The sequence below is a fragment of the Pieris napi genome, chromosome 12 (assembly GCF_905475465.1).
Source record: "Pieris napi chromosome 12, ilPieNapi1.2, whole genome shotgun sequence".
Classification (NCBI taxonomy): Eukaryota; Metazoa; Arthropoda; class Insecta; order Lepidoptera; family Pieridae; genus Pieris; species Pieris napi.
Window position 1 is genome coordinate 4577054 of NC_062245.1, and position 55092 is coordinate 4632145.

At 32.0% G+C, this 55092-nt stretch overlaps 5 protein-coding genes and 1 long non-coding RNA gene across 6 annotated transcripts; 2 read left to right on the forward strand and 4 right to left on the reverse strand.

The window, feature by feature from the left end:
* The first annotated feature begins 3011 nt into the window (after positions 1–3011).
* On the forward strand, positions 3012–4578 carry LOC125054943. Its single transcript, XM_047657093.1, has 3 exons — positions 3012–3200; positions 3561–3816; positions 4099–4578. Exons 1-3 carry the CDS (start codon positions 3075–3077, stop codon positions 4464–4466), a joined length of 750 nt encoding a protein of 249 aa, XP_047513049.1. The 5' UTR covers positions 3012–3074; the 3' UTR covers positions 4467–4578.
* An 8711-nt stretch (positions 4579–13289) lies between these two features.
* On the reverse strand, positions 13290–16418 carry LOC125054922. Its single transcript, XM_047657074.1, has 3 exons — positions 16206–16418; positions 15387–15642; positions 13290–14133 (listed from the first exon to the last, which is right to left on the reverse strand). The coding sequence occupies exons 1-3, from the start codon at positions 16341–16343 to the stop codon at positions 13778–13780; spliced, it is 750 nt and encodes a 249-aa protein (XP_047513030.1). The 5' UTR covers positions 16344–16418; the 3' UTR covers positions 13290–13777.
* A 212-nt stretch (positions 16419–16630) lies between these two features.
* Positions 16631–18147, reverse strand: LOC125054924. The gene is made up of 3 exons (XM_047657075.1): positions 17890–18147; positions 17457–17709; positions 16631–17064 (listed from the first exon to the last, which is right to left on the reverse strand). Exons 1-3 carry the CDS (start codon positions 18019–18021, stop codon positions 16718–16720), a joined length of 732 nt encoding a protein of 243 aa, XP_047513031.1. The 5' UTR covers positions 18022–18147; the 3' UTR covers positions 16631–16717.
* A 6650-nt stretch (positions 18148–24797) lies between these two features.
* On the forward strand, positions 24798–26214 carry LOC125054680. Its single transcript, XR_007117738.1, has 2 exons — positions 24798–25222; positions 25386–26214. It is a non-coding gene; the product is annotated as an uncharacterized LOC125054680 (long non-coding RNA).
* Positions 26215–29600: 3386 nt separating this feature from the next.
* Positions 29601–32427, reverse strand: LOC125054916. Its single transcript, XM_047657070.1, has 3 exons — positions 32258–32427; positions 31341–31593; positions 29601–30554 (listed from the first exon to the last, which is right to left on the reverse strand). Exons 1-3 carry the CDS (start codon positions 32387–32389, stop codon positions 30229–30231), a joined length of 711 nt encoding a protein of 236 aa, XP_047513026.1. The 5' UTR covers positions 32390–32427; the 3' UTR covers positions 29601–30228.
* Positions 32428–40126: 7699 nt separating this feature from the next.
* Positions 40127–54891, reverse strand: LOC125054644. The gene is made up of 5 exons (XM_047656653.1): positions 54435–54891; positions 50668–50954; positions 44337–44481; positions 43822–44077; positions 40127–41171 (listed from the first exon to the last, which is right to left on the reverse strand). Exons 1-5 carry the CDS (start codon positions 54810–54812, stop codon positions 40849–40851), a joined length of 1389 nt encoding a protein of 462 aa, XP_047512609.1. The 5' UTR covers positions 54813–54891; the 3' UTR covers positions 40127–40848.
* Between the last annotated feature and the right edge of the window lie 201 nt (positions 54892–55092).

The window sequence follows — 55092 nt, forward strand, 5'->3', positions numbered from 1 at the left end:
AAGTCTTTGCCACAGAGGACCAGTGGCTTTTTTAAAGTCATCAGCCCACCGCGCACATGGTCTTCCTCTCTTTCGCTTGGTGTCCATTAAGTGACTTTTTTCGACAATTTCGCTCTCGGGCCTCTGAGCAGGTGTCCTGTCCATCTCCATTTAATCCTTTTGGCTCTGGTCATTACATCTTCCCAGTTGGTGATCCTTCGGAGATCAGCTCTTTTCCTATCCATCCGTACGTAGGTTACACAGTATGCTCCTTTCCATACTTCTCTGGCAAGTCACAACACAAGCAACACTTACCTAATATATATTCATATATTAATCAAAACTTATTTTATCAGAATCAAACGTAATTCTTCTTGAAAGTACTTAAACAAATGTAATTTTAAAATTCATATTAAGAAGATAATTTACTATAGATACAATTTTTATATATCCAAAGACATGATAATTATATGAATTATATCGGCCAAGTATGTATGAAAAAATACCCACATTTACATTTGGAAACTGTTATTATTATGTGTTATTATTGTTAAAAACAGTTAAGTACACAATTTTAATTTTTTATATCTTTTGAGGAAATAACGGTATATAAGTCATAAATGAATCAAGGTAGTATTTAGTAATACAACATGTACTGAATAATTATTACAAAAAATTTCAAACTCTATAATTTTCCATTTTGATACGGCATTTAAAAAGTTTACTAAAATGTATGTTTGGGATTGATGTTTATATGCAATAAATTATCTACGGGAAATGGTGACCTTCAAACTATAGATTTCACTTTAAAGTAGAATATCTGGTTTTTTCTATACAAATATCTACCCAGTTAAGTTATTGTAAATTCTTGGTTTGGTTATGATAATTTCTATTAACATCAATTTAAATATCTAAAATATATTTATTAATAATGTTAACTCTTCAGAAGTTTCATAGAAGATTACTTTACTACCAACTTACCAAGTTACTTTTTTTTTTGAAGAACGTCAAATTGACGTATTGTTTGGAGATTTTGCTATGGCATTGTAAAAATGTTCTTATTACCTAGTTTCCAAATGAAAACTAATAATTGATGTAAAGTGTAAATAATGCTACCTAGATAAATAATTAGTTAAGAACAAATTTCGTACTTCATTCAAAATTTCATTTCTTTTCAAAATCTTACTAGATTCTTACTTACTACTTAAAGATTTCAGTTATCGCTTCAATATTCAAGTTCAATGAACTTTGTGAAGGTTAAAGTTGTTATTGTTAACGTGAAGTTAATATTGACTTATTTTTTATTATAAAGATCTCCTTTACGCATGAGCTAATTACTTTTATTTTGCACTTTCGCTTTTTATTGATACTTTTTTTATATACTATTGAGATACATTTAAAATATACATTAACCCCCTAATTTTAAACGTACGAAAGCCTCAAATAGAAATGTATATTGTATCCTTATTCCTCATATTAAAATTTAAAAATAAATAAATGAGATAAAACAATCTGATATATATATAAAGATTTAAAATATTTATTTATTTGTAACTTATTGGTATAGAAAATACATCGTATAGTATTCCAATTACATCCGAGACACCATTTATTTATTTACACTTCGTTACCTTAAACATGAATATACAAAAACAGGTTACATGGCAACGAGTGCCCTGATAGCTAACAAACGATTTGTTTCAGGCAACCCTAACAAAACAAAATATTAACGAAAAAGAATTTAGTGTGAAAAGTGCCAATTAATTGTTCTGTTTTTTTGAAAATATTATTATTTAATACTTTCGCAGAAAAGTGTAAATAAAGTAAATATATAAAAGTTTCATAACATATTCGCCAGAGCGTTAATTGATTAAACAAGAAAGTGTAAAAATTTTAAACCGAGAAAGGCTAATCACGAATAATGATAATGCACTTTAACTATACATGACTTGCGCATACAATGGCGTACATTGCTTATGCTCTCCAGAAACTAACTGAAGAAACAAAAACGGATTAAATTTCATAACATTACCCAAATAGCAACATTTATTGGCAAAGATGGAGTACAAATCCCATCAGATTTACTTAATACATTTTTTTACAAATTTATCAATGATAGATACAATGAGTTCTTTTAGTCATAATATTTTCGCCAAACGTCAGCATTATTGATCCAAATCAAAAACTCTGTAAGCTGTAATAAGAATAACGCTAAATTATTGGTTTTATAGACAAAAAAAAGATTTTAATAGAATTTCAATAACCAATTCGACCCTTCCCGTAGGGCTGACCTTTTTTCGTTTGTCTTCCACCCGTATCAAACTTCCATTTCATGATCAAATTCTAAATATCGCTTAATCTTATTTAAAGAAGTCGTTAAAAACCGAAAAATATACATCACGAGATAAATATGTTCGTTGGATTAGAATAAAAACCAAAATGACCCTCAATGTAAATAAAATCTTAAATGATATAGCACAGTATAACAATATTTTATTAAACTACCTATTGTGTACCAAAAAGCCACAAAGACTTTAATTTTCTATGACAGGCAACGGGAAACTTATATCAATTATACAAACAATTTTTAGACACATTTTAAACTTTTAAATTTTAATACTTTAATCACAATGACATTTATTGACATTTATTCATTTAGCAGTCAATTCTTAATTAAAAACAAAAAAACTAAAACTCACAATTATATCACACCTCAATTCCTTATAAAATTATCGATTAATTCAATATTAAGTAATACTTAATTGAATATAATAAAACACGAAACTAATCACGCTATTAATTATATTAATATTCAATCCGTGTACTCAAATGTTTATTTAAACGAAAGTATTAGACAAAAATTTCGGAACTTACGAAACAGTGACCCACGCCTTTTGATAATAACCAATATGTACAAAGCAAACTCATTTGCATACCCATTAGGGTCCGAACTGAATCGAAAAACTTAACCTAGAGAGGAAAGAAAATAGATAACGCTTGGTGGGGTGGGAGTACAATAAAACTGTATGCGACCATCGACAGCGAACCAAACATATCTCAACATCTCTTGAGAAAATTAATCCGGATAAAAAAAAATGAAATTCTCTTTAGTACTTCTTGCCATAGTGGCGTTAGTTAGTGGAGATGAAAGTGATAATACAATGGAGACAGCCATCAACTTTATCAAGGACTGCAGGGGCGATTACTTCCTGTGTGTTAAGGTTAATATTTTATATTATAGTGAAAGTGATTAGTGAAACGTGTTTATAGTGACCGCGTTATTGAGTTATTATTTAGGCTCCATTGATTGTGACAGTGGTTTAGAATACGTGACTTTCTGATATAAAAATCCATCAATTTCTTTGTAGTAGTGTATATTTGACGACTTTATCATATCTTTCTTTATTTTATTAAATTGTCTAATCATCCATAATATGTATATATGATTCGGACAAGTTTTAATATAAATCTCATATAATATTTATACCTTGTACTTTACGTAATAGATAAATTAAATATGATGTTAAAACACATAGGTTTCGAACATGTATATATATATTAATCATATATTTATTTAACAGGAAAAAATGCTGAGAATTGTGGACAACGTGAGAGCTTCGCGGTCTATTGCAATTGTTGATGGAATTGTATTAAAGGGGGAACCTGCTTTGAGGTCAGCTAAACAATTGGAACCTCTGCCAATTGACCCTATCGCAAGAGACACAGAAGTCAACTATAGGCTTTTAGATGGAGTAGTCAACCTTTTTGAAACTCACGCCCTTGAGGTCAAAATGAACGAGGCTGATAAAGAATCATTCAAACGCTCCTTAGAAGAAGGTATGTTCAAAAACAATATTCGTTTACCTTAGCTTAAATACCAAGACTGAGTTGTGTTATATTTTTGTTATTGGTATAACTTGAATCTAAAGTCACTTATAATTAAAGTTGCTGTCCATATTGTATGGAACATCTTTCATTTCATTCTTTGTCATTGATGTTGTATTACTTGGTATTTGCGAAATATCTATTAAAAATTCTCCAAAATTTTATTTTGACATAAACCCTTATTCAGAATATAATTGTAATAAATATTATTAAATGTATATTTCTCTTATACAGGTCGTGGTAAGAAAAAAGGAGGCAGCGGAATGGGCGGTATCATCGGACTCCTTGGGGCTAAGCTTTTACTCGGAAAACTCTTCATCGTCAAGCTGATAGCTATCAAAGCTTTGGCCACCGCTAAAATAGCATTAGTCCTTGCTGTAGTACTTTTCGTAGCCTACTGCTTCAAACAGGACCACACTAAGACGACCTATGAAGTGGTGCCTCACGCACATCATCATGAGTCCCATCACCCAGTCCACGTTGAGCACGTTGCCCATGACCTGGGAGGACATGGTCAAGGCTACTCGAGCTACGGTTCCGACTGGAGCAAGAACATCGATGATGGCCAGAACCTTGCCTACTCAGCATACGCACCTCACTAAATTGAAATTGTTAAAACTAGACCAAATGATTCTAACCTCTGTTGTACAAAGACTTATTTATTAATTTATTTATTTAACTTATTCCGTATAAAATAAATTATTGCTCAATATATGCTTGTTCATTTTACTCAGTGATGAAGAAAGTGGAATTGAAAGGTAATGACAGTTTCTCTATGTATGGAACATGATATAATATTTTTAAATATGGTGTATACCCTAACAACGAGCAACTTGCTATTATCAACGGATAGTGAACGATAACAGAATGACAGAAGTTTTATTTCTATTCTATAAATTATCATAATTTATTAGACAGTTTAATGACCGTAAGATGCAACTTTCATTTATACAAAGTTATACGTCATACTAATTATGATATAAACACAAAAATATAACTTATTCAATATTATACAATTTTAGACTGTCAAAGAATAATACTTCATCGTAACAAGCTTTATTGGTATTCAGTGCTTTATTATCGACACATTTCTTTTAACTAATAAATTGCTGGAGTTTTTAGAACTTCCTAGACTAGAAATGTTGAATATCAGACGCTCTACTTTCAATGCATCGATAAAATTATCGTGACCAATCGTTAAAGAAACTTCACATAACGTTACTATTAGACTTTGAAGACACTAATCATAACGTGTACCTGCTTATCCTACTTTGCATATGATAATCTTATTCGGTTTGAAATATTTCTGCTTAATTTGATATTATAGAAAATTCTATTTTGTGCAACTGGCTCACGCCAATTAACTGCGAAACGAAACGGAACACGTCGTGTTGTATGAAAAATGTTTCAGCGACGAATACGCACAAATATTTAACGCGTTTAATACTTTGTCAATCTCATGCTAGAGTAGTATCTCTAGACTAAGGGGTCAAAGTCTAATTGCTGCTACATGGCGTCTCAGTAAGTCAGTTTGTTGATTTACATGACGATGCATTTAGAGTACAAAAACCAACAAAGATCTACGTCGGTAGCTCAAGTCTAAGCGTCGTGGTCAGCAAGGTGGACTGGAGCGGACTATCTTTTTCGACCGATTTCTGTCCAGCTCCTCTCTTATTACAGTGTACAGTTTTAAGGACGATGAGTCGTTTACTTGATTGGTCCATATGGTTGGTGAACGTGATCCTTTGCCATCTCTGTTACCAACGAACAGTTTCTCTAAGTTCTTATTGCCTCTGCGCATTGTATGGCTGAAATGATATCGCTATACATTGTGTTAAAAAAGGATCATGAGCTGATCATTTGTTTTCATGCGTTGACATAAAGGTAGCCTTTCTGTAGTAGAATACTATGAGCTGTGTAAATTCCACTACTTATTTTACACGATAATTAAAAAACGCCCACTCTCTGCCACAGCCTAAGTCATATATCATAATTAAGAAAAATTTCGCTTTTTTGTTGCCATGCTTCGGTAATCTTAACACTGAACGGAAACTAAAACTTTACTTCCGTGTGAAATGTAATTAGGTGTTTTTTTACTTTCGAATCTTAAACAAGTTTTAAACTTAGATCGAACGCGTTTTAATTGAGATGTTACTGTTGTTTGTCATGATATTTTTGTCTCTTTGAAGCTTTTTGCTACTGTCTAAGCCAGTGTAGTGGTAATTTTAGTATAGTGAAATATATGGTTAGGTGAAAGCTCGATGAGAGTCGTTTACTTAATCGAAAGCTTACTGTCGTATGCTTCCTGTAGTCAGTAAACTAATCGTCATTAATTTTCATAGTTGAGTGTATCTTTAATATATAATTATATTTTTTTTGCTCCAAATTAATGGACGTTGCAGTATATTCTTGGTGCAACTTGATACCTATACTGTAAATTTACATATTTTTTTTGCGGAACTAAATTTACAACACATAAATTATATATAAGGAATATAAAAAATATATCATAAAATCGTGTCATTCAGAATAACAGAACCAGTTACATACAAACAAGAAACCTGTCCAAGTGGAATGCGATGTGTGGATATAAAAACGAAAGCGTAAATCTAACCTTCGCCCTATACTAACCGTGTTAGTATAGAAATTGCTTGTTCGACTTAATTTTAGTAAAATGTATTTTTATAGCAGTAAGGAAGTTCCCATGAAGCTAGGTGATACTGACGCCTATGGACACTCAGAACTAGAAGACTCCTGAGTGCGTGGATTTTTATCAATCGGTACGCTTTTTCTTGAAGGGCCCTCTAGCATTGAGAGTGTCCATGGGCGGCGTTTTCACTTAACAACATGTGAGCCTGTTAGATCCTGTCTATTTGCCCCATGTTGCGTGTTGTTCTCACGAGAATGTAAGTGCGTGTTCTTATTTCACCATGCCTCATGGAGGACAAATCTTTGTTTTTTATTAATTAACTATTAATTACTTAAGATGTCACGTGGAACAAAATGTAATAGTCGAAGCTCCTTACAAACATTGTGTAAATTAAAAAAACCTAAATTTTTTTTTAAGAAATGCCTTTTATTTCCCACTTAAATTAATATTTAACAAACAATAACATATTGTTACATATATACATTTAAGATATATCAAATTAAGTAAAGATTTAGAAATCCGTCGCCGGAATTTGATAATACTGATTCTATAGGTGTCTCGGGGACCTTGATTGGAACACCTCTAAGTGATTTTTGCTGACGGAGTTTAATACTTAGACGCAACTCCGGGCGACGTAATTCTAAATCCAACCCTCAAATTATAAGGCACCTGAAGCCAGTATTTTTTTTATTTTTTATTATTGGACAATTCACACCAATTGACCTAGTCCCATGTTAAGCTTGTGTTATGGGTACTAGGCAACGGATATACATACATATTATAGATAGATAGACATATAAATACATATTTAAACACCCAAGACCTAAACACAACACCAAATGCTCATCACATCGATTTTCATCTCAGCCGGGGATCGAACCCGGGACCCATGGATTCGCAGTCAGGGGTACTAACCACTAGACCAATGAGCCGTCAAAAGTATGGACCATCAGTTTTGGAAAGGTCATCCCCCATCTTATTAGAGGTCGTCCTTTGCGTCGTTTGCCTTTTGGCAGATAAGGCCTTTTACCGTATCTGTTGATATTTTTAATAAATGAATTCTATTGTACTAAAAATAGAGGCAACATAATAATTTTTCAAACGATTTTTTTTAATATGCTTAAGATTTCCTTGACACAGTAAATACTTTCCCCATACGGAATCCACAAATGTTTAGAGGACCCTAAAAAACTCTCTCTGCAAAGTTTATTTATGTTTCGTATGTTTATGTTTGTATATGATTAAAGTCGAGAAATCTTAAGCACGTGGTCAAACAGAACTGGTTTATCGTTCATTAAGGCTTTCTATCGCGAGTTATTTATTAAATTTCATCGGCTTGCTCGGTTTTGTGGTTTGCACCTGTAGATTGGGATTTTATTACTTACAAGAACGGTTCTCATACGATAACTTTGAAAGATATAATCAGAGTACTTGGTCATAGTTCCTCAGCTCATATTGATTTTTGGACCGACATCCACGCTTGGTTGGTTATAATAATTAAAAAATAATAATTTGTATGTCTTCACGAGAATGTAAGTGCGTGCTCCTATTTCACCATGCCTCCTGCTGATAGAGGACAAGTCTTTGTTTTTAATTTATGTTATTATTATTAATTACTCAAGATGTCATGGTGTAATGGTTGCAGCTCCTTACAAACGTTGTGTCAAAAAAAACATGGTGATTAAAAAGAGTGGTGGAGAGTTTATTGCCAGTTCTTCTCTTCCGTTCTACATGTAAAATTAGAAGCATTAATATGTATTTCTTTACTGACGAGTCATAAGTGTACAATGTGTTACCTTTATGATTAAATGATTTTTGAATTTCGAATTTCATATAGATCTTCATGTAATTTTTGGATAACGCCATTGTAGAAACCTACTAATTTGATTATTATTTCATAAATATATGTGTTACAAAACTTTTATAACAGACGGTCGTTCGTTTAACAACTGTAATTTCTCAATGAACAATTCATCATGCTATATGTCAGATGTCATATGTCAACTATCAAAATGGACTTAAACGATATTAATGACTAGATGTCACATTGGAAGAAGTTTTTCACAAGATAAGTAAACTTAGAATCTAAAGCATAGCTGCGTAAAAAGCTAGAGTCAAAAATATCTTTGAAATAAAAAATAGTCCATAGTACATAGTGCAAAACTATTACACGTGTTATGATAATTGGTTTGTTTGATTAAAATCCGTGTAAAGTTTCATTAAAGTGATTCAAGTTCAGTCTTATTTCAACATTTCTCAAAAAATGTGAAATATAATTTAATTTTAAATGTAAAAACAACGCATGACTAAATTTGATTTAGCTGAAGGGAAAATGTAAGACAACACTGATCATTTGATTACACCACTTATAAATTTCTACTTTCACGAGATTTTATAGAGTAGAAGTGAGTTGTGAGTTTCCTTACGTCATAATAAAATATGATTTCTAAAATCGTGCTCAAAGTTTTAAACTTCATCATAACAAAATTGTTACCACGAAAAAAGTTACCAACCTTTCATAGGTTTTTAAAATAAGCAATATACCAAACTAAGTAAATTAATTTTCATACATAAAAGATTACGGCTTTAACTTATATGGCGACATTACACAAGATCCAATAATAGACAACTTTCTCGTGTTATTAACCTGTATGGGAAAGTAACATAAATCAATCGTCATTGTTTGGATGAGATAAGATTCACGTTAGTGAGAGCAATAACCATAGTGTTATAGAGGTTACTGAATAAGTGAGCCACAGATTATAGTCTTGTCATTGTCACTTTTAGGTACCATAGATATGCACACCCAATTGTAGAACGATGTAAAAGGTATATGAAGTGTACATTAAGACACTTTGTAAAACGTATAATATTGATTACTTGTTGTAAATTTAATGCGTTTTCAATCATCTATGTTATGTCGCGATTAGTTTCCTTCGTTTTTTATTATTCATAAACTGTAAATAATTAAAACAGCGAATTATAAAAATCTTATACATGACGCTGGCTTATGCACAAATCGTGCCAGACCCATAAAGAAAAAAAAAATATTGATTACATTTTAATATGAATAATCGTATATCGATAAGATTTAATTTATGCCGATTAAGATTTTTGCAAATAATAATTTACTTATGTTTTGACTAAATATAACTAAATATTAATTACATTAACACGTAGGACACCATAATGTCCTATAAATTTATTCCTGTCTTATTATTAAACTATATTTGTTTTGGCAATTTCTGTCCGCGATAACATTCACAGCAACCAAATATCGTTAATTGCGTTAACAATTTGCAAAGAGACATTCAATCATTAGAAGTGATTATTAGTGTGCCAATTTTCATCCTTGTATGATCTAGAGACAAACTTAAGGTAGTAAAGTTGTAGTCTATTTATTTATTTAGTTATTAACATTACGACATCACACACAGTACTTAATCTACTAATTATTTTACAAAATCTTAGATCTAAAATGTAACAAAAAAAAATAGAAATTTAAAATTTTAAAAATACAATTAAAACATATAATCAGCAAATCAGCGAATTAGGATCGAGAAAAGCATCAGCCCACTACCGAATATATCCAGCTCCGGATAAGCTGTGTTCAATCCGTTAAAATCGTGAAGAATTCGAACGAGAGGTGCCTGAACTCGTAGGTTAGTTTTGGCAGAAGGAATTTGGAAAACATTGTTGATTTTAAACCCAGGGAATGAGTAAGGGACGACAATTTTAATTTCCTAGTCTAGTAATATACCTACTGTTATAGTATCTCTATTCATAAATGTAAAGAAACAAATCCTGTTAAGTTATTTTACATAATATTGTTGTATGAGCTAGCGCACGCAGCGTTTACAAAGGTCGTTTATATAACCGCAACAGTTCAAGTTCAGGTATTGTAAATGCCGTTACTTGTTTTTCTTGTTGTTGAGTTTGGCCATTGTATTTATTTATTTCAACATATAAAGATTTTGATAGAAAATAAAACTTAAATTTAAGTCACAGATTATTTAGAACGTACAGTTGGTTATTTACTTTACTTTCGAGTGATGTGGACCAATCAATTATGAGAAATTTAAGATCTAGTATGTAAGAATGAATATATTATACATACATCATAATACAGTTTATGAAAAAAAAATTATTCTTGAAAATTGCGCCATCTATACAATAATTGTTGAACTAACATTGCGTAGTATTGCATCTTGCAACACGTTCATTGCTAGTGAGGTTATGATCAATGTCAGGGACAACAAACTTGTTTTTAAATAGTTTTATTTTCCTATAAATATAATTATGGACCGTTGTAAAATATATATTTAGATTACCGTATTTTATTAACTTTTTCTAACTTGTTATTTTGTATTTTTCGCTTAATGTTAAGAAACAACGTCAACACGGTGTGGGACGCAAAATATTATTTCGGTATTTTATAGACTTACATTATGTTACCTTACTATAAATTGTTTTGTTTGCAGCTGTTTAGGAGTGTGATCCCAGAAGAACTTATAAACAAAAATGTAAACAAAATATATCGCCTTAAAATAAAGCGTTGCAATTTTAACAGATGTCTTGATCTTAGCCTTGAAGTGAATGGTAGGAGAAAGCTGTTGCTCGTGAAACAAAGTATTGCGGCAAGAATATTGTAAGGCACCAATACGTAAAATAAAATCTAAAAAGAAAACGTGTTGAGTATCCAGTAGGATACGTACGTAGGAAGAGGCATGGGGCAGACATTTTTGCATAGCCTTATGCAATATTATATTTCAAGTTATATGAGCCTTTATCGGGAATCGAACCAAGGAATTACGTATAAGTCTGTAAAAGAATTCAACAATGTCAAGGTTTAAATATCAAAAAGTTTAATTATTGTGCCACGAGGCATTTTAAAATATTTTTATGACAACTTGTCAAAATTTGTTAACTTTTCTAAACCATTTAAACTCATACAGTGTATGCTATTATTTAATGTAACATCACGTGTTAAGTATAAATAAAGAAACCTTTCTGAACTTTTTGTTGTGCGTAAAATTATTTGAAATGCTACGCACGCAGTCGAAACGCAACGAAAATTATACTATGGTGCGTTCAGGCGGTGGAATTAACTAATATCAGCTGAACATTATTGTATAAACGTTTTATAAAACTTCTTTAAGGAACACAAACGCGAATTTTCTACATTATTGACGTTTGGACTGCTTCTCAGCAATAGTGGTCAGGAACACTAATTGCTAATTGCTGTTTTGATAAGAATATATTAAAATGTTGCGATTTTGATTTCGCTGTATAATTTCGCCTTTTATTTGTAGTATTATCGTTTAAATTAAAAAAAAGTATTGTTTAACGGTCCACTATAACAACAGTATTAAATTACGAAAAACGGAGCATAACTAAGAAAATGATATAGTATTTTAATCAATATCACTCCGAGCTTTTACATGACTGTTTATACATACTATTATTTATACCTTTTCTTTAGATTTTATTTTATTTAATTTTAGTTATAGTTGCATGTTATTTTTAGTATCTTTTTGTTATTTAATTATGCATCTTGTACTTTACCCTCTGTAGGTGTTTCTTTGTTTTCTATTGATCCATTTTAGGGTTGCCTGGAAGAAATCGCTTGTTAGCGATAAGACCGCCCGTTGCCTAATAAGTTATATAATGGTATATTGTTGCGTATATCGGAATATATAATAATAGGGTTCCGTTATAATTTTAGTAGCTGTTGTAACCAACAAATCAGTTATAAATGTTTTCTGTAGGGCACTAATTACAAGATATTCATTTAAATATTTATCTTTATAGTAATGACATATTATATCGACTCAAGAGAGTCGACTCAGTGCTTTTAAACAATTATATTTGCATGTTACTTGGCCTGAGATTGTCGGATACTGTAAGTATTTTTCTTTTGTTAGTAGGTATATAATTTACCTTCCGTGCCTGAAACCTGTTGTTGATTTTTGGGTCTAAGTGAATGCTTTCGACACAAAAATTTATCTTGTTTGAGGTCAACGCTGTTATTATATTTATTGGCAAACGAATTAAGACACCAAGTCGAGATTTTTTTTTTATTAATTTAGAGTGAGCGGCCGGATGGGATGGGATGTCTTTGATCCCTTGGAAAATGGGAAGGGTTTTGGTATGGGGTTCTACTTGTGTGGACACGTTAGCCCGGTCTCACCTCCCTCGGACAATCAAAAAAGCTGGGGCGGCCGCAGATCAGGCGGAAAATAATAAACGGCTCAAATAAAAGTCTTTCCTCCAACTTCGATTTTGTGCGTTTGGAGTACAGACTCTTAGGCCGTGGGGTTCAAGTGCACAGACGCTAATTAAAGATTTAAGTTGGCGCCTGGTAGATAGTACCGGTGACCCCGAGCTGGTGCTTTCCTCGCTCAACGAATAAGTATCGCAATACAGTGAGGTGCTAGCGTTAAAAGTACACAGGGACCAAACTTTCTCAAATTTGTTTTAATTTTCTTTTTATTAATTTTGTATTACTTTTATTATTACTATGTAGGTTAAGACAAATTCTAAATACTGTATATTTGATTGATATGTTTAGGTTTTAATACACGATATAAACTATTTAGTTTGTCTTCATAAGTAGTTGTGAAAGGACGAAAACGGTGTTTTAATTTATCTTAAAATACTCAAAGACAATTTCACTTTGCCTTTCGCATAAGCGAGACTAATTATAGCTTACTAAATTTTTATAATTTTTAAGGGTTTAATTCATAAAACTTAGAGATAGAATAAAAGAAATAAATAATGCAGATAAATTTTATTTATGACTATTGTTGAAATACAAACAATAAATAATTCACATTCAAACTCGTGATACACGATACTGGCTCAGCAAAATACTGTTAATAGACAAATATATAAATAACAAAAAACAAAAAACAAGAGATCAAGACCGTGAAATTAATATATACATATATATGAATACTATAAAAGTTATTATTATAAATACGTATATAAGGTTTACATAGACTACATAAATATACATAACTATAGAGTCAATGATAGATAGTACATATATAAGAAGTATTTATACAATAAATATATACTGTTATATACATAAAGTAATGGTAATATTTAAAATACGATATAGTAAATATAATATACGTAGAATACATACAGATAATATCACATAAACAATCATGTAAACTAAAAAAAGACATGAATTATAAACAAGAATCGCCATCACACACATACTAATAAATTAACATTCACACAACCTAATTATTTGGTTTACTGTTGATAGGCGGAATAGGCCAAGTTGTTGGCTTCCGTCCTCGAGCGCGACCAACCACCACCTTGCTCGCCCCAACCTCCGTGGGAAATTTGAGGGTGCTCCTCATGAGACACCCAGGTGTGTTCTTCTTGCGCGTGCTTCTTTGCGATCAAGGCTTTAATGATTGCAATGACCTTGGCAATGAAGGCGATCTTGGCGAGAACGGCCAGCTTGAAGAGTGATGCGGCGATTACCAGGAGAGCGATGACGACGAGGGCTACAGCTTTCACTTTAGCGAGGATAGCGAGGGGAATGAGGAGTTTCAACTTCTTCTTGAGCTGCTTCTTCTTCTTTCCACGGCTTTCTTCAACAGCTACAAAATGAATAAGAACATTATTACGAGTTCCACGCAAAACCGTTGTAAGAATAGATTAAGACAGATAATCCATTTTTTTTTGTATTGAACTATGTAAATGTCGTTTAGTATAAGTGCCTATTATGTTAAGTATAAGTGCCTATTATGTTAGGTATAAGTGCCTAATATATCTCATATTTTGTTCTGATCGTCTCAGTTACTTAGCCACTGAAGAAACATGATTAATTTCTATATTATCTTTTCATCTTATCTTAATTGAATCTGTCTTGACACATATTGCGTGAGAAGGAAAAATAAAAAGAATGGTGAAAATCTTAGCTTTACTAACATAGTTCCAGTTAAAGAACAATGCCTTTAATTGACTTGTAAACTACTAATCAAATGTAAGTTTCTTGTTTTAAGTAGAGATTAAATTTGTAATCGCATTGTACTATTGAAGTTCTTTTAGAATTAACCTTGATCTTGATTTGAATTATCTTGAGTGATAAGCACAGGAGGCAGTTTTTTAAAGATTAGCTTAAAGCTATACAAACAATTCAATTAAGATTCTTTGTTCGTCGGTCCATTAAAGACTTTTATCTAAATATTTTTTAACAAACGTTGTTATATATAAAATGAAAAAAAATGGATTAATGTATGTGGATGTAGTTGAAAATGTTTTAAAAACATATTCAAGAAAGCCAAATAACAGTTCTTTAAGAATAATTTTATATTAAACGATATGTTATACACGCCACTTTTACGTTTTAAAAGATTTTAAGAAGAATCCGGTGAAATTTCTTAAACGAAAAACCAGTATCGGTGGCACAGTTTAAACCTTGTAGGTATTACGTAACATATAACGGGACAAAATTTCTCTTATTTTAATGTAATTTACATATTTTGATTCGTTTTATAGATAATTATAACATTCTTAATTAAATGAAATTGCAGCTCATACAGTTTGAGGGAATATTATGTTTAATTTTAAGAGAGATTTCTCTTGATATAATTTAATTCGTTGCTTGAAATAACTAAATAGCATTTGTAGCATCACTTAATTGCAAGTTTCGTTACAAATTCGGTTTTATTTTGCTTATTTTTTTATTTCAGTGATATTTAATATAATTAATTATTTTTAAATCTTTAATATACCAAAATAGTGTATTATGATAGTCACTGAAATGCGCTTAATTGAAATTAATTTAAGGCTTTAAAACGTTTGAAGAACCTCTATCAATTATCAATATTATATTCCAAATATTACTTACCATCGTCAATAGACCGAGATTCTTCCTCTTCATCATCACCACCAGCAAAGCTGACTTCCAAATCGCTCTTCTGCAACAGATCCGTGGTACTCTCCCATAGTCTTTCAGTCAGTTGCTTGTTTCTTTCTTCGGGTTCTGAGGATAAAGCTTCGAAGCTTCTAGATTCCCGTGGGCCATTGTTGTAAATGGTAAGACCTTCGATGATGTTCAGCTTACGAACTGAGCCGAGACGTTCAGTGGCTTTAAGTGCATGTTCCTGTAAATATAATATTATTAGTTAATATAAGTTTGATGTCAAAAATAAAGACAAGTTTGTTTTAGTAGAGTTCAATTGGGCTTTTAAGTCCAAGATGTATGCTTTATTTGTGATGCGCAAAGGATTGGAGCTTTTGTACAAAAATATATTATTTGCGAAAGTTCTTGAGAAATTTCAAATATTTTAATTAAATTTAGTAAGTAATAATTAATTTTTGTATTAAGTTGTCAACAAAAGCACAAAATATTTTATGTTGTTAAATTAAATTTGTAATTTTCGTAAAACTTTAAATATTTAAATAAAATTATTTTATTGAAATTATTTCCTTTTTTGAATATAAAATTTATTATTTATTGTTGAATATATTTATGATATATTTTGTAAGTTTTAAATTGATTTTTCGAGTATTTATCAATCCGTGTTATAAACGTGCAAAAATGTTAATACTATAAATTCTACTGAATCTGTCAAAGCACATGCCCAAGAAAACAACCCTGTGCAATCCATTTGTATACGTTATTAACACGCACTAAACACTATAGTAATCCATCACAACACTTTACCTTCAAGCACAAATTTAAATCACTATTCATACAATTCACAAAGTTGCTGGTGACTAATTTAAGAACCGAGTCTTCTTGGGCGATGGGCCCAGAATACACTGTTGCTATAACACACGACAAAATGAGAATGGACTTCATTTTTGCTTTTATCTTTCAAGTCCACGTCCTTAAGCGAAACGAAAACGACTGTGAACAGCTTGATTGGTAACAGTTTTTTATCTAAATGGTCCCCACTTCTCAGTTTCGACATTAACATTTTATAATAATTGATGCCATATGAGAAGAGGTTATGCCATCGTGAGTGACATAGTTTATACCACATATTTATTATACTACTATTCTTTAACGGTGTTATACATTAGTGCGACAGTTTTATTCTTTTTTTTACTATTATTTTTATAAAGGATACAAATGAAATAATTTAATAAAGTAAATAATTTATTATAATAACTAAATTTGAGGTACTCATACAACACGCAATAAATACAGACACACATTCACACAATTACAATCTAGTTTGTTAATTGACCGGCGTATGCCATGCTTTGGGCATCGTTGACCTTCCTGCTCCAGCCGCCAGATGCAGCTGGTTCGTAAGAGTAGCCCGGATGCTCCTCAGCATGAGCTGGAGCATATGAGATGGCGTTTCCAGAGGATTGGTTGTTTTTGGATAAAAGTCGTCGGATAAGGGAAACAGCTTGTACGGCGAATGCGATTTTTCCAAGGAACACAGCTTTGACCGCGACAAATGCAATGATACCAAGGAAGAGAGGAATAAGAGCAGCCATCTTCAGTTTCAAGAGGAGAAGAATTGGCAACAGCTGCTTGAGCTTCTTCTTGTTCTTCTTCTTTCCACGGCCTAGAAAATTATAAAATATATTATAAAAGTCCTGTTGATGATATAAATACCTACTATGCTTTCCGTCGTAAAAATATATTTTTCTCGAGACTTTCTACCTTCAAGCTTTTCATAGGTTTACACACAATACATAAACGAATAAACATGATGAACTAGAAAGTATTATTCCACATTGTTTTAATTTCTATTATATATTTATACTTTTAACAAGTAAACAACAATAGAGTTTTATATGAAAAATATTATTTTATGATTTCATAGAAAATATTTAATATTTTTTTGAAAATATGTAATAATTGTTACATTCTATATAGAGTTGCTTTAGACATTTTCATCAAGCTCTGCTACTATTTGAGGGTTTAGAGATATTATAAAAGGTTTTTGATGTTTACCTTCCTCATCCAATCCTCGTGATTCTTCAGAATCGTCAGACAATCGCAACTGCAGTACGTGGTTGTCCAAAAAGTCACCAACATTGTTTACAATTCTCTCTTCCAGTTGAGATTCCCTCTCTTTGGGATCGGCAGACAACTGTTCGTAGCTTCTAGCTGATCTTGCTGATCCTGTGTTGACCAAGGTCAATCCATCGATGATGCTCACATCTTTCGTTATAGCTAATTTTTCAGTAACTTTCAACGCCTTTTCCTGCAAATGGAAAAACTATTAATTTTTGCTAATACTATCAAATAAACGGTTGTAATAACTAATTTTGATTTTATTTTACATGTAATAGATTCTCAATAAGCGGTATTTGAATGTACGCGACTCGACATCAAAAGCGCGTAAAGCTTTTAAACACTAGCACAAACACAAATCACTATTCACCTTCAAACACAATGATGTGTCGTTGTCTACACATTCCGAAACAGCACCAACGATATTTTCACCAATTCCATATTCTACTGGACTACTCTTCACTAAAGCCAATAAGGCAACACATGCTATTAACTTCCACATTTTTCTATGATATCCACCGAAGCACACACAAGTTTCAATGTTGGATGACTTATGATATCATCCCAAAACTGTCATGGATTTTATCCTTTGTTCCCCCACTAAATTTTTCTAAGAATGACGTAAAATATGTGCGTACTGTGTGACAACATATGCTAACTGATGAAGCGTCATACGTAAGGATAAGTAGAAAAATAAATATTAGTTAGAAAGCGAAGTTTGTTCACAGTCAAATAAATACTGGCTCTCGGTGCAAATGAAACGAAAGAAAAAGTGTGATTGTTTGAATTTTCGTACCCACATACTAAACACCATAGATGGATTCAATCAATAATAGCACTTAGTGCCTATGTAACAGTGGCGAAAGTAAGAGTATGTGTTAACAACAAAGACGTCGCGTCTTAACGTACTGTCAAGATTGTCATCTCCGCGTAATCCATACCGATGTAACACTTTATTTAATCAATAGGGTTTTGTCTATTTTATATTGACTACACGAATCAAAATGACGATTAAATTTAAATTCTAAACAAGTCCTAAATTTCTTGTTAAGCTATGCGGAATAAACTAATTTCCCAATTCTAAAACCAAAACCTATTACATTATTTAAGCGAAAATTATTTTAATTTTAATGTAATACTTAACTACTACGAGTATATTATATGTTCTTAAAGAAGTAATGGTGGTTTTTAGTAAGTTTCTGATAATACTTCCACGTTAATACCTATGTCTCCAATTCACGATGAATCTCTAAATCTCAATATATGTAAAAATAAACTTATGATAATTGAAACAAAATCATTAAGTTAAGAGACAAATAATGCACCTATATCACTTTTATCTATTATGTGTTAAATAAGTTTATAAAAAAGTAACAAATGAAGTGATTTGTTGATCTAAGTCACAGAGCTATCCAAGTGTATGTTCAAAGAATAATGTAAAAAAGGAAAATATAAAAAAAATATTGCATTAGATTTTAGTTTAACTTGCACTGTTTTGAATAAACAACACCTTATTTTATATGTAGCTATTTATTAATCAATTTTTGGGTCACGTTTGACCAAAGTTAAACCGGTAAAGTCAGTTTTATGGTTAGAAAATAACTTTCTGCGTAGCACTGTCCATTTCAAAGAAATGACTTATGTATTTTTTACGTGTGTGAAAATTTCATAGTTAAAATTACTAGACAATCTCAGGTAGACTAGACAATATATCTAGTTCTTACACAATAACACTTAAAAAACTTTGCTAACAGACAACTGGAGCAATCGTCGCCGAGTGAAAGAAAAGTGTTGAATCTTAAGAAATAATATTATAAACACAAAAATTATAACTATTCCATCAGTTTTTGAAGTAAGCTTTGCTTTGTAACTTGTAAACTTTGTAGTTTAAGTTTCATTGTAGTCATCATGTTTTAAAGTTACTTTTATTCTGAGTGATATAGCATTGATATCTTTTTTGATAAATGTAAGTTCGTTATAAAATCCATTACGTGTATTTGTTGCTTTTATAGTCTAGATGACCCGGTGAACTTCCTATCGCCTACATATCTTTGTAAAATTTCTGGGAATCTATTCCAAGACATCCAGCTACTACTAACTACTACTGCGTTATAGGCAGATGTTAATAAAAAACAAGGATATCCTTTAGTAGTTCCGTCTACTTCCGTTTTTGTTATATATTTTAGTAATTTCTTTCAATTAGATACTATTAAAACTACTTTTACCAATCGACATTATATAACCAAAATATACCATAAAAATTATCGATAGGAAACCCATAAAAATTTAGATTGCGTAAATTGTCGAAAGAAAGTTGTGTTAATTAACATTATATACTACAAATGTGAATAAAAGTGATGAATAACTAAATTTTAACACACACATACTAAGTACATCCATACTTATTACAATAGTTAATATATTGTGATTTTGATCTCAACAGAGGGATAGTCATTCATTCATCACCCCCAAAGTTTTATTTACTGTAGTGATCACTTGATCTTGAGTTTCTGTCTCATAAATAAATCCGTAGAAGCGCAAGACCTTCGGGATATGTTCTTTAAGCCAACGAAGCCCACAGAGCCATCATTAAACCTTTTAAAAATATGATTCAAAAAGACCCTTTAGGTACACCTTATTGTATGCAAGATTAGGAAGCTATCGTAAGTGAAATCGTGCAGAACAGAATTTGTTCCAGCAGGCATAATAGATAATGTGCCTACTTTCTGCCCGTTTTTTCGCGAACATTAAAAACGCAGTTCTACGTCTCAATATTTGTTCCCTGAAATTTTGAAACTGCACTTTTCTGTTTGGTCCTGGCAATTTATAAAACATAACAATTACTTCCTTATCTATTTATAATAATTTACTACTGTATGGACACTATTCAATACAAGGGGCACTATATAGTATATACTCGACTACTGATTAGAATTTTGGTCTTTACCATAATATCGTAACATTAATACATTCTCATACATTGATCTGTTGCAGTAACCTAGAAAACTATCAATTTCAATATACTCGTCATTAAAATTGTAATGTGTTTCATTAAAAAAAAATATATTATGTACATAACATAGCGGTATGTGAATAAAAAATTTCTCTGGTGACCTTTTACCAGTGAAATGTCAAGTGTGACACAGGTACAGAAATTCGATTATCGGAGAGAATCTTGTCTTTTCACTTTCATTTATTTAAGCGGTATAGCAGTGACAACGTTTAGTTCTATGTACTCCAATGTGTGCTGTAAAATATTTCTGATTAGGGCAATATGTACACGCGTAAGAAGTTATACTTCTTTGGCATTATTAAAAATAGGTTTTGATTGCATGCAAATAATTAATTACAATTAAATAATCAAAGACTGGAAAAGGAGTCATTAAAGTCAATAAAGTTCAGTTTACATTTGAAAAATTAAATAAATTAAAATTAAATTATTATTCGAATTATTTATGTCCAATGCCGTAGCATCTTCCGTGGGCAACTTCATTCTGTTAATTTTGTGTCACGGTACACGCACATCGCAAAATTTCACTCTCATAAATTTTTCATAACGCGCCTAAAGAAGTATTACTTCAAAAACCAGTGGCGATTAGTAAAAACAAATGATCACTTAACAGTTACAGAAATCTGTAGTCCAGACCTTTAAGGTTAAGTGATTATTTGTGTGCGCAGCCAGGCATTGAACGTTGAATCGACTAGGCAACATTCTTCATGAGGATTTAAAACGTATAGAACATAGCGAAACATTTCTGACCATAACAGAATTATTTTTTGAACTTTTCTACATAATTTACTTTATCGTATATTATTTTTTATTGTTTATCGTTTAGATCAAAGAGATGCAACATTCATTAGTCTACGAGTAGTTTTAAGTCAAATTATATTACATAATCATGGCGTACAACCTAATCTTGAATTCCGACAACGCAAACTTAGGGATAGTTAGGAAAACTGATCAACACTGTTAGTCCCATTGTCCCCAATTACGTAACGGGACATTAATATGACATCGTGTACAATACAAACAAATGTGCTCACACATATCTTAATTAATTATTAGTTTTAAATAAATCATCTATTTTTATTTCACTGGAAAATATATAAATGGTAGTGGTCATTATCTTAGGTTTACTAAACTGTAGACATTACAATATATTTAAATAGTTAAACAAGAATCTTTGAATGGATACAAACACAAAAGTAGTATAATATTAATAAATTAATATTACAAAACTAGATATTTTAAGCGCTTTTCAGCAATCGTGGTAAGCGAGAAATGGTCAAGAGAAGGCGATGACCAGGATTATCTCTTATCTTATCTCAAAAATCACTTCAAATTCTTAGGTCCTTCTAACTATATGTTACGCTCTTCTAATAGATGTTTATTGGACATTCCATCCCACACTTCATCCTTCTTTGGCAATTCATTTACGATCTCCGCTATTAAGTTGTGGAATAGGCTGCCCGACTCCGTACGATTGGCTACCTCTCTGTCATGTTTTAAAACTCTTCTGTATAATCATTTCTCAACCTTATCCTATCCTGATCAATCGTGACTTGTATAATTCTTAATTCTTATTTTTTTTTTAGTTTTTCTCTTTAACTGGGGTTGCCTGGAAGAGATCGCTTGTTAGCGATAAGGCCGCCCGTTGCATCCCTTATAATTTTTATGTATTGTGTTTCTTTTATTTGCAACGAAGTGTAAATAAATAAATAAATTAAAAAATTATGAATCCATCCTGGGCTAAGCTCAAAGGTTACCAAACATAATAATAATAATAAAGTTTATTTGGCTTTACAATATAGCATTGTATGGGTTTACATGCTGCAGGTATAGACAATCTTTGTAAGAGGCTGGTGCCTATAATAGGACTACATAAGTCCTGTGGTAACTGGTCATCAGCTTTCCATCGGACAAATGTTGCCATGTATAATCCTATTGCTACTATTCATTTATATGCCTAACATGTTTTGTTTTAACTAAATAAATGTTACATAGCAGGACTATACTCAAAATTCTATAGCTAATTCAAATGACCCCGTTTCGCCTGCGAATTCTACACCACTTTCACTGAATGCACGTAACTGATGTAACAATTCAGACTTGACTTCAATTACTTAATCGTTTTATAATGATTCACGGCCGACTTGGCTATGAACTTGAAGAAGTCAAGGAAAATATATGTTTATTCTATTTTTAGCCATTCCGACCAGGTTATATAATAATTAAAGGTTTTTCTGCATAGTAAAAATCGCATATCTCTTGCTTATAGTACATAAATATTTGTACCTACAGCTTACGTCAAAAATATATTACTAGTACTGTATTTAGTAATATTTAAAAGTTATCCTTAGTACTTGTAACTTAACAGATAATACATATTTTAATTAAATCCAAGAGACCACCGGAGTAGCAAATTCATCCCATCTAAATCAAGCCGCTTCATTATCTACTGAAAGTTGACCGACGTGATCCTAATTGCCTTTTGACAGGACTGGTCATCCCACCGTCATACCACCATGGTATGCGGCTTGACCCCAATAGGGACCATAAATCTAGAGGGCCACACCCTTAGGAAGCGGTATTGAGAAAGCTGATGAGTCACTGCCACTGGCCATCGAGAACTGTGACCTTGACGCAACGGTACTTATGATACACATTAGGTGAAACTGTCGCGTTTTAAGTATTAGAAATGTTTTGAAAGTGAAAGGGACTGAGGAAGTTTAATGAATTATCTCGTGACGCGAGAACTAAAAAAATATTAAGATAAGGGAGTAATTTAAAGTTAAATTGACATAGTAAAAATATAAAACCTTCTAAGTATTAGAAGGACTATTACAAAATTGTTATATTTTCTTTTGTAATGTCGTATATAAAAGTTGTTTGGAATATTTTCAAAAAAGTTTTGCTACGACCTTTTTAGGTCTTCAGACTTCTGTATCTGTTTCGTGATCATTTAGCTGTGGTCAATAGCCTTCTGTGCTTGACTCAGCTGATGTTTTCCTTCATCGTACGAGCGAGTCTTAGATATATACTCGTGTATAGGGCACCTATACAGAATGGCCATTGGTGAAGCCGGGGTCCCTTCGACCTCAGGGACGAGAGTTGCACTCTGAAGCCACTTTTTTTTCTTTTTTTTCGTGGGGAAATGCGTTACGCATACCCTCCCGCGGCATGGTTGACCTGGTGGGGAAGGGTGATGTGGGACTCGCTGTTGTGCATACCCACTAAAACCCCACGGCGCCACCAGCAATCGCCCGGGGCAGGACACGGTAACAGCGTAGCCTTGTCCGCATACAGCGACGCTGAAGCCACTAGGCCAGCGCTGCTCATAGACCTATTACCTAATATATATAACAGTGAAACCTTCTATACTGAAACCCGCTTAATATGATTAACACCACATTACCACACCACCTTAATATGATACACACCCTCTATTATGTTATCAAAATAATTGTATTAATATCTTTAAAAATATATAGATTTCCAGTACATGTAAGAGAGGCCTAAAGCCCTTGGGCTGTGCAGAGTTTAAGGGCAAAGGGAGGAACTTACTTAAAACGCGCGCCTCCCAGCCTTTTATTCTTAATAAATATCATAAGTTTTTTTACATTATATGTTAGTAAACTTTTACTTATTTAAGTTGAGAAATATTCAAAAAAATTGACCCAGTGTGTCACAACTTCCACGCATCTTGGGTGCGGCGTTACGAACTTTCGTTCCGTTTTGCGGACATTACAATGAACCTTACACAAATTTCTTAGGCCTCGACACCCTCACGACATTTACGATCTTAAATCGTCTTAATAAGGGTCACAATCCTCAACACGTATTTGTGGGTCGATAAATTATAGACGGATGTGGCTATTTCTTAGTTACGTGGAGCTGTTAAGGTCGATTTACATCAAACGAGCGAATGCTCATTCTATCCCCACTACATGAAATTCTTCTAGTGTAAACAGGCGTAGAGCATTCTTTCGTTGTTCTTAGTGCGTTCGCAAAGATTCTATAGAATATTCTAAGGGTGAGATCTATAGTCCGCACTTGGACTTTGCTCAGACTTACCTTACGAAAAACTTTGCCTAGTGTACACTAAGGTTAAACTATGATTTCGTATTTATAGACATTTTAACGGTTAGATTAAGCTAAGCCCAAGCTAAGACAGCAAATGTCAAAATACAAATTGATGTTTCAGTTCATGCAATACTTTGTTTATTATCCTTTAAAAAAGTAAACAATAACAAATATTTAAACATCTAAAACGGTACACATATATCTTCAATTTATTGTTATTTATGTATTCATTTATTTTATTATTGCAATAACTAGAAATTTACGAGTAACCTTTAGAAAATGTATTAATTATTTAAAGATGACAATAATTTTGTTACGTAGAACGGATCGCATTGTTTTGACAACAGCAACAGAGCACTTGTATCAAATATCAACAATTGAAAATTTTGCCTAAAGTGTTGTATATGTTCGGAACGAATACAACCAAAATCCTTCCATCCTGTACGGTGAGAATGAATTCAAAAGAAGGAACCGTATTTTGAAACACACGGTATTAAATGTGATCCTGCCACTGATCATTACAAACTTGCAACCTTATAACAACAGAGGATCGCCAAACCTACCGCAATTGCAAATACTTTTTGCATTAAGGCATAAAAATGCAACTGGATGTTTTCAGGTAATATTGTGTTCATAAATATGTATGGTTTTTCGATTTGAATATTATAGGTACCTATGTATTCTCAAATGATTTTAAATACATTGTATGTTGAAGACATTTGTCTTCTGACTTTCAGAAACATAACATATATGTAACTAATAATAATTCATTGACATTACAGATGGTGTGTGGTGATCTGAACAGAATAAGCCAATCTACAGTCTGTTTAATTATAAATAAAGTCTCTGCAGAGTTGAGTAAATTACTTCCTAGATTTGTAAATTTTCCAAGAAATATGAACACAGCCAAAAGGAAGTTTGAAGAATTAATAAGATCTAATACTCACCATGACCTAAACAGTATAATCAGAGCTATTGACTGCACCCATATAAAAATTAATAGACCCAAAGGTATCGCTCACTCTGAAGCATACAGAAATAAAAAAGGGTAATTTTCTGTAAATGTGCAAGCAATAATAGGGCCTGATATGGAAATATTTGATATAGTGACCAGGTGGCCTGGCAGTTCACACGACAGCAGGATATTTAGAAACTGCCAGGCGTATGCAAGGCTGCTAAATGGTGAACTAGAAGGAGTTTTAGTAGGTGACAGCGGTTATCCGGCACTTAACTTCATGTTAACAACACTTTTATATCCAACGACAAGAGCTGACAATAATTATAATTATTCTCAAATAAGAACTAGGCATATTGTTGAAAGGGTTTTCGGAGTGTAGAAAAGGAAATTTCCATGTTTACAGCTAGGACTACAGTCAAAATTGACAAAATATACTAGTTATATATAATTATAGCTTGTGCTGTATTGCATAATATAGGTATATAGAGTCATAAGCATCCCCTATGCTTATGATGATGGTGATCTTGCTGACAGCAGAAGTTGAGTAACACAGAAACAATGAAAGATCTCCTACAGGTCTAGCATTCCGGCAATCTGTGATTGCACAATTTAACTAGGTAATTTGTTCGGTAATAAAGAATATCAAAACAAAACTTGTTTCATTTTAAACATTTATTTTCTGATTCTTTTTTTGAGTGTAATACATATTTCTAATACTAATTTATATTTTTGTTGAAGAAATTCTATTTCTAACAGATTTTTTAATTTTATATGTTCCACTCCTATCTCAAATTTTTTAGGGTAGTCAGGTAATAAATGGTAGAAGATTCAGGGAAACGAAAATAACAGATGTGAAGCGAGAGTCATCGGTTAGGTTATAGTTTGAATTTCGTTGTCACTATAATATGCCAGGGCTGCCAGGTGACAGATACGATATCACACCAGTTATTTATAAGATCTCTCAAAAATGGGGTTGAACACTTATATAAATAATGTAAATAAACAACAATAGATACCATAATAATGTATAATTATTTTATTTCATGCATTTCATAGGTATTTATCAAGATCATTTAAAATTTCTTTGAATTCAAATTCTATTTTTCCCAAAGTCTATGGAACTCTGATACCAAATGGCAACACCGTTCATTAAAAACCGACAAAAATAAAAAGTCCAGTAAAAGATATGATGGTAGAGCAAATTTTAGGCCATTATTTTTGTTAGGCTTATAGTCAAAGTTTTTGGTAAGTCGTCGATTTCGTGGACTTGAGATTAAGCTAAGCCAACACTAGGGAGGGATTCGCAGTTTGCTCTATAAATACCGACTGTGTCTTAGCTCGATAGTTAAGTCAGAGTAAAGTCCAAGTGCGGACTATAGATCTCACCCTAAGAATACTCGTTCGCTTGATGTAAACGGCGCAAGAGCGCGCGAACAGTTGCTTAGAGCGTTCTAGCGTGTTCGGACGTGCTCGCGCCACTGAGCGGTCTTTTCAAAGCGTTCTTGTGTTCTAGCGATTGTTTACGTATCTTATCGATTAAATTATGTAATACATTCTACAAAAGTTTTGGAATTGTCCACTTTCTTCTTGTTTTCGCATATCCGTCATTGTTTCACCTACATTATCCAGTGTCCTTCGATGCATTAAATTTGTAACCCACCAACGTCTCTTCCTTCTTTTATTTTTGAGTTTTCGCGACAAAATAATAAATGCAGCACTTGCAATAATGATATCGCTGTCAGAGTCAGACATAACGAAGCACTACCAAGTACCAATACTAACCACAGAATTGACACGAATGAGCAAAGAACATTCGATCTAGCTTTTGTTTACACTAAAAGATTACGAAAGAATGCTCTTGTTCTAGCTCTAGCTCTATGTTCGCTTGATGTAAATCGATACCTCTAGCTTTCGTTTACACTAAAAGATTACGAAAGAATGCTCTTGTTCTAGCTCTAGCTCTATGTTCGTTTGATGTAAATCGACCTTTACATGACATGATATCATTGAACTTCACTTGCAAGATTACTTTTATCTTATAATAATATTATATAGAGAATACCGATTTGTGTTTCGAAAATTCACCATTAGAATGTTTCATGATCTATGTGTAACATAGGCTATACTTATTTCTAAAATTTAATATAACAATTAAGACATCAAAGATTTTCAGTGAAATAACTGTTTAATGTACCATTTAATAGGAATCTGTTATTTTAACCTTTTTGATATATTCACACTTCTACAATCTAGAGGCTGAGTGCAACGGGCGGCCTTATAAGTGATCTCTTCTAGGCAACCTGCGCTAAGAGAAAGTTAAAAGTAGTACAATGAAGTGCAAAGTGTACACGTCTTAATCGTGATATAACCGATTAATGAAACCGATTAGTTTGGTTAAACTTACGTTAGTTCTTAAGACTCTATGAAATAGTAGAAATTAACAAAATAGAGGCTTTATTGGGAATTTACGAAAATCACGAGATTTTATTTGTGTGGTCAAAGTCACTAGCTATTTTCACACACAATTTTCACTTCTCAGTGAGAGCTCACTGATCATTAATTATAATGATTAGCAGTTTTCTTATTATTGAAGTATTTAATACATATTATTAAATTCATTCAGAAAATTATTTATTTTATTAAACTAAAGTCGGTTACAAATGTTTAACTTCATTTGAAAAACAATTTCTAGCGAAAGTGTTGGGCGGGTTAGACGCCCGGATAATAGCGTGTGAATAATTGTTTATGTTTTAAAATATTTTAGAAAAAAAAGGAAAGTCAAAATGTTAGAGAGCCATTAAGGGAAAATTGTACTATTCTTGAAATATAGTATTATTATAATTATTAATGTTATTAGAAAAGTTTTGGCAGATTGCCTTATCATTACACACTCAACATTGTCTTATGTATAATATCATCTATTATATACAAGTTCTATGGAATATTAAAAATTCAGTGGCACTACAACCTTTACGTCTGGATTTCTGATTTCTATATCTGTTTTGCGACCATTTATTTTTTGTAGTAGCGAAGTATGTGATCAGCGTTCGAGCGAGTGTTAATTGCGCACATATAAAGTTCATACGTGCATAGCCGGGGATCGAACCTTCGACACTGCTATTAAGATATACCTATCTGCTTCTATAGAATATATCTACACTGGAACCCGCTAAATACCATTGACCACACACAGCGTATTAGGTCAGCCATGTTTATTCCTAATAACGCATCCCGCGTAGGACGCGTTTTCCTATGAGTTTCCATGAAATTATCTTACTTTTTACAATACAATGAATGTGATTAACTTTTTAACATACCTTCTTAATTTTCATTAAATATTACTTAGTGTTTATAAATATAAAGATATATTTACGAAACGTGCAAAACACATTCATCAATACAGGATATAACCAGAGCCGAAATGCTTTCAAAATTGCGTAACAAAAAAATCATTTACTTAAAATGAAAGTTTTTAACATCCGCTTATATCATACGTGAATTTACATAACAGCGAAAGTATATACGTATGGTGTCCTATTTACTTATATATAAAAAATGTTTTATAAAATTAAGTGTTGCGTAAATATAAAGTGAAAACTATGAAAGTTTTAGATAAAATCTATTCAGTCTAATGATTCTACGTTATAATTAAATTAAAATGTATATACAATTATTGTGTTGAACGTTTGGTGGAATAATACTGAATGCATGTTATTATTTCATTATATACAATAACTTTGACCTTTCTCAAGATCCCAATTTCATCTCTAACTTTCTCTTAACAATGTTCCCACAAGTTTTTCTGAAGGCTATTGTTGTAGTCGTGAGCTTCTTGAGATAAACCCTATGGTTGTATTATTTATGGTTATCTTGTAATTGAAATATTTGGTATTAGTATTTGTTTCTAAACCTAAACCTAACCTTCACTAATATACATATATAAACAAATTCTCTTAAATGCTGATTTCAATCAATACAAAATGTACTTTTTGCTGAGTTGAAATAAAATATGGGTTAGGTTATAAATAAAAAAATGTAATAATTTGTAGACATTTAATTTCACGAGGATCCATCGCAAAATAATAATTTAACTTAACGTAATCATAAATATTAAATATGACTCGTTACACTCAACCATACTGCGATTTATAAAAATAAATACATGAAAATATAAAATAAATGAGTATGAACAATATTTCTTTGGGTAACTTAAAATATTTGGTAAATATTATTGTATGCTTAGTAAAAATAAACTTACATAAACTACGAAAAACATATATATACTAAGATATAATGCTATATGTATGTATAAAAATGATATAAAGAAAAAACAAGGAAGTTGATAGTTATAAACTACACAAAATATGATAAATATACATGAAGACAAAATAATACAGATTTAAATTAAAGCAATAACCATAATGATATTCAAAAACATCGATACTGTGGCATTCACACAAACATACAATCACAATACACGGTGGTCGATAATAAATAACCTCTTTGATTAAATAATAAATTAATTGCCGAATTAAGCGCACCTCTGAGATAAGTTTTTCGGATACCTGTACATTACAGTAATTCGTTTAACGACTTGTACGAAGAAACTTGACGATGTCAGCTGTCAAATTGACACTTGACATCTTGAGGTGCGATTTATTTCGGCCTTATGCTTGTTTAATGTGGCCTCCATACGCCATGTTTTGGGCGTCCTGGGACCTTCCCCAACCGCCGCCACCACCACCGCTTTCCCAGCCATGCTCTTCATGAGGTGGTTCTGACCAGCCACTGCTCTTGCTGTTCTTTGAATCAAGAAGTTTTTTCAGGGCTCCGAAGGCAGCAGCGATGAATGCAACCTTTCCGAGGAGGTAAGCCTTGAATACAGCGAAAGCAATGATACCCAAGAAGAGAGGGATCAGAGCAGTTAACTTCAGTTTGATGAGAGCAAGGATGGGGAGGAGCTTCTTCAACTTCTTCTTCTTCTTGCCACGACCTGGTGAATAAAAAAAATGTAACTGGTTTCATTAAGTCATCACATCAACGCAACGTTTTAAAATTTGTAGAATAACCTCAATAATCAACTTGTATGCAAAGATTTGCCGATGCCTAACCTCTATTGAGACAGGCCGTTTACGCTCTCCTGACACGACCGTTGTTTCACGTTGAAGAGTTCAAGCCCCGTGTTTTAAAACTTTAATATATACGGTGGAATATTTTAACCACTACATCGGTCTATAATATTTGGAATACAAAGTACCTAAGCTTGTATCGACAATATAACACACATATTGCTTATTCGAAACAGAAACGTGTGAAGCTTAGCATAGAAATGTAAGGTCAAACTATCGAACATAGCATGACGAATGATTATTTTGACAAAGAACCTAACGGTTACAACTCATAACCAGTACCAGACATGAAATATCTATAATTTATACTTTGAATATGTTTAATTTTAGTTATTTGTATGAGAATTCTCAATATATATGGGCATAATAAATATTTAGGGTTTCTTTTAGAACATTTGTAACTATGTTGCATCGAGCCGAGTGCACTTATTGGCCGGATTCCAAATCCGGTTTACTTATCTTACAAAAAGTTTTACCTAATGTTATAAAACTATTCTCTTAAGTAGTAAAATGAATATTTTATAAGCATACGAATAATAATTTGCGTTAGATTTAAATCCATAAATCAATCAAATTAAAATTTAAAGTGAGTTCGGTTCGCTGAATCTTAACATTTTCTGTATTGAGTTAAAATTAACCAAAGAACTTACCTTCTTCTTCAATCGAGTTATCTTCTGTGAAAGCTTTAGGCATTCTCAGCTGTAGGACGTGGCTGTCCAGGAAGTCCACAACGTTGTCCATAATCCTCTCTTCCATCTGAAGTTCCCTGGCTTTGGGTTCATCGGGTAAAGGATCGTAGCTCCTGGCTGACCTTGGTGAACCGGTCCTGGCGAAGTTGACACCATCTACCAGATTCAGCTCCTTGGCCACAGCCAAGTTTTCCGTGAATTTCATCGCTTTTTCCTGAAAAAAATATCGATATTGTAGATCAAAATATAATTAACATTATTTAATTTGTTTTTCTATTTAGTTATTTATTAGGAACGCAAGAATCTTCAACACAGTGGAAGTTGTTACAGCTCTTTTAAATCAACATATAAGTTTTGTTAACAACCAAACCTATTGAGTTTTTTGTACCTAACATATTCATAATAAAAAAGAAGATAAAGTGAAGTTTATTGACACGAACAAATGTTTAAAGTACTTTAACAGCAGCATACGAAGTCTGCTAGTGGGCCAAACTCCAAACTGTTATTCCTTTTATCTAATGAATATGAAAATTTTATGACCATAATCTCTAAAGTAATGTTTTCTAAAGATTGAATGAGTCAAAACTATTTGTGTTTTCAACACTTTAGCGATGTTTTTATTCTAAACTATCCCATGTACTCCCACAAAAACCCTACCGCAGAAACTTTTAAAAATAATTAGTATAAAAACGTGCCAAACGTAAAATATGTTAATCCCGGTTATCAATAACGCAAAATATCGTTAAATAGATTTGAAAAAAGTCCATATCCAAAATGACAGGTCCAACTTTTTGAGGACGACCTAATTTTAGTAACGAGGCGTTCCTCAAGACCATTTGGCACGTTTTTAAAACACTTCACATCACTTCACTGCACACCTTTAAACACAGCATGGTATCCGTATCCACACAGTCTCGCAGCGTTGAGACAAACTTCTCCATGACCCCATCTTCTTTTGTCGGCATCGCGGCCGCCGCCGCCACAACGCATAGAAAGACGAATGCTTTCATTTTACCAGCGTACGAACAATTGTCAAACACTCAAGGAACACATACAGTTTTATTCCAACTCCCCCTCCTTTTATCTTCATATGTCACGGCATGTGACGAAATTATGCTTAAGTTAACTAGGTATTAAGATGTGAGCGTTAGTTTTAATGATGTGTGAAGGTGGGATTTCTTTTTTATGGTACGCATAGAAATTATTTGCGGCGAGTTTTTTTGGTTAAGATTCAATTGAGTGTGGTTACCTTGTACTTGAATTATAGTTAGTAATTTGGTTTGATCTCTTCTATTGATAACCTGAATATGAATGGAATGGTGGTGATGGAAATAATATATTCATTTCGGTTAGATCTTTATGGATTCGGAGTTTTGTTAGACTTATCCAAGATAGTATACCTATACCACCGAGGTTTTATGTACAATAATATAAGATATATATACGATAAGTCCTTAATTAGTTTTATTTTAGAAAAAGAGTTTCTTTATAAAGACTTAATAGATAGATATTTCTTTTTATTTCAACATCTTTTAACACATAATGGTTGGTAACAAATCAAAATATTAGGAAATTGTATGATTAAAAATATATAGGATTGTAAATCTCTTCTTTGTTTAGGTAATAATTAAAAGTATAAAAAAGCTCACATTTACTAATTTTATTACGAATATGATTATTTTCTATTAATAATATAAATTTTGTGGTTTACAATTGATGTTATATAAAATAAATTGCTTCGAATAGATTCACAATGAAAAGAGATATTTTATGAAGAAAAATGCTATAATTCTTTGTACATCATGAGTAAACAATACACCATCAAATATTTATAGAAATATCTACTTTTAGTATATTTCTACTTTCGTTTACACGTGAAAAATAGTGTAAAGTAATTAGTAATTATTAAAAACTCTTTCTTTAACAATGGACGTGTGAAACTCTTGTATAAAACAATGTCGGTGTAATCAAAGGTTAATTATAATTTAAAAAAAAATTAAAGTTTGGGAAAACTGCTTTAATGTAATGAACATTACAAATTACTTGCATGTTTAATAAGTGGAATATAATTAACAGTACTCATTAATAAAAGTAAATCGGTGTTCTTTCACTTTTTTATCTAAAAAATATATTTTTTATTCAACATTATTTGACAGTCGTACACGTGTCTCATTATTTTTAATTGTCCAAGCTTATATTTAGTTTTGTTTATTGTACATTGAAAATATCAAAAGCTTTTGAAAATACCTTGTATCCTACTTTTGAGGCCTAGTTTACACACATGGTGTATCGGTAAACCTTCAGTTTGATTTCAGGTGAAAATGACTTGTTTCAGATCAGAAGCTTATTAAAATACCAACCTTATTGAGTTGTTATAGGACTTTAAACATAGTTTTCTTAAGGAAAATGTGTCCGGCATTCCACTAAATATTCGATAAAATTCAAATAAAACTTTATGATATAAAAATATGAAACGCAGTCTTACGTAATAGGCTTTTCTCAAAAGTAACGAGAGTGAATTTACGGTAATTAGATTTTAATTACGACACAAGTTCGTTAAAATGATGATGGATTCTCTTTTTAGGGTTCTGCAAAGTTGCTCCGTAATTAATTTTAAATAACAGTACACACCTGAGAACTAGAATCTTAAAACACCTAAATGTGTCTAATTAATCTGTTATTAAACATTGTTTTGTCTATCCATTGACACTACAGTTTAAGCTGGAGGATGTTAGAGCGTAACAAACTACGCCTAAAACTTAAAACATTAACTAAATATCTATAATATTAGATATTAGTAAAAAATATTTTCAAAGTATTAATACGCTATGTAATAACCTAATAAATAAACCCAAGTGTTTGCCATCCTTGATAATATTAATATGATTTTTATTAAATTTCAATCGTAATTAATCTTAATATATATATTTCTTGTGTGCGTGTGTATGTGACTGAACTCCTCCTAAACGACTGGACCAATTTTGATGAAATTTTTTGTGTGTCTTCAAGGGGATCTGGGAATGGTTTAGATTCACAAATCAGCCCGCCAGATGTTAAGGGTAGTCCACCCCTAAATTTTTATTTTTATTTTTTAGACTCAAAATTTTTAATTTCTATTTTTTTATGATACAGCATTAAAAAATACATACAACCCCTAATTTTCACCCCTCTATGATCAACCCCTATTTTTTTATTATAAATGATATACATGGCAAAACGACGTTTGCCGGATCAGCTAGTAAATAAATAAATTAGTATTATGAAGATGAAATGGAACTGCCTTGTATTTTTAGATTATTATGTCATAATGGTGATTTTAAAAATAGAACGAACTGGATCCACCACGTGTGTAAAGTATTAAACTATTTCTTCTTCTACATTTTGCGATGGAAAAGATTTCAATCAAGGTTACGTATACGGGGCTTCTGAACACAAAAACTCATGATAATTTCACACATAGGCTTAAATTAAATAAAAAGTGTTGCGAAACAATTCTGTCTCCGGTTTGATTCGCCATCACTCAATGACCGGATATTCACATCAGCATGCTAATTATTTTACGGTATATAAAATAGTATTTTAAGTAGGTTTCGAATGTTAATGGATGTTATTTAACCGACTTCCAAAATGAATGAGATTCCTACTTCTCTCAACTTTGCTTGAAGGTTCAATTTGGTGTTGTCGAACTAATGCAATGTCTACATAGAGAGGTTTTAAAAACTCTTTGGTTTATATCGAAATTATTAACACACTCATATGGTATAATGTCTTCAAATGGACTGGTTAGTTTTAAGTGCGTCTATGACACGATTTTTTTTCTTAATAGGTTGCTGGGTCAAGTGCTTGGCGCCTTCCTTTGGTATCCCTTGGGGAATGATGGAACTCCGACGCAAGTACAATGATTAAATAAAAGTTTAAAGACTTAAGAATTTACTTTTAAAATTATTCAAGTAATTAATGATAAACTATTTTAAAAGAAGATAAACAATTTAGCAGACACGATAGTCTCATAATTTACATGTTCAGATTTAATTGACAACTAGCAAACTATAAAAAGTATTATACCATAGATAAATAAATTACTCCATAATTAATAAAATGAAGACGACAACATCGTCAACGAAGACTATATAGTTTTAACTATAGTTTGATAAATTACGTTACGCAATTCGTTTTGTGAAACGCACAAAGTTAATAAGATTTTACTCAAAATACACTTATTAATCCTAAAATTGCGGATATCACAAAAATCAAGCAATTCATATTAAGCAATAGTGAAAATAAAAGTTAAACTTAAAAGCATGATTTCGCTGTTTCTATTCAAGATGTGCCCAAGTACTTTCGCTTCAATGATATGACTATAAACTGTTAAATTATTTGTATAGAATACAAATTGTCATATTATTGATGGAATGTAGATTGATTATTTGGAAATCGAATTTGGACCGATTGTCTGGTGTTAAATTTTTATGTCGCACGGTTGTAGCGTACTTATTTTGTCGATGTCGTTGTTAGGTGATTATTTCGTGATTGGAGGAATATTTAATGTATGCCTGTTTTCATAGTAATTATTTAGTATTAAGCGTGGGCTTTCAACCTCAGGGGTCGTGAGTTCGAACTCGTGCTGAGCACATTTTTATGCACGCAATTATACATAGATTTCCCCAAATAAGAACAAGAACCATATAGACAGAAAAATTTAAATTTCTCTAACACGGAAAGCTATAGATGCATAATTGAGAGGCCTTTTTGTTATGTCACATGTCCGGCTTACCTTCATTTATTCGGAAGTAAATATATAGTCTTCCTCAAGGTAGTGCTTAAAATTTAAGTAGGTAAATATATCGGTATTTTCTTATAATTTAATATCTAGCACCTGTAAAGAGATGTAAATAATATTGCTATTTAGACAAGTTATAAGAAGTCTTACACGAATGTAAAGTTATCGTAATTTCACGCTAAGCTAAATTCCATCTGTGGTCATCTATTGACACTTCAAACAATGACTCGGAGAGAGCTCATTGTCATATTCAAAGAGTATTATTGACAGTAAAATATCCCCTATTTCGTATAGAGAAAGGGTTAAAGTTGCATGTGATTCAAGATGTTTAGAGGATCGCCTCTGGGCACACGCTGAATGTCTAAACGTAGGGAAATCTCTATAATGATGTACGTAACGGTGAAACCTGACTTCCTTAAAAAGCTTCACGTATCACTTAATTAAGTGTCTTCAGTGCAGTGGTTAATTGTAATGGTTTTTAAATTAAAAACCAGTACATCGTACAATCGAACAAAATGAATATGAAAATGTTCCCCATAGTGTAAAATCACTAATTATAATAATAATTTAGTTCAAAGAAGTTCCTATTTGTAAGTGTATAACACGCTAATAACCTGTATTCTATTTATACTTTTATTTGTCTAATAAAATGCAGTAATAACCTATTTAATTAAAGATTTAATTTGCGCCTGCTAGGTAGTACCGTTGACCCCAGAGCTGGTGCTTTTCTCGCTTAACGAATAAGTATCGCAATACAGCGAGGAAATGCTACTAGCATTAAAGGTTCACTGCGACAGGAGCTAAAACTTTTAAATTCGTTTTAGTTTTTTATCATTAATAATACTATGTAGGGAAAGAATATTATAAATACTGTATATTTGTGTGATATGAATTAAATTTAATGCGTTTTAACGCAAATATAATCCAAAGAGATATATTTCGCGAACATAGTCGAGGAAAACTGTTTTCTTTTCGCTTGGAATTAAGCACGAGTTTATTTTTACCCTTTTTAAATAATAATTCTCTAATTGGTCACTTACACAGGATTGTTTGGATTTAAATTATTTCCACCAGGAACAAAGAGTACTTTTGTTAAATTAGTGCAAGTCGATATTTACATATAATAATAAAAGCAATAGGAGAATAGATAAAATATTTAGATTTTAATTTATAATAAGAATGTTTGACAGTTTTTTCGGAAAACATATTTTGTAACTTAAGCGAGTTCTTGTAACGCGAGTTTTCAAATATCAAACTATGACTTTGAAAAAATTCGAGCAACGTTTGCTACTTTCATTATTACGAATCTCTACGTGTTAATATTTTCAGGTTATTACGAGGTCGTACAAATGAGCGCATTGTTGATGCACCCACAGTGCGCCCGCGCACGATTCCGTTTATTGTAGGGTGACACCACATTACGTAAATTTATATTTTTATAAAAAAAAAATATTCGTTTTTTCGACCGAATTAGGTTTTATTCTTCTTTATTGTTTGTGATTATGGTTAACATAGCCTTGACAGGGTCACAATATAGTACAGTTTTTTATCTATATTATTTTATAAATAGCTTTTGTAAGTGGCTAATTATATATATATGGAACTTTATAGTTTAAACTCACAAACTCGAGTATACGATCTTATTCATTAAAAAAAATATGTTTGACTGTGACTGCTATCTGATGCGAATTTAAAATATCTCTACTATGCGTCAATTTTTTTTTAATAATTACTGTAAATCATATATTATTTGCAAATATGATAAGGATCCTAATATCATAAAAGCTGCCAAAAGTAATCGTACCTCACAGACATAGCTAAAGTCAAACGGTTGTCAAAGAATAAGAAAGTGAATAATAAAAGTGGTAATTCACAATATGAATACCCAAGTTCTTGAAGAATATTCAGCGTACTAATTTTCAAAAGCAACGCACACGCTCCTTTGGCGTTGAGTGTTCATCGGCGGTGGTATCACTGTTTAAGTGGTGAGCTCCCTGCCCGTTTGCCTCCTGTTCTATAAAAAATTACGGGTTGCACTCCGGGAGTGCCGGCAGAATTGAAAACTTGAATATTAACGTTGTGCAATTTTGATATTTTGGAATGGTTCCCTAACCAGCAAAATTATTCCCTAATAATTTTGCTTGTTTAACATTTTTTACCCATTCCAAAAAAGTGTACAACGCCGCTAAAGAAGTTTTCACTTCAAAAAGGAGACTATGTGTAATATCGCAATCGCTATCGAAGTAATAAATTTAGTATAACACCGATTTTGGGCAAGCTAAATAAAAATAATAATTAAAAAAACCGCTTGTAATAAATCATAGTCACCTTACATTCAAACGTGACTCCCAAACAAAGAAAGTTGTAATGTAAGGTGTAAGTGGTGTAATAGTTACAGGTTGTACATATTTGTTGTTCATAAACTATGACTACGTCTTTAAATGTATACTTAAAAATTATCCATTTATGGAATTAGATGACATGTGTAATCAATTGATATATGGACTGAGAATAATGATTAATAATGATTTATTAATTTTATTTATTTCGTCGAATTTTTCTCAGCTTACTATTTTACAACAAATACAAATTTTATTACAAAGCCAAACAATATCAATATAATGATGGTATAGTTAAATAAGAAAGAGACTGCATCTACTTTAAATCGAGAAATATAAAAAAAATGATCGGATACTTTACGTAACGTTTTAAATACAGTGGCCCTGAGGGTAAGGTTCAAAATCAATACTATCTCGAACTATAAAAAACGTATGGACTTTGATTTAATGCTAGCTAGGGTTACTTTTGTCACCGTGACTATTTCCTCACTCATAACAAGTCCGTCGATATGTATGAAGATGCGTGCAAGTTACGACCTGACAACTGGGTGACATTGCAAGTTGCTTTAACAAAGAAAATACATACAAAATCCGTTACATACTAAGCATTTAATGTAATTATAAAATATTAAGCGCTCGAGAGCTGGCGAACCTAAGCAGGGCTCAACGCGGTCGGCTGTACAACCATACAAGTGTATGTAACAGCCTTTGCCTGCTGATGACTGTAGGGATAGAAGCACTACAGCCTTGCGATTCTGTAACTCACTTTTCGAACTCTCACAGCGCTTTTCACAGCGGCGGTCGTGCTCAAATCAGTCGTAAATCAGTCATTTTATGATTTGGCATTCTGATAAACAATAAACTACAAGCTCCCTCCTTATCGCGCGACCGCCGCTGTAAGTGTTTGAAAAGTGAGTTACAGAATCGCAATGCAGTAGACAAAACTATTGATGGCCCTTAATATTCCATTGGAGTTAGTAATTTGTAGTAACTTCATCGGTCATTTAAACCAACTCATTCAGCATTTATTTTTGGTATGTGAGACATAAACCCGATTCTGTTTCATTATCGAACATTATCGTACGTAGATTTTAGAATCGTGGTAATTTTAATGGGTTTAGTAACTTCATAGACTCCATAGACCGAAAAAAGGTTTTACACTTGAATCATTAGTCTATTCTTTGTAAAAAAATACAGTTATATGAGCCTTTATCTAGTTGATATCACACATGTCTATGATGAACGGAGTCGAGTAATCTTCTAGAATTCCAACGTTATGTTAACAGTATTAAAATTATGTCATAAACAAAAGAAGATAACTATGTTTTGTTGTTTAATTATGCTCACGAAGTGTTTAGTATATACACAAGCTCTTGACATAAATCACCAGGCCCAACGGTTCGACCAGTGGTGAGAATAGTAGAGAATCCGCTTTGGGTTTGAGGAAAACCTTTTACTTTTAGTTTAGCTAGTATGCAAATATTATTTGAGCTTAACCTTAACGTTATACAGAGCTTTAAAATGGATGCATTTTTATATCTTTACTATGTAAAAGCCAATGTAATAAATTGGAATATTTTGTTCCAAATAGCAAAAAAATGTTATAAGTGCGAGAAAAATAACAAAAATTAACTTCAGTTCTTTATTTGTACGAATTTGTCATACTAACAATATATAGTAGACATGTATAAATATAACTTTTTGTACATGAAATATAATAGTTATATATTAACTTCTCCTTTGGCGTTTGAGAGGTTGCATGTTTAAATTGAGAGAAAAGGTATAATATATAAAATGTTTACATAAAATATAAATATTAAAGAATGAGTATATATAAGTACATAGAATAATAAGAGATATTGTACTTACATAGTATGATATACAATATAAATTCGGACGATTGGAGGTAAAACGTTAAATAAACATAAGTATATACAATATTTACAATATATAAATAGAGTTTTAAAATATCTATGAACACGTATAATATAATATATACATGATAATATTAGGACTATCTAAGGGCTTAAAGGACTAGATCACAAAATAGCTATAGAAATAAGATAAAGTAAGTATCAATATTTGTAAAAAACAAATACACAAATACGGATACCGTATAGGGTATAAAATATACTAATATAGTATAACAGGGGATCATACAAATTCAGAACATATTATTGAAAACGAAACAACTGTAGCGAACTTCGCCACGCTCTTACAAAGAGCTTAACAATAAATAGTTAAATAACCTTAAACCTATCAATAAATAAGTCATTTCGCTCGTTCACGTCGTAATTCCATCTGTGTACTTTACAAATAAATGTGGATCGAGTATAGGTCCTTGTGGAACCTAATCAGATTTGACATGGCCTGAATACGCTAAGTCTTGAGCTTCATCGATTGTTCTGCCCCATCCATGGCCACTGCTTGGGTAGTGTTCTTCATGATGTGGATGAGCTACAACTTCGTAGCTGGTCTCATGATGTTTACTGGCCAGGAGTTTCTTCAGGGCAATGATTCCGGCAACAAGGAGCGAAATCTTGGCAAGAAGGACGGCCTTGGCGGCGGCGAATGCGATTATTCCAAGGAAGAGAGGGATGAGAGCCAAGATCTTGAGCTTAGCGATGGCAAGAAGAGGGATGAGCTGCTTCAACTTCTTCTTTTTGCCACGAGCTGAAACGTTTATGAAGTGGATTTAGTAAATTGTAAAGTCAGATTTAGAATTTAACAGTTGGCTTAACTTCATGTAAAATTCTCCACGAGGTTCAAGCCTGTGCTTTGTTGATACTCAGTTTAAAAAGCAAGTTAATTTATAATTGTTACAAAAGTTTGCTTCTCTAGAAATGACGCCCTCCTGAGAAAAGCGTTTGTTCCTCAAGTTAATTCTTCAAAAAAATACGTAAAATATTTAGTTATTAATTACTTTAGATATTGGAACTTGATCTACTTCATAAAATAATTACCAGATACTATCCAAGACAATACGGACATCCGAAAACAGATATACCTATTATATAAGGATCTTGCTTTATAATTTTATTACCGCGAAAAATGTTAAAATTAAGGTTATTGTCTAAAAAATAAGGAAGGTCAAATACAAGAAATTTACATTTCTAAGTAGGATGCCACCGTAAGGAAAGTGAATGAATGGCTCCAAATTCCACGACCAGTTATTTCTAGGCTATGATTTTGTATGCGTAACGTCGCAAAATTGTGTATTCAATATGTGCGTTTAATTGTTTGCGAATTTCATATTGATGTCTATAAAAATATTTAAATTTATGGAATTTAGGACAAGCGTGTCTGAATGTTTTACCGTTTACGATATGATTTATTTTCTTAGGTTTGTTAGTCAGTTATTTATTTATATAGTTAGTTATTTTACACAAAAATTTCGACATATTTTATTCTTTTTTTAAATGATCTTTTGATAATTTCTTAATTATTTTCATCTTTTGACAATATATATGTTATTATTGTTTGTGAAGATGAATGAAAGCTTGGTGTACACTACTAAAGTCTAACCAGTAATTATTAGAGTGATGAATAGTTAAATGTTTGCTTATTATTCGAAGCTATCGTTTTAAAATTTAATATATCACTTACATATTATAAATATGCTAGCAAGACTTTTTACTCTTGACATATGTAAATATATATTTCTTTACTTAAAACATGTGTGCGTTTATATTAATAAAAATAACCAACCCAGTTTTTCACAAGCGTACAATCAAGTTTCTAATAAATAGTTTCTCTTTCGCGGAAGGAAACTTGTCTTAGAATCTCAGGATACAACTTTTTATGTATGCTTTTACTATTGATAAGGCTTCATCTAATTAACATATCCTTATTTATTCATCTAACTAGCTGCCGTAGTCTCTGGCAGAATGACCAGCGCTGTGGAACATTCTGCTCCGCAGTATGATGCTGAGCCAGGGCCAATAACAGCCACAGCACACACGCATTACACACTTGAAACGAACCGAATGGGAAAAGAGATTTTTTATATCTCTTTTTTTACTTTGATTATTGTTATTTTGTGTGTTTATGTGTGTGTTTTTGTTAGTAATAAATGTTATGTATATGTCTATGACTATGTCTTGTTTATTGATCAATTTATAAACATAATTAAGTAGTTTAATAATTTGTAAGTAGTCAATGTTTTTTGTTGTCTCATTATTCTTTAGAGACAGTGTAGTTTAACAAAGCCATAAAGTGCAAAAAAAAAGTTAAGCGATATATTGTCGCAGGTCAAAAGCAATTCTCTATATGTAATGTTAGTCGTTCAAGGTTCCGGTTAGGAAATGGGAACGGTACTAACAAGATACAAATTGTATGAAAGTTAGTACATTACCGACTTAGTACCTTCGAGTAAACAAGTATAAAATTGAGGATTTCTGATTTGCAAATATCATAAATCCTATTGAACATTTAGTGCTTGAATATTACGAGCTTGAGCTATGTGAAAAATTCATAAAAGCTCAGTCGACTGCCTTATTTTCAAAAATAATTAATATTAGATATTATTTGTAATATACAACATATAATTATTAGACGGTGAGTGAAAGGTGATCGATCAGGTAATATTATTAATCGAAAAACAACTCTCACATTAAAAGTAAAAGTTGTTTATGATGAGATTTGCGGACATCCGAAATATTATCTGCATAATTAATAAATGAATTAGTTTATTGATTTATATCTAGTCGTTTCCTTTGTGTGAAACGATTTAGAAATTTCTGGTCTCTTTAGAATTTTTATTTCGCAGGCAATTTTATTAGGACTAATTGTTTTTAATTTATGTCTGTTTGAATCTATTTTTTCATACAATTATGGTAGCTTTTTTTATAGATTTAAATAATCAAGACAAATTGGCAAGTTATTTGGTTAATTCAATAAATAAACATTGAATGTCTTAATTTAAAATTCTGTAAGCAAAATGAATCCATTGATAAAGTGTAAAATGCCAAACAATTACATTGAACTTGACCAGTTTGTTCCGCGTTCCGTAAAATTACAGTGCATCATCAAAACTTTTATTCTTATTTCGTGATATTATTTTATATATATTACAGCAAAAATATAGCAAGTTATTTTTAGAGTAAAAAACTATTCGGACATTGTGTCGAAGGGTTGATATGTATTTTTAAACTTTTCAAATTAGTACCTAAGTATTTTTAATAATAATTAACTACTTATATATAATGAATTTTTGCATATATTTATTTTAAACTACTTAACTGGTCTTGATAATTACTAATTAATTTACGGTTTTAATTCAAGTTTCAATTACTATACGTACGTAGAAAAAAATAGTTCATACCTTCATCGAGTGAGCGTTTCATGCCTTCTACAGCTGAGGATGGCAAACGGAATTCGATAACATGGTTCTCCAAGAAGTCAGCCGCAGAATCAACAAGCCTGGACTCCACTTGCGCTTCCCTGGCCTTTGGTTCATCTGCCAGAGGTTCGTAGGCTCTCGCAGACCTGGGAGACCCAGTTCCAACCAGGGTAATTCCTTCAACCAGATTCATTTCCCGGGCAGATGATAACGTCTCCACATACTTCAAAGCTTTCTCCTGCAAGCAAAAATATATTATGAATAAGGAAACTTTTTCGATTTAATACATAAATTATTAATTCAATAACTGTTTTGATCACAATTACGTATAGTATTGAAATGCGCAATATTTAAAGGACTCTAAAGGTATATTTTATAATTATTACGTATTATAAACTGCGCATCAGGAAATTAATATTATTTATAATGATTTATTGTAAATATTTCTCGCGTAATTCGCGTTATAACACATCACAATCACATATCACTTATCACACCTTAAGGCACAGCGAGACGTCTCCATCGAAGCACTGTTTTACAACACCAAGGACGTTCCCAACGGCTCCATGCTCTTCTTTGTCCAGTGCAGGCATGGCCCGCACGGACGCAAGTAAAAATAGGGCAAATGCGATCCGCATGTTTGTTTAACCCTGAAAGCCTGGTACAAAGTGTGGCTTCGGTGTATACAGGCGAGTGTTTTAAGCATGCAACCCCACTCCGTGCAACCGGACGCAGAACCTTAAAGCGGGCAATTTATTGTATACGGACGAAATTATTTTAATCCGTACGTTTGCCCGGCGTACTCCACTCATTCATGCGGTGAGGTAATAGTTTTACGTAATATGAACCCTTTCATGAATGGTTTTAAAAAATTGTGTTTAGTGACGTTTAGTACTTATTAGGTTTATTTAAAGACGATTTAGATCTAATTGTGTCCGTTTTATATGAATTCAGCCAATATTGTGTCTTTAAACGTCGTTTTATGGATCATATAAGAATGCAAAAGTGAATATAGTACAATTTGCTTTAATTTGGCGATTTCTTATTTGTAATTATGTATTTCTTTATGTATCAATTTGGGTATACTTATGTGCAAATAAAAAAAAATTAAATTAAGTTGAAATGTAATAAAATAAATAATAATACAGAGACAATTTAAAATAAAATCTCAATGTATCTGTGTAGGAAACATCCTTCTATATCAACTGAAATCTTACATTTTTAACCCATACTTCAATGACTAAATCAGCGCCAATACCGAAATATTTTAAAGCTTTATATAGATTTAAGGTATCAAAATGGAACCTCATTACATTTTAAAATAAACCAACAATCACCTAACACTTTAAATGTATAATTTTATTACATTTGTAACACTTTCTTCGTAAAAACAAACTCTCATTTGATACTGTCCTAGATTTGAGGTGTGAACTGCATTTTAACTGGCGTTATAAATTAAAACCAAAACAAGAGTGTATCATATTATTTACAAATAGTTATAGTAACATTTTTTTTGATGTTTTACAAATAAATCTTAGCATGATTGCTACATATTACTTTGAACTATCTTTGGTTTTATTATATTCAAAATAGTATTGTATCAGCCTTGCTGGCATGGTTATGATAGTATATACCCCACAGTGGGATCGCGTTGTATACATTAATGTATCTAGATCAGCAGGGCTATCATGTGAATACTAATAGTTCAGCGAGCAAAGACAATGGCGTCCACCGTGGTTACCCATCTTCCTAATTACCACGCTTTCTTGTTAAGGGTCAAAAAGAAGAATACACACTTTTATTGTCTTAATGACAGGTCGCACAGTGGTGTTTTAAATTTTATATGTAATTTACTTTGGATATAAATTTTACAGTCAAAGACGGAACGAAGACTACCTAAATTTTGAATATGGGTTCAAATATTCTAAAAATATTGTAACGACGAATCCACATATGAAGTTTTAGGGCATTTAAACCAATAATAACTACTTAAAGTATACGCAGATTAATCTCAAAGGTCTAGTTAGAAAGATATCGTAGTATGTTATTAATATCACAATTTTAGTAACATAATATCTGACTATAACTCGTGTATAATCTGTGCAATCATATGCCATTTTACACCTCCATTAACCCGTGACCTATACATAAATTAAAGGAAAACACTGATACATATTGAACTATGCTCAAATGATGATATTTTGGTATGTGGTTGGTATGTGTTATTTAATCTTCTTTAATAAATGGATTATCCACAACAAAAAAAAACTAAACCAACAAACTCATTCGCTTCCATAGATTTGTATTATCACGATTTCTATCCAACACACAAAAATTCATCTATTGTATGTGTGATATGCTTTATATTTTTTCGATTGTCATAATTTTAAACATTTTAAGACAAATAGTCAAAGCAACAATAAGTTATAAACTTATAATTATATTATTAATCGACAAATACAATTGTATCTATAAAAAATATTGTAATCATTTACACGCCTTTTACACAATCTCATTTCTAAAGTAGTTTATTTAAAACGATCACATCAAACATAACTAGATGACTTGCTTTCTTTTTATGAGAAAAAAAGCTCGCAGTCGTAACTTTATTACTTTTTAATTTGTTGCACAGTCACCGCTTTTTTATTATTTTCTTGATTTGACAAGTCATTGTCATGCAATTACGTAACCACTGTCAATCATAAAAGTTATAATCAGGTGAATAAAATAAAATTGAATTTGATTTTTGGTATTATTCTATATTTTTGAAACCTAACTTGGCCTTTAAACGAAAACATATATAAAGACTTTTTCTTTGACTGATATTACTTTTTTTTTAAATAGAACAGGAGGCAGGAGGCTCACCTGATGTTAAGTGATACCGCCGCCCATGGACACTCTCAATACCAGAGGGCACGCGAGTGCGTTGCCGGCCTTTCAAGAATTGCTACGCTCTTTTCTTGAAGGACCCTCAGTCGAATTGGTTTGGAAATACTTCAGTGAGCAGCTGGTTCCACAAAGTGGTGGTTATTATATTATATTATTAGTTATTACGAACGATTCCTATCCACGGTATTTTTAATAAGTATAAAATTTTGTTACCCTACAATAAAAGAGCAGATATTTTCCGTACGCTAATAACAAAATAGTAACTTATGACCTTAAGTAAATTTTTTGTAGACGTACCGTAAACATCGAGAAAGAAATTTTAAAGGCCGGCAACGCACTTGCGAGCCTATAGCCTGGCAATGTGAGCGGTATCTCATCAGGTGAGCCTTCTGCCCGTTGGCCTGCATGAAATAAAAAAAAAACATATCTTCGTTTTATGCACAGATTTTAAAGTGCTTTCAAATCTGAAACTATTCCGGCAGGATTCGAACCTAGGATAGTTTATACAGCACATGTGTTAAGCTCAGAGATTTGGATTACATCAGCTACATGCAGTCAGCCTGGCTTCTTTAAATCCATCTCAACTTTAGAGAGGCGACATCGCAAGTGTCACCGTCCACCGATACAAAGACCCATTAGAAATATTTGTACTATTATTAAACTAATAACACTTTCATAAAGGCGAAAGCAAAACGAAATGAGAGATTATCTATTGTTGTGTTGAGAAAACACAAGTTTACTTAAGATCAGTAGCTTAAGGAAAGTACACCATTACTTGCACTGTCATACAATACCCCAGGTCACTGCGCAACATCATAATCATATTTTAAATTAATGATATGAATACACGTTTTACTACCACTAAAAATAATAAAATATTGCTAATTGTCACAGAATTTGCATTTGCAAGACGAGGCTTTTTCATTGATTATTTTCTGGTTTCAATCGCACCAAATCGATATTGTAGCAAACTTTACGATAGTTTTGTGAATGGCAATACCATAATGTCAATTTCTAACGGACGCGTAAACGTATCGTATAGTTTTAAAATACCATTCAAATTATTTATTATTAAGCTTCTGTTTAGTTCCAAATATAAGGAGCGCTGTTTTAATTGTGGGTTGATATTTTTGATTTTATTATCTTTAAAGTATCTTTCTTCAAGGTATAATGCATGTTATAAAATAAGCAGTTAATCTGTAACAGCAATGTGTACTTTATTATTATGAGATAAATATTATTTTAAAAGAGTACCGAGAGTTTTTTACACCGGCTTTTTCTCTCGGCCTACACCCTCTGTCTTCTTTGCCGATGAGTAGGGATGTCTACAAATTCAAATTAAATGATGAATTTAATGTTTTAGGTGCCTGAAAGAGACATTTACAAGCAATAAGGGTGTCCAAATAATAATTGCTTCACTGGGAATCGAATCCCGGGCTTACAAGGCATATAGTTACCAAATAAACAATGACACATCAATATGCAACATAATTGATACTAAGCCTTTCTGGCTTGAGAAATATACCTCATCGGACCTTCGTCCTTATTAAGAATTTTAGTTCGAAAGAAACATAAAATGAAGTCACACAATCCAAATTAAAAAAAGCATAGAATGCGGATGTGCATTTTCTCTCCTAATTAGAGTTTTAAAATAGTTTTTACAAACATAAACGAAATATTACTATTTTATACTTCGTGCACAAACATTGTTTTACGAGCATTGCTCTACTACGTTTTTAACACTAAAAAAGTTTCCCATACAAACTGGATTACATCCGTAACATATACTTTCTTCTTTTTTTCCAGACCAGCTTTAGTCAACTGGTTGCCGCTTTCACCCATGACACCATGAAGGCATGGTGAAAATCATTTACCTATTAAATACCTGTTTGAAAACGATTAGCCTTTGATAATAAATTACTAATCTTAGTCTATGTTTGAATAAAACATAACAGATATTAAAAGGCACAGTATATTAATATAACAAGTAATAATAAATGAAATTTATGTGTAACTATAGATAGCTAGGTGTGTATAAGGTGCTGCAAAATCAAAACCACTTAACGTACACTCAACATCATTAGTAAAAAAATAATGGTTCTAAATTTACATCTACTGCCAGTTCTCAAATCAAGGGCGTAGTACTGACGAGAAGAACTGGCAAACTCTCCGTCACTCTTTTAAATAACCAAGGTTATATTTTACAAAATGCACTCGCAATCTTTACTAGTATTCCCTATATCTGGCGTGAGCATCAGTTTCTTTAAATATTTAGTCTGTGGCTGTCACATGTCGTTCATGTTTGAGTAAAGACGGTATCCTCACTATGAGACCTTCACCGTTCTTTTAAGTATTAATTGCGCACATAGAAACAATAATTTCTGGACAGACGGGCTTCACGGTTGAGTGGAGCATGCCCAAGAGGCCTTAACCGCTAGATTTATCAATCAATATCAATCAAAATTTTCATTTAATATGCAACAGATTAAATTACTTGTTTAAATTGACTTTACAATACTCTGAGTTTAAAAATTTGACATAACAAATGTTTTCACTAAAGTTCGATAGGATATCAGAACAGGGGGATAAATAAAATAACAATTTCAATACTCGAAATTTAATGGTTCTTGTTAAGTTAAATAAATTAAATAGTTAATTTAATTTGTAGAGTTCAATCAATGCCGCAAACGAAGATCGTCATATATTTTTCACTAAAATATTAAGTCATATGTAATTTGTATAAACCATACACAAATATCACATAATAAAATAAATAAAACATATTAAATTATATATTTGTATCATATAACATTTATAATATATATAATTTATTATAATATATAAATGCATAATTATATATAATCCGATATATAAAAATGTACTAATCGATACTATTATTGTCCCAAAATATATAAAATACTCAGCATAAATCCGATATGTCAATATTACACATATAAATAAATATATAAATATACTATTTACATTAAATACATAACTTTATTAATTATATAATTATTATAGACGCTAATATTTACATCTTATGTAATGATAAAGATTAATAAATATTAAAGCAATATCCAAAGTCTTAGAATATTTGGTATTTACATATATTACATATTATATGACTATATAAAAGAGAATTGAGGTACTTTTTAACTTAGAAACTTCATCATGTCCTTTGCACGCCATGTCAGTCTATAAATATCTTTGGAACAATGCATATGCATTTTGCTGTAAACTACAATAAATAATAGTTCCTAATGCTGCCACTTAAATTAATTATTCGGTGGATTTATTGGGTGTACGCGTTGTAGGCAAGGTCGTGTGTATCGAGGGACCTGCAATGGAAAATAAATACAGTCGTCATAATAAAACCTTCCTCCGGCTTAGTTCAGTAAATCTATATAAACCCCTGTGTACCTTACACTAAGACATAGAAATATATAAATAAATTATATGATTTGTCAAAAACAGTGATAAAAGGATGAAAGACAAACATAAAATATGTCATATATATATGAAATTTGTTAGACATTTTGCTAAGTATTTTTGCCAACACGGCTGTGGGTGCATCTGGTACCGTACTGTATTCAAAAAATAGCTACGCTATGGCAATCAAACTATTTAATCACCGTACAATACTTAGATGTGCTTCTATAATTTGATGGGGTACTTATATAGATTATAAGTAATTAGGTAGTAACATATTAACAATAATATGACATCATAAATAATTTAATTGCTTTTAATCATTATTTGATGTTTGTATGCTAGTTTAATATGGCGTTCATCATAATATGTCCCACAATCAAGGCAAATAAAGGATTTATTTATTGTTAATTTAATTAATTTATGAAAGTAAAGTAATAGGTTACTCTTTGTTTTAGGTGTCATGCCATATTTTTATAAAAAAAACATTAATTTAACAATCTACATCACCTGCTCCAACCAGCTCCACCGTGTCCAGCAGAGACCACCACCTCATGAGCTTCTCCTGTTCCACTTGATGAGAGAAGTTTCTTCAGACCAATGATACCAGCAAGCACCAAAGCCAACTTGGAGACAATTAGGGCCTTTCCAGCGAGGAGGGCCAGGGCTCCGAAGGCCAGGGGTACGATCATACCACCGATCAGAAGTGGGATCGCAAGGAGTGGGGCGAGTTTCTTCCTCCTTCCACGACCTTCGTCGAACGCGCGCTGAAGGTCCGAACCGGTGGGGAATTTGATCTGCAATTCATAATTAAATACTTAAGAAAATCTTTGCTAATAATATTTTTTATATGATAATATATATAGTCTATAGTAATAGGAAGAGACGGGCTGGTAGAAGGAAGAAGTCGTGGTTGCGGAGCGTAGTGGACCGGCATCACATCCGCCGGGGGTTTTTTTTTTAGCGAAAGATACTCGGTAATTCAAGTTGTTAACAGCCAACCTTTAACAATAAAGTGGCACCAGAAGAAGAGTCTATACAATAAGGTCTAAAAATATAAGGTATAATAAATAATTGCATTATAATACTTATTTTTCTTCTATCTAGAAAAAGAAGTTGGTTTATTTTGAAGACAAGAAAAAAAAGTTATACTATTAGTTCGTATCTATGTATATGTAATGTTTATGTACAAATATTTTTATATGTAGCTAATATTGTAACCACTAAGTAATAAAAACACTGACTTTAAAGCACAATATTTTATTTTTTAGCAAAGTCCTATATATTTGTACCAACAATTAGGTTTAGAGTTTTAAAAAATATGGGTCTTACGATGCACGTAGATATTTGCCTTATAACTTATGTAACCTGCTTTTTTTTATTTTTTATATGTATGTTTTTGTATAAGGTAATAAAGTGTAAATAAATAAATATTTGTAAAAACTAAAAACCATTAAATTATTAGATAAATTTTTACTAAAGTTTGTTTCACTTCAAAAATGCAGGTACTGATTTACAATAAAAGATGCAAACCAACAAATAAAGTATTATTTCCTGCAGTGACCTTTCTGGGTTCGGAATAGCCATTCTAAATAAGGGCCAGTTTGACCAAATAAGGAATTACTATGCGGAATTACCTTTCTCTATATCCAACATACATGTGAACACGTACGCCTAAGCTATGTCCAGGATCCTTTTTAAAATACCCCATCAGTTCGAATACCAATAATACTTGTATTCAAACTAATGGGGTACCGAGATTCAATGCAAGTGTTTCTCACAAATAAATCGATAAGAAAATATTTCTCTTTCTATTCGATGGACTAACGTGAAACGCCTAGTATAGATATAATTAGTTTAAGAAAAGTCCACAAAAACTCTTAGCCATCACGCATGACGCTATTAGCAAAAGAAACTATGTAGGTCGAAAGAAAACTGTTAAATAGAGTGTGGCGGGGAAAGAAGTGAAGATGAATTAATTGGTTGTAATTAAAGAGATGTCGTGAAAGCGGTGCGTTAATGTATTTCTGATTTTAACGTAGAAATAATTTTCCTAACGTCTAAGTATATCGTGAAAACACAAAATGCATCTTAATACAAAAAGCATTTTTTCCTACATTTCAAATCCCTATTGGAAATATTTATGTAATGATGTGTGTGATTTGCCTTAACATAGAACATTTAACACTTTTTCATTTACTCACAGTATATTTGTAAATTATGTTATTGTTTTTCTATTTACGAGTTTTGCAGATATGAGTCATAACAACGGATCTATTCTTAATTTAAAGCTTTAAATTTAATAGAGATTCAGAGAACAAAAGATTAGTTAGTACATTTACTAAAGATGAGGTTGCTACTGCGGGGCCTTAATGGATTCAATGCAGTTGACCTGGGTTTTGACAGAAGATACTATCGCTGAGATAGGAAAATTTCTAAAATGTGTCAATCCTGGTTGTAACGTATTTAATGCATCGTTAATTATATAGTTGCAATTATCTAGTTTTCCGACTCAATTAATCAAAATGTAACAGAAAATTAGTTTTCTTGAGGTGTGACAAACTATGAAGGAACACGACATCATATGATTAATGATATTTAATTATAGTTTAAAGTCCTTTGATTGTGTTTAAAAAGTCAAACATTTGATTTATAAGTGCCTTCTATGTATCTAGAAATAAATATTATCTCGTCCGAGATGGGACCCTACGGGCTAAGTGTGTTCCTTATTAAACCACGGAGAAGGAACTTTACAACGAAGGAAGTTCGTCATGCCTGATCAATAGAACAGTACCAAAATAAAATCAATTTAATAACAGTTGCATAAAATAAGGTCGTGCAACAGCTATAATAAAGTCGTTGAACTTAATCCGTTTAACGACAGGGCGCGTAATGAATATGTAATATTACACCTTTTAAGACTATGGCCTAAATGTCTTGTCTATCTAGAAATGAGGGCTTCATGTGAGGTTAGATATATCTAAGTATAATAAAACATATAGGTATTTACAGGACTATTAGATTTTTGTTGGACAAGGAATAATTATAAATGTGGAGATTTCATATTAATTTATCATATACTGTTTTATGATACCCTAATAATATCTACTTGAATACGAAAAGGGTCTCTTTATTTCATAAATTCTGGGTATTAGTATGGTAATTTATATAACTTTGATGTGTCAATTTTAGTAAGTGTTAGTAGTAGTCAATTAAATACCAAATGGTTTCTGACATTACAAATAGTCTTTATATATTTTGTCCCATTGGATTTATTGTATCATTTACCAATTACCTAATATCTTAGCTGATGTAAGGTAACTAATACTCTGCCTGTATTAGTTACTTGATTCGTAAGGTCTAAAACCATGCTTTTGACTTATTTCTTCCCATAATTTTGATCGCATACATCCAAGAAACCAGTTGCGCGGCAGACTGAACCATTAAGGCGGTTATTCTTTAAGTATTTAACAAGTCAAGACTGACACTTGTAAAACATTTGTGAAAACTGCTGATACATTTTCGAAAGCTCTAACGTCGTTAAGAGTAGGTTACGTTTAGAAACTCGTCACCTTATGGACACTATAGAAAAGTGGACACTAGACAGTAATTAAAATAGAAGAGAAATTAAAACTAGGCTCTCACGCTTAAACTAATATCATAAATACGGAACTCTCTCTAGTTACATTTTTGCTTCTGATAAAGCATTTTTATAAAGATTACTACCCTGCAAACCATGTATTGCCATGTATATTATTTCTAAGAAACTTTTTTTAGTTCAATAAAAATAACTATCTACAATAATAAAAAATAGGGATTGGTCGTAGAGGAGGAAAATTAAGGGTTGTATGTATTTTTGTATAATGAATTATTTTTTTTTATTTGGGGTGGACACCCCTTAAAAAAAGTCAAACCCTAATTTAGGGGTTTGAAAGATAGATAGTAGCCGATTCTCAGATTTTCTGAATATGCATAAAAATTTCATACGAATCGGTCGAGCCGTTTCGGAGCAGTATGGGATCGAACATTGTGACACGAGAATTTTAGAACTTGGTAGCAATCATAGGTACAAAAGATTTCAACGCGCTATGTTGAGTTGCGGTACAGTCATGACAATATGGATATTGTTGATAATTCGTTGTGTATAGTTGATAACGGATGATCTGATCCAAGGTTTATGTCACCTTACTACATCTTATATATTTCGCTACATGTATATTGTATTATTAGTTCTAATCATAGATATTCTGATGATTAGTTTAATTAAAAATACATACCTGGACCGTATGAGATTGCATGAATCCAACGATTTTGTCCAAAATGAGGTTGTCCAAGGAGCTCTCATCAAGATTTCTTGGAATCGCCTCCTCCTGCACTTTCTCGACTGCATCCTTGTCTTTTGTGATCGTGACTCCACCGAGAAGAGTGACTTCATCGCTCTTTGAGATCCTGTTAAGCGCCTTGGCTAGCTTCAACTTCAAGCAGCTGCCAATATCGCTACCACTGCAGTCTCTGTATGTTTCATAGGCAACTTTGAGGTCTCCTAATATTGTGTCATCTGAACTCCTGCCCTCGTCCAGACTGTTTTGGTTTGTGCTAGCTGTTCTGGCGCTGACAGCCGCTGCAAGTGTTAACACGAGGAGGTAGTGTACCATTTTGGAGTCGTTCGCACGTTCGTGTCGGGATAACTCTGTTTGAAAATATTACAGTAATTGCGTTTATATGCGCTTAGTTTCACGGTACAGTGAAGTTTACTGAGAGGGATGCACCGATGCATTTATGCAGTTTGATGTACAGGTGTGTAGTAATGTAGAAATCGGGATAGACGAATTTTTAGGTGGGTAAGTTTTCAGATAATCCTCTAACCTTCTTAGATGAACCTATAGCCATTAGGAATTTTATCTTTTAGGTAATAAAAATATAAAAGATCTCTGT

Excerpts from the sequence above, each read along its gene's own strand:
- LOC125054943 (XM_047657093.1), top strand. The coding sequence starts at position 3,075 with ATGAAATTCTCTTTAGTACTTCTTGCCATAGTGGCGTTAGTTAGTGGA. Across the intron at positions 3,201-3,560 it reads ATTACTTCCTGTGTGTTAAG|GAAAAAATGCTGAGAATTGT; the intron begins GTTAATATTTTA and ends TTTATTTAACAG. Across the intron at positions 3,817-4,098 it reads CAAACGCTCCTTAGAAGAAG|GTCGTGGTAAGAAAAAAGGA; the intron begins GTATGTTCAAAA and ends TCTCTTATACAG.
- LOC125054922 (XM_047657074.1), bottom strand. The coding sequence starts at position 16,343 with ATGAAGTCCATTCTCATTTTGTCGTGTGTTATAGCAACAGTGTATTCT. Across the intron at positions 15,643-16,205 it reads ATTTAAATTTGTGCTTGAAG|GAACATGCACTTAAAGCCAC; the intron begins GTAAAGTGTTGT and ends TTATATTTACAG. Across the intron at positions 14,134-15,386 it reads ATCTCGGTCTATTGACGATG|CTGTTGAAGAAAGCCGTGGA; the intron begins GTAAGTAATATT and ends TTCATTTTGTAG.
- LOC125054924 (XM_047657075.1), bottom strand. The coding sequence starts at position 18,021 with ATGTGGAAGTTAATAGCATGTGTTGCCTTATTGGCTTTAGTGAAGAGT. Across the intron at positions 17,710-17,889 it reads ACACATCATTGTGTTTGAAG|GAAAAGGCGTTGAAAGTTAC; the intron begins GTGAATAGTGAT and ends TTCCATTTGCAG. Across the intron at positions 17,065-17,456 it reads ACGAGGATTGGATGAGGAAG|GCCGTGGAAAGAAGAAGAAC; the intron begins GTAAACATCAAA and ends ATAATTTTCTAG.
- LOC125054916 (XM_047657070.1), bottom strand. The coding sequence starts at position 32,389 with ATGAAAGCATTCGTCTTTCTATGCGTTGTGGCGGCGGCGGCCGCGATG. Across the intron at positions 31,594-32,257 it reads ATACCATGCTGTGTTTAAAG|GAAAAAGCGATGAAATTCAC; the intron begins GTGTGCAGTGAA and ends TATTTTTTTCAG. Across the intron at positions 30,555-31,340 it reads TAACTCGATTGAAGAAGAAG|GTCGTGGCAAGAAGAAGAAG; the intron begins GTAAGTTCTTTG and ends TTTATTCACCAG.
- LOC125054644 (XM_047656653.1), bottom strand. The coding sequence starts at position 54,812 with ATGGTACACTACCTCCTCGTGTTAACACTTGCAGCGGCTGTCAGCGCC. Across the intron at positions 44,078-44,336 it reads ACGTCTCGCTGTGCCTTAAG|GAGAAAGCTTTGAAGTATGT; the intron begins GTGTGATAAGTG and ends TTTTGCTTGCAG. Across the intron at positions 41,172-43,821 it reads GAAACGCTCACTCGATGAAG|CTCGTGGCAAAAAGAAGAAG; the intron begins GTATGAACTATT and ends TAAACGTTTCAG.